This window comes from Carassius carassius, chromosome 26 (assembly GCF_963082965.1).
Source record: "Carassius carassius chromosome 26, fCarCar2.1, whole genome shotgun sequence".
Taxonomy (NCBI): domain Eukaryota; kingdom Metazoa; phylum Chordata; class Actinopteri; order Cypriniformes; family Cyprinidae; genus Carassius; species Carassius carassius.
In genome coordinates, this window is record NC_081780.1 from 28,240,550 (window position 1) to 28,305,546 (window position 64,997).

Below are 64,997 nucleotides of genomic sequence, written 5' to 3' on the forward strand. Positions count from 1 at the left end.
ATTTTATATCGAGCATTACAAGCTTTCTGAATACGCTTTACTATCAGTGCTTGTCCGTTTTCTGACATTTGGTTCATTATTTCTTGAGTAAACCAGTACACCATGAGCAGAAGCAGCATACCTTGAATCTCTTTCTTACTACTTTTTCTGTCACACAAGAATGATTACCATCTGTCACTGACAGATAGGAAGCAGTCGCACGCAGTACTACGTCACCGGACAATTTAGTCAAGTAAGGTCAAGTCACCTTTATTTATATAGCGCTTTAAACAAAATACATTGTGTCAAAGCAACTGAACAACATTCATTAGGAAAACAATACAATAATGCAAAATGATAGTTAAAGGCAGTTCATCATTGAATTCAGTGATGTCATCTCTGTTCAGTTTAAATGGCATTTATTTGCAATCAAGTCAACGATATCGCTGTAGATGAAGTGACCCAACTAAGCAAGCCAGAGGCGACAGCGGCAAGGAAACGAAACTCCATCGGTGACAGAATGGAGAAAAATTTAGCATAATCTTCCCGGTACTTTAGACCGCGGTGGAAATGCAGAAGGCAACAGGTCTCGGGGGACAAAAAAGTTCCTGGAAGAAAAGTTCCGGGTAATTTCGTTGGAAACGCGGCATAAATCACTTTGGAGGCAGCTTGTGAGGGATGCGGGGTTGCCAAATCCACATTTTTTTCTACCGAACTGGGCAGATTTTAAAATTGTTGCAGCAGGTTGATTTTCTTCCGTGGGTTAGGGTTTTGAAATATTGCATACATTACATTTGACTAAAATGCTTGTATTGAACCAATGATAAAACTATGGTAAATGTTAACTTGTGTGAGGGTTGCATAGCCACTGGTAGGAAGTCTTTTAGCTGCGTTTATGATCAATCTGCAGAATGGTGACTGTGAAATATATATTTTAGGTTGGGAAATGACACATTTTGGATTTTGATATGGGATATGGTCATTGTACTACTTTTGGGGTTACTTTAACCACAACAATATTCATGTTACAGAAAATATAACAAAATGAACAATTCATCTAACTCTCACATGCTTTTTGAAACATTTTCCCTGCTCCTTTGTCCTCACATTTAGTCAGGCTCGTATAACTCTACTACTTAAGAAACCCACCCTTAACCCATCTCATTTAGAGAACTACAGACCAGTTTCCCTTCTCCCTTTCATTGCAAAAAAACTTGAACAAGCTGTGTTCAACCAAGTCTCTGCATTTCTCACACACAACAACCTCCTTGACAGCAACCAATCTGGTTTCATAAGTGGACATTCAACTGAGACTGCCTTGCTCTCAATTGTTGAAGCCCTAAGACTGGCAAGAGCGCAATCCAAATCTTCAGTACACTGTAAACCTGAATGTTCAAAATAATTAATTGTAATAAGTAGTGTAAACTTAAAATGTTCTTAAAGTTATACTTACTAAAATATGTTGAGTGCCAGTAGCAATTTCCTTCTTTTTGAGTTTATTAAACTTGTAATTTTTGAGTAATATGAACATTTTTGTATTTTATGTAACTGCTACTTAAAATTATTAACTCAGAGTTACTTAAAACTATATGGATTTATGTCTTATTTTGAAAAAACAAATAAATAAATCAAATCAAGAACGAATTAAGAATAATTCAATTGCATCAGATAAATTTGTATATATATAATATATCACACACACACACACGCACGGGCCTATATACATTTATAAAGAATTCATTGTTAGTTTGCATGTTACAAGGTTTAATAAATTACATTATAAAAAAATATTTTTTTAAAAGCGCTTCCACCGCTCTTATTTTGTAGTATTTGCGTGCACTTGCACTTCCTCTTCAAACAGCAGAGCAGACCGGAGAGGAGCACTCAGCTCTGGCCAAATGAGTTGTGAATGTAAGTAGTCAACATAAAACTTTCTTGAATCTTTGTTTCTGGAGGTTCAACGTGTTTCTAAGACGGACAATGTGAGTCACGTCAGCAATGTAAAACGATTAACCGTTAGGTCAGCAAGCTAACATGCAAAGCCATCCCTCCAGTTAGCTGTATAGGCTACATGGCTAGCTAGGCTAATGTAATTGAAAAAAACTGGTTGAGCCCAACGTGCAGCAGTGGATAGTAAGGTATCATGTACTGCTCAATAAAAACTCGAAATCTGTGCTGGAGCTGTGTCAGTGTTGTGAGTGAAAGCAGAAGCTAACTCCACGTGTTCCTTAGGCTAACTGAAAGCTATTCTCTGCAAGTTGAATTCGTTTTTTCTTTTTGGTTGTTTTTATTGCTACGATAAGAATTTTATGGATGCTACCAGCCCAATTTTACCTAACTTTGACTTATTTGTGTAATAAAATATTTTGAATAGTCAAACAGGCATCTTACACATCTACTTTGTTTTAATCAATGTTGTTGTATATTGTTGTACAATTTTAGTATGAGGATTATGACTGCAGTTTTTGATAGTTCTGATAGAGGTTTAAACTTCATGACAGGTGTCCTGTAAAATAATTTTTTTTGTGTGTTTTCAGGTTGGTGCAACAAATATGACTTGGCACTGTAAGTTGTGTTCAGCTTCTTTTACCACTAGAACCTATTTATTTAAACACTGCAGACTGCTGCACAGCCACTTTTCAAAAATTAGCCCACTCCCATGCCTCCATGATGATTGCATGTGCACATTTCAGACACTTAGTGCACTGAAAACTCATCTGTCAATATATCATACTCAAGAAAATAACAGCAATGCAAAGGGGATTCAGGAACTTGTGACTTTCAAGTGTCCTTTATGCACATTTCAGCAACCTTTTTCTGAGTCTGTACTCCTTTGTCACATATGATCACACTTAAAAAAGCATGAGACAGTGCTATGCCCATACAAAGGTTGTAACTATAGCACAAATGTATACTCTTCTTTTAATTCCCATAAAAGTAGAGTGCATCAAGCGAGTCTTGCGTCAGACTTTGGTAGTAACATTGTCTTTGAGCATATTCAGAATCTCCAAGACACAAACTCTAACGTCACTATAGATAGATGCCACCTACGTCACTACAAATAGAACGCCGCCATATTTGCGACCGACTCGCCCGGTATGGCCGCCCAAACTGCCCATTTGAATGAGAGAGAGAGACAGAGATACCTGGAGAAAATTTCTATTTTAGGCTCCGATCCTTATTTGTTACCCCCAGTTTTCTTTTGTCCATTATTATCTGCCCCAGACTTGCCCAAATTGGCCTTCCATGAGATATATATATATATATCTTGTACATAACCCCTCCCCATACAGTGGGGATCGCTTGAAGGCTTTCAAGAGTACAGATGCTTATCAATATGCTGTGGCTGGATGGGTGAAAAACGTGAAAGTGCGGCACCTGGCCACCAAGGATTTATATTTAATCATGGGAAATGTAGGTATTATAAAAACAATTTCAAATGTATGATTTTTGGTGGTAGTTTGCTCTGACTAGGTAGCGAGTTGTTAGCTAGCTAAGTGGCTAACAGCTGGTAGCCACGGGCCGGCACACGGCTAGCTGTCATTAATCTAGGGTGACCAAACGTCCTGTTTTCCCAGGACATGTCCTGTTTTAACGCCCCGTCCTGGCTGGTTTTTAAAAAAGTGATGAAAATGTCCTGGTTTTCATTATTTTAAATTCACGCTTGCCTTTGCACACAAAACATATGAAACCGGCTTCGGCTTATAATCAGCGCGTTCCATCCGCAGCGGCAAACAGAGAGTATGTGTGTGTGTTCATCTCTCAGCCTCATTGGTCTATATGTCAGAATATTTTAAATGACCAATCAAATCAAAGTAGGCGGACTTTACGTTCACAGAATTTTAACAGCTTGAGCTAAATATCACGAATATCATTAATAAACATGCTATTTATCAGAATAAATATGATTATATTTCAAAATCAGTTTACTGTACAAATGCACGATTAATGATTACATATTGTAAAGATAACTGCATGTGTAGTGTGTATATGTGACTAAAATGAAAATTAGGCACAGCAACCATTAATGTAATCTGAAAGACCGAAGAAAGCTCTAATGTCCTTATTTTTTTGCTTGGGTATGAAATTTAACAAAGTCCTAAATTGTCACAGCAGACATTTAAATGCCAATAAACATAGAAGCAATGTGCAGTGCTGCAATGTAAATTACCGGATTTTTGTGGAGTGTCAATGGCCATGCTAACAGTAATATGATTGCAGTCATTTAGGCAAAACATGAACACTGAAATTCATTCCCATTAACATATTCCTTACTTTTCCTGAACCATTTTTGATTAATTGAAACAACATCAGATAATCTCACTCAAACACTTGAGCTCATTAACGCACAGCAGCATAAAGCCTCAATAGAGAACATACCAAAAGTATACAATTCATCCATTCATTCAGAAACATACAACATCATCCCTTTATGATAGTACAGGAAGTATAAAATAATATTTATTATTTAACAGTTTGTTCTTCACTTAACAGGTCCATCATTCACAGGCTCTTAATACTAAGCCAACATGGCCATGGGTAGTGGTGCAGGAGGCAGGGACTGTCATCACAGCACACTGCACTTGTATGGCAGGACTGGGAGAGGTGTGCTCCCACGCCGCAGCACTAATGTTCTCACTTCTAGCTGCTGTTGAGCGCAAAGAGGGACAGGCATGCACAGATAAAGCATGTGCATGGGAAGAGCCAAGGCAAAAACTTGTGAAATATGATGAACTATCAAACATCTTTCAAAATAAGGAGAAAAATAAAAATCAAGACAAGCACCATCACTTGAAAGCATCCACTGATGAGCTCAAGCTATTTTTTGAACAGCTCCACCACAGTGAAAAACAGGAGGCCATCCCTAAGAAAAGTGCCATTTTGTCAGTTGTTGAAGGCCATTCTATCAGATACATGCCCAAGACTGTACAGTTGGACATGCCACCACCTCTTCCTACTCTGTACTCAAGCACCAGGCTTGAATTGGATTTGCCCGCACTGCTGGAGGAGGCTGCTAGGATTTTTGAGGAGCTGCATCTCACTCCTGAGCAGGTAAGATATGAAAAAGACTTCTTTAACAGTGGTTCTCAAACTTTTTCTTGTCATTCCCCACCATGAAGGGTGGTAATTGTCAAGCTCCACTTGTACCACATCATGCTTTTTGTAATAATTACCATTACACCATTTTGATGATTGGGTTATTTTTGGAGTGTTTGTTAGTTGAGGAGAAAACAAGAGAGCAGAGAAAGTCCAGGGTATGGTTTGATCAGAGAGCAGGGAGAGTTACCGCATCAGCATTTTATGAGGCAGCCAGGACAAAGAATTCTTCATCGCTGATAAAGAGAGTTTGCTATCCCCAGTCTTCCCGCTTTTCAACAGCAGCAACCAGGTATACGGTTTAGAAAGTAAGACATATTAACCATGGCTTTTTTCTTGCAATTCCATCATGAATACACTCCAGGAATTATATTTTATGTAACCGTGTTGGTCAAATGCCTGAAAGATGAGTTTATCTATAGATCTACCTGTTGGTTTTACATAAAGTTTAAATATTGCTGACATACATGTTTTCATCAGATGGGGTCTGCAAAATGAAGACACTGCCAGGGAGTCGTACCTGAAGGCCATGCAAGATCTCCATGTGAACTTCAGCATTACAGCATCAGGGCTCATTATCAACCCGGACCTACCATGGCTAGGAGCATCGCCAGATGGTGTGGTGACCTGTGATTGCCATGGAAGTGGTGTGCTTGAAATAAAATGTCCTTTTAATGCTAATGGCCGTGCTCTCAAGGAATGTGTCAGCGACCCACATTTCTGCCTTACTGTGTCTGCAGAAGGTATGAACCTCAAGCAAGATCATAGTTACATGTATCAACTGCAGGCCCAAATGCGTGTAGCTGAGGTAATGTACGGAGATTTTGTTGTGTGGACACCACAAGAAGTTTTTAAGCAACGAGTACAATTTGATCAATACTTTTTTGATGAGGCCTACACTAGGGTGGAAGAATTCATTAGAACAGGGGTATTACCTCAGCTGTTGGGTAAATGGTTTACTGTGCCACACCTCTCCTCAAGTGCTAACCTTGAGAAGGCACCTGAGGGATGTTACTGTGGAAACCCTGTTGATGACACAGACATCCTCTCTTGCACATCTGAGCAATGCAAACGAAAGCACTTCCACAAGTCATGTCTGAAGCTGAGCAGGGTGCCAAAGAGTTGGATGTGTGTAGAATGCAAAAAGCAAACAAACAAGAAATGAAGTTGGCAAAGCAAGGTAGTTTTATTTGTATAGCACATATCAGCAACATTAAAGAGTGGTTAAAACAGATAAAATACGATTAGTTACAGTGAATGAATTTATAAATGAATTAATTGATATATTACTTCTTTGTTTTGAAATTGTATATATTGTATGTTGTATTGTGTGCATGTGTTTGTAGGCATGTATCAAATACATTTGATTCATACATCCACAAATGGACAATAAACAAATGATTAATAAATGCATGAATATTCATTGTAGTTCAGAGTCCACGCAAATACTAAAGAGATACTATATACAGTAAAATTTACAAGGAAAGCAATTGTATTACCTCTCTAATCTGTAGGGACGACAGATGGGCAAATGTTGCAAAGAGCACAACAAACTGTTACCATTTTGTCAATGGAGGGCTGTCCTTGCGCGTCGGCTTGGCAGAGGGACAGAGGGATGGTGGTCTGAAGAATAGTGTATTTATTTCTCACCAGGCCAATGACTCGCTCCACGTGGATCCTGACGGCTGCGAGTCCCCTTGTTGCCTCTAGCTCCAGTGGATGCATCTGTTGCTTGCCTTTGGTAAACGCTGGTATTTTCAATTGAGCACAATACAGACCCACTGTCTCTTTCACATTGAAACCTCTATCAGCTAGAATGACATCTCCTGGTGACAATTTATCAAGAAAGCCACAATTTTCCACAATGTGCTTGTCACTTTTGCGACCACCCCATCCTTTTGACACATGAGATATAACACCTTGTGGTATATAATAGAATAACAATTCGGGGTTCCTCTTTCTGCTGTTGTTAAAGCCAACCGCACAACATATTGCAGGCATATTCAGACCGTCGGTCGCAAAGATGGCGGCGCAAAGCTACAGTGACGTCATGTGAATCGAATGAATTGATGTGGATGAAGAGTGTCCAGTTCAGAGCACAGAAATGCCGGAAGATGAGCAGTGTGATACTTCAAAATTAAAACATCAACTCAAACTTAATGCAGCATCTTTATTTTTAAAGATGCACGCCATCCTTCATGTGTCAAACACAGCTACACAAGAAATAGTTGATCACTTGAATCAGATCTTTTATTTATCTCAGCCATTGATCAAGGATGCGATTAATGATATATTGCAGAAACATGGTCACAGTATCACGGATTCCACACTCAATGAAGTTGTCAGTGCTGTCATGGACTCGAATGTTGTATTTAGTGCAACCTCCAAAGGTGCAGAGTTGTCCTCTTATAAGCGAAGGAAGACATTTATAGAGCACAACTATCCAATGGTAATGCCAGTAGAGTACCATTTAGAAGCACCTGGGCATACCATCATGTATGTTCCAATCCTTCAAATGATTCAGGATCTGTTTAAAAACACAGATATCCTGAGCAAGATCAGAGAACAAAACACTGAGCATGGTTATTATGTGTCATATCGTGATGGCTCTCATTTCCAGGAAAATGAGTTACTCTCAACAGAAGATCTACACCTAGCAATACAGCTATATATTGACGATCTTGAAATTGCTAACCCTCTCGGCACATCACGTAAAGTTCACAAACTTTGTGCCGTATAATGGGTCCTAGCAAATGTGCCGCCCAAGTATAGATCAGCAATGCACACTATACAGTTGGCCATGCTAGCTAAAGTGACAGACATCCAGAAATATGGATATGCAGCTGTACTTGCTCCACTGGTTCATGATGTTCACACACTTGAACAGGATGGTGTTTTCATTGAATCTGTTGGTCAGAATGTGAAAGGCACCATATTCTGTGTTGCTGCTGACAATCTGGCTGCACATGGGTTAGGTGGCTTTGTGGAGTCATTCAGAGCAGATTATGTTTGCAGATTCTGTATGGCCACAAGTGAACAGTTTCAAACAACTGAGGTAAAAAAGGAGGAATGTGTCCAGAGAAGCAAAGCGAGTCATGACATTCATGTACAAAATGTCCTCCAAGATGAGAGTTCAAGCAGCCAATTTGGGGTTAAAGGTGATTGTGTCTTCCGTGAGTCACTTGAGCACTTCCACCCTATCACAGGTTTTCCTCCAGATCTACTACACGATCTTTTGGAAGGAATCGTTCCAGTTGAACTTGCACTTTGCATTAGAGAAATGATTCGGCTTAAGTACTTCACTTTAGAGTATTTGAACCAAAGGATCACTTCATTCCCATATCAGCACACTGATAAAGTAAATAAACCTCATCCAGTTCCCAAAACATTCATGACCCGGGGAACAATTGGTGGCAACGGGCATGAAAATGGCACCCTTCTCAGATTACTTCCGTTACTTGTAGGCAGTAAAGTACCAGAGGGTAATGATGCATGGGAGGTTTTGATGGACTTGAAAGAGTTGGTGGAATTAGCATTGTGCCCATCATTTTCTGATGAAACATTGGACTATTTTGTTTGCAAAATCAGTGACCACAGACAGATCCTACAAGAGGCTTTCCCTGAGTTTAGGCTTTGTCCTAAACATCACTATGTGGAGCATTACCCCACCTTAGTTAAGTGCTTTGGGCCCCTGGTGCATGTTTGGACCATGCGATTTGAAGCTAAACATCGCTTCTTCAAGAGGGTGGTGCATGACGCTCAAAACTTCAAAAATGTCTTGAAGACACTGGCAATCAGACACCAACACATGATGGCATATCACCTTGGTTCACCATTGTTTTTCAAACCAAAAACGCAAACATCCAGGGTTGACTGTTTTGGTTTCAGCTCTACCAGAAGTAGCTCAGACTCACATTAGAGGACAAACAACTAGTGACACTGTCTATCGTACATCAAAGGTGACCATTGATGGCACAGACTATACCAGTGGCATGTTTGTGTCCGTTGGAATCAGTGGGGGACTGTCCAAATTTTGCAGACTAACAGAAATCTACCTAGTGAATCACAATGTTTCTTTTCTCTGTTGTGATTATGACTCCTGGTATGTAGAGCATCTTCGATTCTACGAGCTGTCAGCCACACAGGGAAGCCTGTCTATCCACCTGCAAACTGACTTCAATGATACAATCCCACTCTCTGCATACAAGATTGATGGCTTGCTGCTGTTGACTCCCAAGAGGTTCATACAAGTGAGACAAAATTAAGACCACTCTATGGTAAGTAATTCTTCTTAAATCATTACTTGTTAATTTATTGGAAAATGTGCTCCGTATAATCAATCATTATATACATCCACATTAGGGCTGACCCCAAAAAAATCGAAGCTTTGTTAGTTACCATGGTAATCGGTCATGAAGTCTGATCGATTTTTAACACCGGTTCTCATCGGCAATTGTTACATTGAAATGAGTAGGCTACTTGGCATTCCCGAAGCCTGCCTGATAAGTTTTGGAGACATGCAGCAGTTGTTTTTCCATACATTCATTATGTCCGCCAGTCAGCCGGCCGTCGGAGCTTCGATTAAGATCAATTTTGTCTGCGAATAATCAATTATCTAAACATGGTAATCGGGACAGCCCTAATCAGCATACATGACCTGCATTTTTGAATTGCACTCTGGTAACTCATTCTAAAGAACATGTCTATAATGCATTAAAAGCACAAATATAACTGGCTAATGTTATGGTAGTTATAATGTACTGTGGAACCGAGGTCTCAGGTTTTTCTTTCAAACACTGTCACTTTGGCTTGTAGGTATAAAGCATTATGAATGCCGAACACATTGGAGGTTGTCATTAATGATTATAAACATTTAGAAAGCCTTATAAATGCACTATAATGTCTGTGTGCTGATGTGTTTTTAACCTCCAAATCTCTTCATTTATTAAAGTGATGGCAGCTGAAGCCCTACAAAACATGATCCTTCGTGTCATCCAGGCAGGCCGTGTTAGAAAATTAAAACTCAGCTCCCGTCCAGCCTCTGTTGATGCACTGATTTAGATTTTGAAAGAAAAACTGGAATTGGACTGTGACTTCAGTTTGCAATACGAAGATCCTGACTTTGATGGAAAACTCACTTGCCTGGTTGACATTGAGGAGTTACCACAAAAAGCCTGTGTTCATATTTCACTTAAACAGGACTCAAGTTATCTTACATCAACTGATACCCTTTCAGATGTGTCTTCCCCAGAACGTCTGAGCAGATGGCCTCCAGGGTCCTTTTCAAATTCCCACATTTGCATTGGATGTTGAGCTGACACTTAGAGATGGGAATGCTGAATTTGAAAAGAATGAAACACCTCTTCAGTTGTCAAGGGACCAAAAGCACAATATTTTAGACAAACTGGCATCTACCATATCTGGTTTTAAGGCTTACCCCAGTGATAAAGAGATAGCAATGGTGGCTGAAGCTCTTGTGAGGAAACACCAATGTTTAAAAGAAGCAGGATCTGACGATGGATGGAAGAACAGCATCAAGTTTAAAATGGGCAATTACAGGACCAAGATGAGAAGGGCTGGATGTCAGGAAGTTGCTGTAAATGCTTTGAAAAGAAGCCAAAAAACCCTGAGAATGAAGCTTCACACTCCAACATCAAAAGGCCTAAGCGTGCAGAGGTCAACTTTCTGCCTAACTTTCCTAAAGGGCAGGATCCCTCAAGTCTTGACCTTATGAGGCAGGCTATTGTTGACGAAGTAAAGAAGACTGAGGAAAACCTACCCCTTATTGGTAAGATGATGCAGAACATGTTTGCCTTGCGACGACAGACTATTGTGATGTCCTGCCCACCGGTGAAAGAGCTAATGGACCTCTGGCCTGCTCTTCATATGCAGTCTGAGGTAATATGGGTCAACTCTATCATCTGTTTTTATCTTTGGTAAATATATGTAATAAAATAATTTTTTAGGTTCTTTTTTTCAATTTTTTTCTTTGCTACTGTATGTCACATTGTGTGTAATGTTGCCAAATGTCATTCATCATAAAATAAATAATTGCTGTTACTGTCCTTTCCTCAATGCAGCTATATGCAGAGTTCCAACGGATAACTAACAAGAACCTAGCTAACACTTTCTATGCCGAGCTTGATCGCCATACTCCTCGTTTGATGGCCTTATTTAGACAGAAAGCTTCCAAAACTGGAAGGACTGCAGATGCTTTGGCAGACATTTTCAAAGTCCATGATACACAGGTGATTATACATTTCACAAGTAGTCTTAGTATAATATTGGGAGTTTAATGCTTCAAATAAGCTATTCTACGTTGCACCAGTCAGCAGGTTATTAGTGGATTTATGTGCAGATATTGGTAATGAATTAATAATTAGTTGAGACTGTTTGGCATTGGTTTGATTAGTAAACTTGTCACAACACTATTTTAATCTTCTAGGAATTACATGATATCCACACAAGGCGTACCACTGTTCTACATGCCCTTCCTTTGTATCTACGTGAGGAAGTCTCTGGATTTTTCAGAACATTTGTGGTAAGTCCCATTTAAGAGATATTAGGCCTATTGTACTGTAAATTAACCAATTCATATTTTCATTTCCAACACACTAGAATTTCTGTATTTGTACCAGTGTTTCAACTACAAACCTCTGGCAAGATGTTTATAAGTGTGAAGTGTCATTTTGAGCCCATTACAGCATCAAAAAAAATCAACTGCAAAGAAAATAAAGTAGCAGTCATTAGCCTAACAGTGGAACATATAAAAGTCATCTTACTTTCTCAGCAACGAGAGCACCATGCAGCAGAATGAACAGGAGTCTTTCAGACTTGTGTATTTATTGTTATATATGACATCCAACTGTAATCAAAATTGTCACAGCCATAGTTTCATTGAATGTGATTAGTATGTGATCTCCCTTTCATTTTTTTAAGGATGATATGGAGCCAGACCTGGGGGATGCATCAGTGGTCCTCCTTACAACCGTCAGTGATGATGCCACAAGCCCAGTTCACTACCACCCAGTGAGAGTCTTTGTCGTCCTAGAGGGTGATGTGGTTGTCAATCTCCCCAGGCTTGCTGATGCCTTCCTGGTAATGTTCGGCCTTATCTATGCACTACATCTGAGCTATCCCAAGGGACTGACAAACACTTGAGTTCACACAGAAAATCTTACTTGGTCTTGATGACTCTAAACTGTCACCCAAGCTGCAGACTCTTAAAAATGACCTGATGTTGTATGTGTAACTCAAGATCCAAAAAGGAGTGGTGGGTTCTGATGGCTCACTCTGTTAGAGCATAGTCCACAATGAGACTGTCATGTCAGGTCCATGATGACTACTGTTCAACTGTTGATGTTAAAGTTGCTGCTCTACTCAGCTGGTTTTCAGCCAAATGGCACAAAGTACACACTGTTTTTGTACTTGTAAATGTAACTTTTATTGTTGTTTAAACTGAAATGCAAGGTTGAATTAAGTGTTTATACACTATGGCATTTTGTTTTTCAAAGGTGTACTATATAGTTTTGGGAAATATTTTTTTTATCAGAAAAGAAAGATCTTCATTGACACCATTTCATAAATAAATAAACAACTGTCCTCAAAGTTTCAGGCTGCTTTACTTTAGTAAAGTAGCCACCTTTCTAGTTGAAAACAGTCTGGGACTTTATTTTCTTCTGAGGATGGGATGTTTATTCAGTTATGGAAATGGATCAAATTGTTTTAATTGTCTTATTAAACTAGTTATTTTGCTTTTCGAGTTTGAATTACTTTTCTAAAACTCTACAGTGCACCCTGATGTTGCTAGATTTGAACCAAACGAAGGCTACACACTGCCTTTGTACATGTTAATGTACAGTTTTGAACTTTTAGCAGTTTTAGTTGTGAAGAATTTACAAGCTTGTTTGTACAATGCTGCACTGCAAGTTTACAACCAGATGGAATGTGCAATTATTTTTTATTACTACTGATATTATTATATTATTACTATTATTAATTAGGTTTCAATTTGTGCTAAAAGGCACAGGTGTGGGCAAATATTTCTAAACTCAAATTTTTGGTCACCACCCAGGACTTGCTGATGCCCCCCTGGTAATGTTCTATTAACAGTTTATAAGCTATTTGTGACAAAGATATTTTCTTAATTTAATTTTAGCGTTTCAGAGTTTGAATATTTTCTACTAGTTCATCTTAAAGTATAAACAACATGGCCAGAAGTAGACTTGTTAATTGATATTTGTTATTTATGTATTTATATATTTTTTTGCTAAAAGACTGGCCAAGGAAAGTTTCTACTAAACATCTGAATAAAAAAAAATATATATATTTTTTCACTATTAATTTGATGTGTTTGATCTGTAATCAATTTTTGAAAATAATTTTGTTTGACTTTTAAGTCAAGTGTACTTATTATTTTTAAGGCAATCGGTTGCCACAAATATTTTAATTTGGAAGTAAATGATTTTGAGTTGTAACAAGTCTATGTTTTTGAGTTATGGGTAATCAGAAGATTTATTGAAAAAACTAATAAAAGTTCTCTTGAATTATTGCAATGAGAAAGATGAATAAATATTCTGAGTAGCAGAAACTGAAAATGTTTGAGTTTGCTTAATCAGTAAATTTAAGTTAATTATAATTTAAAATTATATTTAAAATAAACTCCAAAAATATAAGTGATAATGTACTCAAATGTTTGAGTTTATAAACTTAAAAAAATTGTGGCAACTGATTGCCTCACTTTTTTTTAGTTCTGCTTACTTATTCGGGTTTACAGTGTACTTGTCCTGCTTGATCTTTCCGCTGCTTTTGACACAGTTAACCACCAGATCCTCCTGTCAACCCTACTGTCAAAAGGCATCTCAGGAACCACACTTCAATGGTTTAAGTCTTACCTATCAGATAGGTCCTTCAAAGTATCTTGGAGAGGTGAGGTGTCCAAGTCACAACATCTAACTACTGGGGTGCCTCAGGGCTCAGTTCTTGGACCACTTCTCTTCTCTGCCTACATGGCATCATTAGGTTCTGTCATTCAGAAACATGGCTTTTCATACCACTGCTATGCTGATGACACTCAACCCTACCTCTCATTCCATCCTGATGATCAGCTGATCCTCCTTAGCCATCAAGAATCTGCTTAAAATTCATCACTTCCATCTTTATTCGACCCTCTAACTTTAGCACTCACAATTCTAATTGTATTCTTAAAAAAATCTAACTAGCTTTCTAATGTTTTTGTATTCCATTTTCTTTTCATTTTATACATTTAACAAAAGCAAAAAAGACTTCCAACACTAGCTTGCTCTATTCTTTTTCTATTCTATCTGCTTTCTTTTTATTTATTATATTATTTAATAGCCTTTGCTACGTGTACTGTGTTAAGCTAACTGAGACTTGTTATAGCACTTATCATTGCTCTTTTGTTGATTTTGATTGCTTCCATTGTCCTCATTTGTAACTTCGGTTAAAAACGTGTCTGCTAAATGCATAAATTTAAGTGTTTATATATATATATATATATATATATATATATATATATATATATATGGCAAATTTTGTATTATTGGTACAACTCAATTGCATGATGTCATAATTGTGAAAGCAGGATCTTCTTTTTTGTTTGGTCATGTGATCGCAACATTTCAGTTGAATGTCTCAACATTTTTACACTCATGTGACATTCTTCATCAATATCATTAATTTCAGTAGAGCTAGACATTTTGATAAGAATCAAATGAGTGAGTTCAGCTTTGAGAATAAAAACCAACCTGTTTGTTCCTCAATATCTTCATACTTCAGACTGAATGTTTCTTCAATCTTTATGTCTTCACTCTCCTCTTTAATAAACGCCATCTCTGTTTGTTCCTCAGTTTCTTCATGTTTGACTCTGAATGTTTCTTCAATCTTCTTGTCTTCAATCTCCTCTTTAATAAATGCCATCTTTATAATTGTGAGTCACATGAATCTCAGTTGCTTCAGCGGGAGGGGTTCCCTGTGTTTGGATGCGTTGTCCTGTAACAATAATTTAAAGAAAGAAAAATAAATGCATGCTAAATCTCTGTGCGTCTAAATCAGCTCCCTAGTTCAGTAGTCAGCACACTGAGAAGGGAGTCAGTTAAAGAGATGGACTTCAAATGATCTGAATAAAATAAGCAAATTATAAAGTTAATATTAGGTGTTCATTTTTTATATTTGGTATTCAATAATTTATACATAACATTAAATAGATTACACTTTCATGTAAACATTTGCAGCTGGTCTGTAAAAGCTGTCATTGCTGAACATGTTTGTTGTTCTCGTTTATTGTCAGCGCGCGCTGACTCGAATCACTGAATCATTTAACGAATGATTCGGTTCAGATGATTCGGATTCTCAGTTTCTCTCACTTCGTTCTCATCGTACTTGAAGGATATATTTATTTACGATATAATAGGGAGCGAAATGAGACGCACCTTTTCTGTCATTAATATGAGGATGGGCTTTACTCGCAAAAATAACGTTAAATAAATTATTACAACATTGTATTCAAGCATCTAGATTTTACGTAAGGTTGTAATTTTTACGTAAGGTGTCAATTAACAAAACGGTTTGAATTGATTTAAACCCTACTAACCTTTCTTCCGCCGAATAACAACAGACGCAGGGAGCGCGTTATGGCTTGAAGGGGCGCGACTTTATGACGTCACACCTTCAGATCAAAATAATAGTCCCGTTTACACACTGATGTCTATTATATGAATAAACAAAGCATTGTCACAATTATTAGCATGGTAAATCTATACATTTTTATATATATTTTTTTTATTAATGTGCATTTAAAACACTATACTATATGTTTTTGTACCTTGCTATTACATTACATAAAACTAGTCAATGCTGCTGCATAAGTGTTGCTATACAAAGGCTGAGAGAGTGACTGCAAATCTGACATCTTTCACTCTTTTGACTAAACAGTCTCTTGTTATTTATTTATTTACTTTTTCCCCCTTATTTGGAAAGTCATCCCAGGCACAGATCTGTTTTTCTGCATTTGTACCAGTTCATTTTATATACATATTTATATTTATATATATATTTGCATATAATTACACACACACACACACACACACACACACACACACACACACACACAAATAGTATACATATCTATAATTTCAAGCATTTCTCTACATGATTAAATATATTATTCTTTAACCTACTATTTGTTTCTGTCAATTTTATAAACTCTGACACCACAAATTTTTAAAAATTTGTAATACTACATAATATAGCCATGTCTCTGTGAAAACAAACACACAACAATCCCTTGTGATTGCATGCTTTGCATCTGCTGCCCCTTCGCCCCAGAATTTTTTTTTTTTTTTTTTGCTTTAACCCTTGGAAATAACAGTACAGTAGCTAAATATTACAAATATATAAACGCGTGGATTCATGACAAACAGTGTCAAACAGTTTTGTTTTTATTCTGATCCTGTTTGCTTCCACAGTTTCTGATCTCGGTTACACATAGGCTCCAGAAATGTTCATTACACTGACTTGTTCAGCAGCAGAGGTAGATAACGTATTTTATGTTCACCTGCGAATACATTCGTTTACCTTCTTTTGAACAGGATGCTAAAGCTAATCACCTCTCTGAGCGATTGGGCCAGTGCTGCTTCCTCAATGTTCATCATTCTCACACGTTTAAAGTCTTCTCATCTTAACCATTAAAGTGTTTTAAAGGGACAATAAGTAACTTTTTAGGTATTTTATTATCTAAAATCAATATTTTTATTCATAAATATGCCCTCAATGGTGTACAAATACCTATGCCAATGTTTCAACTAATCCTCGTAAATTAAGAATTTGTTATCTTTATATACATAGGACGGGTAGGTCGACGGAGGCTTCCATGTAGTTCCGCCATCTTGCAAAACTATAAAAACAGAGAGGGACAAAAAGTACTAAGCCAACGCGTTTTCGGTCAGAGCCAGAAACGCAGGTGCAGAGCAGTGAGAGGCGCTTGAAACTGCACCGGCAAATTTAAAAGTCTGGATTGCATTCTAATATGGACCATACATATGCCGCGCCACAGGAGAAGAAAACATCGTCGCCAAAACAGTCAAAAATTGAACGTAAAAGGAAACGTGACCGTAGATTACAGAAAACAAGAGTTAATGTCGGAGAAGCTTTTTCTAGGTGGAAAGAGCTAATGCTGGATAAAGATTTCAAAAGAGACGCTGAAGTGGCCTGTTTTCTTCTCGACAGGTAAGTCAGTGTTACAATCTATATTATAATATTTTTTCTTTGCTTGGTTGTTATTATATAGATAGACGAACATTTATAGTTAAAAGTTAAACAGGCTATTTGATGAATAGCAGCTATTGAGTAATGTAGCGAAGGTGCTAAAAACTAGATTTGTACGTTTTAGTTTTTGTAACCCAGAAATTCTATAGAAATATTTTAATAGAGCATACGATTTTTCTTGCATTGTTTGCACACCTAAGGCTACCAAGTTAATGTTATCTGACATTTTCTGTTATTTATCAGTTATACTGTGTCCTCGCATTGAATAATAAAGACGCATACCGTAATTCAGTATCTTACGCGTATAGTGTTATTTGTGAACGTTGAAGAGGGTCAACAACTGCTGGAGTCGATTTTCTTTTTTTTTTGTAAGATTAATTGGTCAATAAACCTTGATCTGATTTTCCCATCTGATTTGTCCAGTTATTAGAGTACCCTTTGGATTAGGAACACATCAACCCCCCTCAAGGCAAAACGTTCTCAAGTGGCAAATGCTCCAGCATTGTCAAGCATTTCCAGTGGAACAGATAGGTAAGTAAGTCATTCCATGGAAATTATTCTGTAATTGTTCAGGTTTCATATAAAACTTCTATCTACCTATACTTCATAGTGTGTTATCATTATTTATTTTAGAGATGAACATATGAGTGCACCGAAAATTGAAACCCTTGAGCAGAGGTGACCCATAAATCTTTTTTTTTTAGTTCTTTAGTCTGTGTCCCTTCTCAATTGCATGTTTTCATCTGATACATGTTGTAAAATGTCCTTTATTCTCTTAGTATGCATGACATACTAATGAGCCATGCTGCCAGAAAATAAAGTGTCTGTAAGCTGCATGTCTGTATTCCCGGTTGTCATCACCAGGCTCCAAGCAGTGAGATCCTCCCGGTACTGCCTATGTATCCGCAGATATCCCTCATCCAGGGAGTATTGTGTAAAATGAGGAAGGAGGCTCACACAGTGGGCAGGGTCTTGTCCACAGCATTTCCGCTCCCTGTCGGTCGGCATGTCTCTGCAGTGGCTACAGGTACACCAAGGTACCCCCGGAACCTCCGCAGATGTTGGAGCACCATGTCTTTGCTGATGCTCCATCAATATATCAAAGACCAGACCCGGCTGCCTCTCTAACAGTCTACCTGTGAGGCGTATGTGATCGTCAAGGCTCATATCATGCAGAAGTCTCTGATGAAATGAAAGGAAATAAGATGGGGTTAGTCCATTAGATATACATGTAGGTATTAGATAGACCTATATAGTCACAAGGCTGAAAAACATGTTTTGCAGTATATTGCACTGGAGGCATTGCAGGGATCTTATGTATCAATGTTGACAAAATAAAATTGTATTTGTGTGCAAAATAAAACAGTACTCTCTATAACATTTTATATAGCTCTCCTTTTTCAAAAACAATTCATTAGCTCAAGTTGTGAATATTTTGCTACGTGCATATAACTGTACAGACAATGAAAATTCATTGCTATTGCTAGACATAAATTGTACAAACCTTGGTCGCTTCTCTTCTCTGCCTTTGTAAACTTTCAATTCTATCAAGATCGTCTCTCGTAGCTGCCGGGCATCTTTGTCGTCGTGGTATTGACTCTCGCTCTCCTCCTCTTCCTCGTCCACCTCCTCGCCTAGATCCCACTGATCCACTGCCTCTCTGTCCTCTACCTCTTCCTCTCCCTATTGTTGAATCATCTGATGATGATATCTAACAATGCACATAATTCAGAAAATATAACGAATAAAGAATACATAACTGCTAATTACAATATTTCATGTTTTCCACAGTCAGTAATTCATACTGTAACATTCGTTTGTTAGTTGTCATGTTGCAGTTTGTTTGAAATAACACACCTGTTCACCTGAAGGAAAACTCGACGAAGTGCTATTTAGAAGTCGCCTACCGTAGATGCAATGCGCATTTGATGGATTCGCTACAGGAGGCCCTTATTCATGCCCCGGAGCGACGTGAGGAATGTTTTATTACGGCTGCGTGCACTTTGTACGTCTTTTGGACTGTTCAACAGAAACACCCACCTACTGCAATGATAAATTTGCAGAATTTACACTTCCATTATGACACTACAGTGTTTCCCATACATTGAGTGTGGGTGTTTTTATGTATTTCTGAAGGAAACCGACTGTCTCTAGAAAATGTAATGCTTTATCAGACACTACATGCAAGATTAAATTAAAATGGCAGTGGTTTTTTTTGGAGCGGAGTGCAGCTGTGTGTACAGCGATCAGTGGCGGAGCTAGAGTTTTATACATGGGGTGGCCAAGGCTAATTTAGGAGGTCCATGACAGAAAATCAGTGTATAACTCCAACCTGGTATAACAAATGGGAATTATATAAATTAATACTTTTATTTAACAAAGATGTTTTAAATTGATCAAAAGTGATGATAAAGACATTTATAATTTTACAAAAGATTTCTATTTTAGATAAATACTGCTCTTCTGAACTTTCTATTCATCAAAGGAACCTGAAACAACTCTACTCTGGTATTATTTAACATGATAATAATAATTAAAATTTTTGAGCAGCAAATCTGAATATTAGCATGATTTCTTTGTATGAATTGGTTGTATTCTATGATTGTTCCAAGATGATGTTACTTGATCCAGTTCCTCCTGAAAAATAAAACAAATAAAAGGTTATTAACATGATGGGTTCATCATTTAGTCAGGAAGGATACCAAAGCACCCTTACAAAAGATTATTATTTTTCCATAATGTAATTTACCAGTTACTTTATTGTGTGTAGTGTTGGGTAGTTGAAGGCTGCCATGTTTGCAGCTTACAGTTACTTGATTACATAGATGGCTTAACCTGCAGGCTAGGTCTTAGGGGGCTGTGGGACCATGTCCCCTTAAATTGATATCCAGGACCATTTTTTTAACCTTATTGGGACCATTTTTTCTAGCCTTTTGAAATGTATCTTTCATCTTTTATGTCAAATTCTTACATTTAATAATAAAAAAATAGAAAGACACTTTAGGTTTTTACCATTGAAATTAAATCAGTATCAACAAAATCTATCTCAGAAGTGACAATGAATTTACATAACAATTACAGTTGCAGAAGTCATGTTATGAGATAAATGTTTTAAATGTAAAAATGTTTAATAGTCTGTAGAGATATGCAATTATAAATTTAAATAGACAATTAAAACTGATAAGTGGCAAAACGCCATTGCCTTAATGAGTCATTGAACCAAAACTTTGTTTTAAAACTGTAGAGTCTTGCGCATGGGTTTAATGCGTTGTGCCATGTAACTACCAGATTGCATTTCTTAAATTATCTACTCAGTTGAGTATACTTTAGAGATACAAAGTAATTGTCAACAGATTTAGACGTAAAAGGATAGTTCACCCAAAATGAACATTCTGTCATCATTTACTCACCCTCATGTTGTTCCAAACCTGTAGGCCTACATATGTTTCTTTCTTTTGTTGAACATAAAGGAATATGTTCTTAAAGATGCTTTATATTATTTAAATATTTTTTATTATTTAATATAATTTAAAAAATACAATGGAAGTCAGTGGAGACCCACAACTGTTTGGTTATCAACATTCTTCAGAACATCTTTTGTGTTCAACAAAAGAAAGAAACTCATATTTAAGCCTACAGGTTTCGAACAACATGAGGGTGAGTAAATGATGACAAAATGTTCATTTTGGGTGAACTATCCTTTTACGTCTAAATCTGTTGACAATTACTTTGTATCTCTAAAGTATACTCAACTGAGTAGATAATTTAAGAAATGCAATCTGGTAGTTACATGGCACAACGCATTAAACCCATGCGCAAGACTCTACAGTTTTAAAACAAAGTTTTGGTTCAATGACTCATTAAGGCAATGGCGTTTTGCCACTTATCAGTTTTAATTGTCTATTTAAATTTATAATTGCATATCTCTACAGACTATTAAACATTTTTACATTTAAAACATTTATCTCATCGCCGAACTTTACCTTTAAAAACAAATTAACAAAATAAAACATGTGACTTGTCTGTATTAAGTTTTGAAAACAGAATTGGATCAAACATTTGTCCAGGAAAGTGTCAGCATAATGTCCATCCCCTTTCATATTGTCAAACAGGTTCGTCCAAAACTGGATGCACTGACTTCTAAGTGTAAGCCACCATCTCTCAATCCGTTGATTGCTGGTGCTTGGCCCAAAACTGACGCAAGCAGAGTCGGGATGCGTTCCATGATGCAGAAATTTCTGCATCTCTGCAACATTGACATGTGCCGAGATCCAATCTCATCATATTAGGGCAGGCCTCCGCCTCTATGACAGCTGTCATAAAGTACCCAGCAATAACCTGAGGATCATTTGCCCCGTTTCCACCGCAGGAACTTTACCCAGGAACTAGGGACTTTGGGCTGGTACTCTGTGTGTTTCCACCGCAGGAACCAGGAACTAAAGAAAGTTCTGGGTAAAAAAATGCCCCTCAGAAAGTCCCTGTTGGTGAGGTGGTACTTTTTCAAAGTTCCGGAACTTTTGGGGGCGGGACTTGGCCGCTAAACATTCTGATTGGTTGAGTTCACACAGCATTGGTTCAACCACCATTTATTCGGATCAACATTTTCAAAATATTACTGTTATTGTGTCATGAAATGTAATTTTAAAAGTATTTCCGGCGAGAATGTAGTTGTTTAAAACTCAAATCTGTGGTTTATTTATGAAGACAGCACCTATTTAAATATGTGTTTTGCCGATCTCAGAGACGGTGAACTCCACGCGATCAGCGGGAGCTCAGTGATCATGTATCCGCCGAGAAGCAGCCTCACCTCGGCTAGACCTTCTGATGTGTGCCGCTGGCTCTGATGTCTCTTTAGTGGTTAAACATAACATATAATTAGTTTTGGGTAAACCTAACAGGTTATCTTTGGTCTGTATTCAGTTGTTCTATATGTTAAAATGAAAATAAAAAAGGCTAATTTATATAATATTTTGTTTCATTGTAATGGCTGTATATATACACATATCCCTGAACTAAGCACATTTCTGCAGCTGTTATTATGTTTAAATGAAAACGAAAGTAGGCAGTGGTATTTGATATCCTATTTCGTTTTATTGTAAATATACAGAGAGGAAAATTGCAGTATCCAAGACGAGCTGACTGAAGTTATGAAGTACGCTGCTGTTTGCAGTATTACCGGATTCGCGTCGTCGCGGACATCACACTCCCCAGTCTAATCTAGTCTAATTGCCTAATCTTCCCGGTACTTTACACCGTGGTGGAAACGCAGAAAGCAACAGGTCTGGGGGGAAAAAAGTTCCTGGGAAAAAAAGTTCCTGGTACAAATGTTCCGGGTAATTTCGGTGGAAACGCGGCAATTGTTTGTTCTGTAAGCTTCATGCCACATAATTTTTATTGAAAACCCATCTATGCACCCACTTATACCAATTCCATATGGTTTTAATTTATCGTGTCCATCGATATGCCACACATAATTAGGTCCACGGCTGAAATACACTCGGCGGCGAAGTTGATTACTAGACGTAAGGGGAACTCCCTCGCCATCTAGCAACCGTAAAATTACCCGCACTGTCTCTCTGTGAGTGATAATTCCATTGAGCCAGCATTTCTGATGCATCCACCTGTAACAATGCGACTGTCCTGATGTTTGTAGTTGTTGCTGAATGAAAGCTGCCACATCAGCTTCATCGGTCTTCTTCTTCCTTCTCCAAAGCTGGTGTTTACTCAAAAGTCGCTCAAGGGTGCGATTGCTAAATTTGACTCCATGTACCTCTTTCAGTAGAGTTAGTATTTCACGATTTGTTAGTCCTCGTCTGAAATACTGCTCTAGTTGTTTAAAATCCATGGATCGCGCAGATGCCCAATGTTAGTAAGAATCAGCATAAGCAACAACCGACGCCTAGTCTGTAGGCGTAGTGCGAGCGCACAATGCGTCACAATACAGGTAGTTTATCATTATTATGATACGTTAAGTTAACTCATTATTACGAGATGTTATGTCATTATTTCGAGAAAGTTTCTCATTACTATGAGATGTTGAACTCATTATTTCGAGAAAGTTTCTCATTATTTTGAGATGTTAAGTCATTATTAGGAGAAAGTTTCTCATTATTTTGAGATGTTAAGTCATTATTAGGAGAAAGTTTCTCATTATTTTGAGATGTTAAGTCATTATTAGGAGAAAGTTTCTCATTATTTTGAGATGTTAAGTCATTATTATGAGAAAGTTTCTCAGTATTTTGAGATGTTAAGTCATTATTATGAGAAAGTTTCTCATTATTTTGAGATGTTAAGTCATTATTATGAGAAAGTTTCTCATTATTTTGAGATGTTAAGTCATTATTATGAGAAAGTTTCTCATTATTATGAGATGTTAAGTCATTATTATGAGAAAGTTTCTCATTATTTTGAGATGTTAAGTCATTATTATGAGAATGTTTCTCAATAATATGACTTAAAGAATCTTTTATTTTTTACTCAACATGGCGGAAACTGGCTTCCATAAGCCATAAAACTAACACCTAGTTTTTTGTCAGTTTTCTTTTAAAAACATTCAATTATGCTTAATAAACCAATAACGCACGTCGGAGTAAGGTCGACTTTTTAGTTTTTTAGTGTCAGGTAAGTTTTCAATCACATTTTCATCTTCAAACTGTCTTTTCAACTTGTGGCTGCTGGTTCAAATATAAATTCTAACTATTACCTTAAAATAACTAATGAATATATATGGTACATAATCAATTGTTTTATTTTTTAAAACCTTTTTTCCAGCCAACTACCCCCATGAAAAAAAAAATGATAGGACCTGTTTAATCTCATTTCACTGTGAAAAAGTTACTACAATCAACAGGTGTGGAAAAATGGTTCGAGAAAGACAAGTTCTCGTGTTGGTTGAAGCCGGTGCCTGGAATAGAAAAACTGCGTCGTTTGGAGATTTCTTTGTTACCCACCATTTCCTTCTGTGTGTAATGCATCTCACATTCACTGAACTTGTATTGTTTTGGAAGCAGACTCAGAAAAGGAAGATGGAAGTTAACAGGAAGTTTATTGACAACAGTGAGCGGTACAGAAAAAAGGTGAATGGAATGTTTCCACTTACAGGTGAGAGGACTGATGGATGATACGATGGGTGACAAGACAGATACAATGGAGAAGGAACAAGGACAAAGCTGGGCGATTGCTGGAAGAGGTAAGGTAATAAGAACGGACAATGAGCTGGGTTAAGGTGTGTGCATTTATGATGGAGGTGATGAGTGTGATGTTGAGGTGCAGGTGTGAGTAATCAGTATTCGGAAGAGGGAGTGCACTGTGGTTGGCTGGTGTGAGAACCTGGCAGATCTATAAACAAAAGAAATTGAATTTGAATCTAAAGTTGTTCCGTATTGTTAATATATTTTGACATACACACAGAATTGTCTCCCATGCACAGATCTTATAGGGTTAGTTCACCCGAAAATTCTGTCAGTAATTACTCACTCTCATGTTGTTCCAACCCCGTAAGACTTTCATTCATTAAGATATTTTTGATGAAATTTAAAATGTGTGCGTGAGAACTGAGAAGATGACGCTCACAATCATTTGATGGGAAAGTGAAAGGTAAGCCATTGAATTTGCGGCATTGGTAAGGCACTTTTATGTTTTCTTGTTGGTTCCTCACGATTCGGACATCCAGGAAATGCACACTTTAGAACCATTTTAAACACTACATCCAGACCCATCTGCGTGTGGCATCTTCTCAGTTACTCACGTCAGAGGCCCACACTGAAGAAAATTAATAGTTGAATAAAGTCGTTATTTATATATTTTTATTTTTTTGCGTACAAAAAGTATTCTCATTGCTTGATAAACTTCTAGTTGAGCCACTGTATTCACTTGGATTATTTTAATGATGTCTTTACTAACTTTTCTGGGCCAACAGAATCAAATTACCTAGAAGCCTATGAAGGAGTGAGGCAGCTCAAATTTCATCAAAAATATCTTAATCTGTGTTCAGAAGATGAACAAAAGTCTGACAGGATTGGAACAACATGAGCGTGAGTAATTACTGACAGAATTTTCATTTTTGCATTCACTTTAAGCATTACATTTAATGACTTTGGACAACTTGTGACTGGCACAAATGTAATTTCTAATTATCATCTTCTTTAATACAGACAAGAGAGCGTGTGAAACCATCAGCTGTTTGCTAGGTAAATAGTAAAGTCGTAGTGAATGCCATCAATAAACATATAATGATTATATGGTATGTACTGTATATCTCAATATATATATTTTTTTTGGTCCCTTGGTCCCCAGTCTGCCAGAAGGACCTGTCCAGTCAATACCAACATGAAAAAAAGTTTCTTGGACTGGAAGAAAGTGAGTTCTATTGGCAAGTACATTTACAAAGCAATGAATGTTTGTCTAGCAAATGTCAGTATAACTCCCCAAATTAAATATGATAAACATTAAAGGGATAACTAACTTACCAATTTATTTTTTTATATCTTCATCTACTGCTACTCGCACGTTTTTTCAGACTTTATGACTCTGTGGAACACAAAACGTGAACTTTGGAAGAATGTTCTGATTTGTTCTTTCCATGTAGTGAAATTTAACAGAGCCAATCTTTTTTTAAACAGTAAAAGGAATTAAAAAAAAATAACCATAAAATAGGGCCACATGACTCATGTACTGTTTTCCAGGTTGAAACAATACAATAGCTTTGGGTGAATAAAAACCCTTTCATGATTATCTATCTGGGTATCTCTCAATTCTTTATTATTAATGCATTTAAAGCCCTATTCGGACGGGATTAGTTTAACATAGGGACGTGGGGTAAAGCAATTTTTATCAGAGCTTCTCTGCGATTTTAGTCCCGTCCGAATGCTCCATGTCAGTAATCATTACGGACAATGTCAGTAAAGATTACGGCGACTTTTACCTTCTTTTAAAAGGTCCGGAGAAATTACCTCAGGTAATACTAGTCCCGTGTGAATAGACCATCTGAAAATATACACGGTAGTATTTCGTCATTTCCTGTAATTTTGCGCGGTTTTTTAAATATGGAAGTGCTTGAAGAAGCATTCACATGCTTTCTAGGCGGTGGAACAAATCAATGGCAAACCTCAAGTTTATCCTGCATACGACGACACAGACCATTAAAGAAAAGGTCACAAGCAGTTCTCAGAAGCACGGAACTTCTGTTTGTATTAGGTAAATTAATTTCCAATTACCAACAGAATCCAATCATCAGAATGTAATGAATTGCATTAATAAATCGTTTAACTGGACCCAAATCTTTGTTTATATATCTTTATTAATATTATATAATATATCTATCTATTATTATTATTATATAATGTATAAGGTAAGTGTGTGTGTGTTTTATATATATATATATATATATATATATAGTCAAACTTTAAAAAAAATCAGACACCACCATCAGGGGCGTCGCTAGGCACGTGCAAGTTTAAATTTTAACAATTTACTGTAATTGTTGGTGTATTCATTTAAATTGATTGAATGTGTACGCATTGCAGCGTAGTATTAACATTAGAAACACTTTTGCTGAGAACACAAAACTGACGGAGAAATCAATGTCGCACGCAACTGTGTGTTGCCAGGTCCGCGGCCTTCAGGCGAAGTTAATAATTGGGCTACTTTAAAACTACTTTTTGTGACTTGATTTTTTCAGTGGATTAAAGATGGAAGGATTACGCTCATTATTTGTTGGTATTTGGGCTGTGGGTGGCCATTGGGATGGTTTTGGGCTAGTTTTTAATGACCATTGGGCTGGTTTGGTTACGCGGATCTGGCAACCAAAGCCATGTTGCGTGTTTGCATGTGAAATCAGGAAGCAACGTAATGTCCACGTGACGACGAGGGAGGTGACTGTGCTGCGTAATCGTGTTACCCCTCCCACTTCTGATTGTTTTACTGAGACTTTCTAATCCAGTCCGAATAAGACATCAATATTACAGACGTCCTGTGGTAAAGTTACATTACTCCATCTACCCCTGTAAAACTAATCCCGTCCGAATAGGGTTTAAGATTGAGTTAAGTGTCTATAGCCCTATCCCTTTTTTGGTTAGATGTCTCTACTCAAACCTTCTCCATCTGTTTTGTCCTTTATTCCAACCCATTTTCTCTTTTGTGAAATGATGTATATATGAGACAAATACTTTTTGTTTTGTTTAACATTTCAAGAGTATAAGTAAAGGTCAATACACTCAGCTGATCATATAATGTACATTCTTTCTGCTTGGCTTTTGGAGCCCTAATAATTTATGGGTTATTTATGAAAACACTGGCTGAATGGACATCATTGCACTTGGACATGGTTACATGGCTACTCAATAGTACAGTTGAGTATTCCAGCAAGCTGTGTGTCAATGTGTGTATTCTTATGTAAGCTCATGCGTCCATTTGGGCTGAAGGTCAAGACAGAACCAAACCAAAGCAGGGCTGTAGCCTACTAGCCTATATTACAGACTTCATACTGACAACTACTGGCATGGATGCTGCATCACACGTTTTTAAACAAAAACGTTTTTGCTTTGAAATTAAAGTGTGGATTCATCATCCATGAGGAGTGGATATCATTTTAAACATTTTTACAGAACTGCTTATTTCTTTTGAATTTATTTTGTAGTTGTGACGAGTGGGGCGGGGCCGACGGACATGGGAGCGAGGCCGGTGGAGTGATTGGAGATGAGCTACACCTGTTCGACCCGCCGGTCTCGAGGCCCACGGAGGAGATGGAAGGATATAAAACTGGAGCGACGACAGTGAAGGACGAGAGAGGACCAGGCCTGGGCCTCGAGACCGGCGGGTCGAACAGGTGTAGCTCATCTCCAATCACTCCACCGGCCTCGCTCCCATGTCCCTCGGCCCCGCCCCACTCGTCACAGTAGTATGTAAGAATTTTCCATTTAAAAGAAAATAAACTTTTAGTTGTGTTTTTTAAGTAATGAAGTAATTCATTGTTAAGTAATGTGGTTGTAATCGTGTATAAATTGAGTATAAATTGAAAACGTATGTTTGGGCACTTGTTTACAGGTTATACACATTTTAGAGGAGGTAGCTGTGTATTTAAAGAGTAACTAAACCCTAAACCAACTTTTTTTAGTTAATGATCTATAAGAATGGGGCTTTATTAGTGCTGTTCATTGATTCGAGTAACTTTTTTGACATTTGAGTATAAAGTGTTATAATTCTACAATATATGGTGTAAAAACGTGTGAGTGCTGCCCTCTTCAGGTTGAACGGTGGCTACTGCAGTTGATTTTTCCTATTGGATGTTGCGGTGGCAAGTGACGTAAGCGGTGGCAGGTGACGTAAGCAGTTTCCAGCTCACCACGCTCCTTGGTACGAGCAACCACGCCCTTGGCAGTATAAAACCATCAAAATCACTGTAGTGAGTCAGGAGCTGGAATTGCAAGTATTGGTAACGACCAGGATAGACTATTATAGCATCTATTTAGCATAGCAATTATATAGTTATTTAGATCTTCAAGTTAGCATAGATTTATCTGCATTTAGTACAGTGGTCAGGATGGTACGGAGGTGTGTTGCTGGTTGCTACAGCACTGCTGGACTGCATAGTTTACCAGCAGACTTTAAAATTAAGCGCCAGTGGTTGCATGCATTTGGCCTGGAAGACCGCAAGTTCCCGCCTAGAGCTTGAGTGTGCAAACTGCGTTTTACACGGGATTGCTTCTTCAACGCAATGGAGGTGGAAATGGGCTTCTCCACACAGCTCGCGCTGAAAAGCGACGCGGTGCGGGAGTTAAGACCGCAGTTTGAGCCAACGGCTCGAATTGATATGAACAGACACCTCGACACCCTCCACTTCAGTGGGGGAGAAAAGTCCTCTACTTCAAATGATCGCTCTGTTGCAAAGCTACTTGAGTCATTACAGTCACTCTCCATTTTAGCGTCTCTGACAGCAGCTGTCAATCAATCCGTCACTGCGAGTCTCAGGATCACGCCGCACTCGCTCAGCCCCGCCCTAGGTTCGTCCCCTTTATCTCCGCTGTGATCTGCCCACTTTTCAGCATTTTTCAAATATTGTCAGTGGGTGGAGTCAGGCTCTGAGCAGGGGTTTAGTTACACTTTAAAGGTGCTCTAAGTCATGTTTATTTGTACAATGTTATTTTTGTATATAAATCATTATTATCCCTTACGAAAATTAACCATGGTTTTTTTGTAGTAACTATGGTTTAACTGCAAAAACCATAGATTAAACTATGGTTCATTTTGTAGTAACCATGGTTTTTTTGTAGTTACTATGGTTTTACTGCAAAAACCATAGTTAAACTATGGTTCATTTTGTAGTAACCATGGTTTTTTTGTAGTTACTATGGTTTTACTGCAAAAACCATAGTTAAACTATGGTTCATTTTGTAGTAACCATGGTTTTTTTGTAGTAACCATGGTTTAACCATGGTTTTTGTAGTAAAACCATAGTAACTACAAAATGAACCATGGTTTTTACAGTAACCATGATGAACCATGGTTTTACCACAGCATTTGCAGCAGAACCAACTATAAAATGAAGAATGCTTTTACTACAATAGATACTTACTCAGGATTTAGCTATTTCTTACTTTTAATAGAATAATCATAATTAATCTTATTATAATAGTTTGTGAAAATGAAACAATCATAAAATTTGGCAAATGTGCTTTTTTGTAAGTTGTTACAACAAATAACATTTATAAAACAGCTTTGAATAAGTTACATTTTATTAAAAGTTAAAAAAATAATTTAAACTGTAGCAATGCAAAATTACTTAATTTACTTAAAGTACTTAAATAAATGAAGACATTAAAAATCATACATATACATACATACGTGTATATATATATATATATATATATATATATATATATATATATATATATATATATATATATATATATATTGTGTAAAAGTATATATTGTGACAGTTCTACTAATGAGTTTGTCTGGTCATCTATTAATTATTTTTCATACACCCAAAATGTCATAACTATTTATCATTAAATATACATTTTTTAGCCTACTGAATTCTCAGCACATGTTTTATATTTGAATGTAAACATGGCAAATAAAATTAGCAATTGCAAATTGTGAGTTTTGAATTTAATCTAAGTCTTCATAAAAGTAAATAAGTTTTCATAAAATTACTAAATTAACAGGAAAAATATGGAATCTAGGGGTAACAAAAATAAATAAGAGCCAACAATATCTGAAAGGCATCTTTTTAGATAAAACGAAAATGCAGCCATATAAGATGCATGTTTTAAAATGAACAATCATGAATGAACAAAAAAAATTGTACACATTGATGTTTAAACTTCCCTGAAAATATTTCTAAATCATCTTGCAGCATGTCATTAATAAAACAAAAAAAATGTATGACCATTTTATTTAATCTCTTTATTCCTTTTTTTTTGTACAACACACATTTCTGTTATACACGTGCATTAAATTTTCTCATGACAAGAGTGTTGAACTGCTGGACTTGTCTGTTAAATAAATAAATAAATAATTGAATGGTTTACAATGTTTAACATTCATACATGTTCATCCAGCTAGTACATTGACATCTGATTTTCTTATGAAGGACATCAGTCACATCCATACTTGCCATTAAACTGTGTATTGTCTTTTAGCATCGAAAGCACTTACAACTGCATAAACTCTACTAGTGTGAATCTCATCACCATCAATCCACTGTAGTCCAGTCTCTTTTAAAACTTCCATCTACTTATAACATAGACATCTTATTGTCTTTTAACATTACTATATAGGACTACTTGTGTGTTTAATTATGGAGTACAATAGTTATGAATCATTGTGCAAACAGATTGTGTAGTTTACAATGTTTAAAAAAGACATTTTCTCCTGACACAAGAGTGTTGAACTCATAGAACTAGTCTGTTGAATAAAACTTAATTGCATGGTGTACAATGTAGCGTATAGATATTTAGATATAGATATTTTATCTAATAACACAAGTGGGTAAAGCTACCTATCTGTTCAGATGCTTGTAACAACACTAAACTAAGCTTTTAGTCTGTTTTCGATTGTGTTTACAATTGGGATCACATACTGCTTTTCCCTAATCAATGAAAACACATTTTTTTTTTAGTGATGAAACCGGAACCGCAATTGTTTCGAGACTCTCCGTTACCTCGGTCACAAAATCAATACTAAAGTTTAATTGTCTGTCTGTGAATGGCGCTTTTGTTTTTTTTTTGAGAGGACGACCCAGAATTAAAGGCATTGATGTGCAGGAACAATCACTAAATCCACAGTCACAATGACCCCTCAACAAAACTAAATGCTGAATACGCAAAAAGCTTCCATCCTGAAGCATCGCTGTAGAATTAATGCGCTTTCGCATTTTTGTGTATGTATCGGAAGTGTACAAAATGCCATTATGTAAAAATCTTTTGAAGAACTGTAATGGACGAAGTACGATAATGTGAAATGTTCGGTTAATAGCAGCAAGTTGGCTTGGTGACAGTGGTTGAAATTTTGGAGTGCCAAAGAGATGTAGATTGTTTAAAATGAGCAGTTTTTTTACCTGTCTCATTCCCGTAAGTCTCCTGCAGTAACGGAAAACAAGACTATTTTGCTCTGTTATTGTTTGTCTAAAGATGTAATGCCAAAGGAGAAATGTGCGGCAGATCTGTTCAGGAACACACTGGGTACCATGAAAATACAGCATGAGATTATGATTATTACTTTCAAATGCAAATGCTGATATACACCACAATGGACCCCATAACTTGACAGTATCAGCTAAATGTGTTAGCTGGTGAACATTAAAGCTGATGTGTTCCCTGCCATATAACGGTGCAACTTGTAATACAAATTTATGTAAAGCAAGATCAGCCTTTTGTATAGCTTGCCGTGAGATGTTATTCATAAGGAGCACATGCATAGCATAAACCAAAAGCAACCAGTGGTTTAGATACTGTGAGGGCAAGACACCTTGAAGAACAGCAAAGGAGTAGTAAAGCAGCCAATTCTTAAATTCCGAAGCTTTCCAAAATCTTATCTTGTCCAATGAAGAAGGAGTACGTGTGACTTCCTTGGGGGGCTTAAGTGACAGCAACCGACTACTAATGACTTGTTTTCTTGTTCCAATATACCATGGCTTGCAGTGATATGAGCTGTCAAACCCCAAAAAGGGTCATAAACTGACGAACAACACCTAATAGGACAGCATGCATGTACTCTGTGTGGTGAAGTGAGTGACTCGTTGCCACGTCACCCTCATTACATATATGGCCAATAGGGTTCTGTCCCTTGGGGTATATAGACTCTTTGGATGCTCCCTGGGATACGTCATTGAAAGCCCGCCCCTTTGTCATTCATTCCAAGAGACCGTGGAGGTATGTGTGTTAGCCGTGTAGCCGGTTGTTTTGATGTTAGTATTAAGGGATGTTTCATTGTGCCTTCATCTGTATCTGTTTAGTGTGACACTCGGCCATCGAGGCTATGCACGTTCTCGTGGCGACACTCACATTGTGGTAAGTTCTAATGTTAGTTTTTAACTTTGTGTAGTTTGTTTGTTTGAGCGACCTGCAATGCGTTTTAGTGTGGCGTGCCTTCGGTCTCCCATTGGTGTGACGTCTCCTCATAGCTGCGTCGGAGTATCAGCTGTTTATTGACTCACTAACATCAAATGACTGTCATATGATTTCCGTGTGCCTGTGATTGTTTGTGTGCGCGCGCCGAAATTGAATCAGGGTGAGTACATTTACGATCGTTTCTTTTAATCTGCAACTGTTTTTAATTAGATAGTTAATGAATATTTGTGTTTAGGAGTTCTCTTTTGCCCGTGTTAAAGCCAGGCTGAGCAGCTACTTTAGCAACTTGCTGTCAGCAATCCATGCTTCATTGAGCCACGTTTGCTGCTTTGTGGAAGCCGAATATCACTGCTGGACTCCACTTTATCTATTGCTCAGGCAATATGTTGTTTATGTTGTATGAATGTGGCTGGTTTTGTTACCAGTCCTTAGCCGCATGATCATCACTGTTAAATACCTGTGATTTATTACATGGAGTGATAATTAGCCTACCAAACTGGTCCCATCATTTGTGTAGGTTGGACTGATTGTGTGATTTTTGTGTTGTGACCGTTTGAATGGTTTATATTTATTTTCTTTGTCTTTATTATAGATGACCATTTATCTTATAACTTGATTTTTGTTTTCATTATTTGTCTCATTGTGATTTGGTTTATCTCTAATCATTTCTATATTTATTTCTTTTCTGTATTCTGCAGGAGCTGGGTTTTCCTGGAGGCAGGCTGGTGGTTTTAGCTGCAGGCCTTCACCCTAAGTAGGGGTTATAAGTGTGGTGTGACTTTTTTATCACTATTTTGTAGTGGAGTGATTCTTCAAAGCGTGTTTGATTGCCATATGCAGCTATAGCTAGCCTGCTTCTCTGTGGTCTCAGCCCCTGCAGTGATCATATTCTTTTTGTTTTGGTTGCCTTTTTGATTACGAAATGACACAATTGATTGTGTTATTTGTTTAATTGCTTTCTTTAATAAAAATTGCCTGTTTCAATGTGAACTCACGTCTCTTGCCTCTCCTGAGTAAACGGACTTGTGTCCTATTTATTAGATTATTTCCCCGGTAATTCGGGGTGGCGTAGTCACTACTAGACGGCCACGTATTGCTACATCTGGGACGAAACCAGTTATGATGTTAAAAAATGGCAGAAACAGAAGTGGGGATATTCCTTTTACTCCCCTCACAGGAGAGCCTTCTTGTGAGGCCTTGACTGCATCCTCTTCCCATTGTTGGGGTTGCCTTTTTTCTACAGGGGAATCATCATAAGGGTAGGTGTTCACAAAGCCATTTCCCTATTCTACACGCTCACCGGGGTGAAGACACCAGTCACATCCATACTTGCCATTAAACTGTGTGCTGTCTTTTAGCATTGGTCTTGCAACAGCATCACAAGCGCTTACAACTGCAAAGATTCTACTAGTGCGAATCTCATCACCATCAATCCACTGTAGTCCAGTCTCTTTTAAAACTTCCATCTCTTCAACAAATGGCTTTAAAAAGGTATCAATGACTGGCTTTGACTTGCCAAACCATAGTGATGACAGCAGGATATGTTCTTTTCTCATAGCTGGTGGCAGCTCATTGATAGTTACTTGTATTGGCCAGAGGGAACACTGAGATGATTCAAATACAGGAATTCCATCACAATTCCACAGTAAAGTCAAATCCCACGGGCCAGTTGTTTTGTTCTGAATGTGCTCTCTCATGACGTCACCATCAAAAATGTCACGTATTGTGTCATCCCATTCCCATTCAGCTTTGTTTATTAGCTGTTGGGAGTTCTTTTTCAGACTTTCAAGGACATCTTTCAATGAGGAAGACAATGGCAAATAGATCATGAATGATCCGCTTTTAAGGTTAGAGGCAATGTCAAAAGGAAGATCACAATGAGGACATTTGGTGAGTACTGTTACTTCCTTACAAATGTATCCTTTGCACGACTCACAATAAAAGTGAATTTCAAATTGATTTGTAATGGATAGAAAGTACTTATCAAATAGGTATTTTGTGGCTGGCAGAATACTAGGAAACAAGATGTGCAGTAGTGACAGGAAATCTTTCATACCCTCTCCACTTATTTTATGACGCAGGACAAATGTGAGAATCATTAAAATAGTCTCTGCCTTTGTGACATCACTTCCTGGATATATAGGTTCATCTCCATCATCCAAGTGCAAGGGATCCTAAAAAAAAAAGTTAAGCATTATCATGATTAAATTGTTTTAAGCCATGTGTGCAAACTTTCATGATTTTGGATGGAACAACCTCACAAAAAGAACTTAAACTGCAATAGGATCATTTCATGTCAAATCAACCAAATTTGAGAAACTTCCAAAGTTTAACAGTATTCTTATCGGTTCTTTTTGTTATTTTATTTAAAGAAATAATTAAGAACATTAACATGGCTTTATATTTTGAAAATAAATATCTACAGCAAAAGAAACAGTAATGTTTTAACATTGTTTGGCATTTTTTGTGTTTTATATAGACTACATAAGATAAGACACAATAAGCAAAGAACAAAAACAGAAAAAGAAAATAAATATAGAATAAAACAAAGATAGAAATTAAATAAACAGTGCTTTAATTTAAGGAAGTTCTACATACTGTTCAGTTAAGTAATATGACCTACAAAAGAAATTAATAAAGTTATTGTTAACACCTTACAATAAGGTTCATTTATTAAACATTAGTTAATACATTAACTAATATGAACTAATCATGACCATGACATATAACACATAACATTTGTTACTGTATTTGTTAATATTTAATGTTAGTTAATAGAAATACAGCTGTTCATTGTTAGTTCATGTTAGTTCACAGTGCATTAACTAACGTTAACAAGGTTTGAATAAAGTTACTATTTAATAAATTATTAGTATTAGTCAATGTTGAAATTAACATTAACAAAGATTAATAAATGCTGTATAAGTGCAGTTCATGATTAGTTCATGTTAACTAATGTAGTTAACTAATCTTAACTAATGAACCTTATTGTAAAGTCAAGTTATCAAATGTAAAATAACACTTCATAGTTTATTATAGATAGATTAATGCTTATTAAAGCTAAAGTTATTCATTCAAGAGTGATTTTCTCTTTGCCTTTAGTTGTTTGATTCACATTAATGGCTTAATCATCAGCATGTTTGTTAGATGCTACCACTTTAAGACGGAATGCAGATCTAATAATACACATATTTTCTCCCAACTATTAACTACAATTTAAGACATAAACTGTGTTTATATTGTGTGTGTATTTGATTGTTTAGACGCGCACATGAAACCCAAAATACAGTTTGCTTAGTTGCGGTCCGTTTCCGAGTGTGCACCGCCTTGGGAACGGGGCAACGTCTCTTGCACAGATTATGCTTTTAATAGCTCTTTTTATTATCAAACACGTCCTGCAATTTAGCAACAGCAGAGACTGTATTTTACAACAATCACCGATTGTGCTGATTCTGATGTTAAGTTTGGGTTTAGGGAGAAATGACAGCGTGCGATCACTGCAATGTGAAGGGAAGGAAGATGCACTAGACTGAATGCGGCTAGTTTTTAATAGTTTTACCTCAAATATCTTCTTATTATAATCCTAGGAAGCCGAAATCGAAAATAAAATTTGATTAATATCACAGGGCTAAAGTGTAACCAGTCGTTTGAATGTTTAGTTATCTCCATCATTGTCACTGTTAACAGGGACTTTCGCGCGAACGTTAGTTCCACCTATTTTCAGGGTTTCTGCAGGTATCTTCAAATCTAATTTAATGCTTTTTAATGCTATTTTTAACATTCTTAATGCCATACATGACCCATGACTAACCACAGATTTTATATATATATACACACACATATATACACATTACTTTTCTTTTTTAATACCCATGTCCCAAATTCTGATTTGCAACCATTCAGTTTGACGATGATGCAATGATGAAACTATATCACTCTGAACCGAATTAGAAATGGCTCAGGAGACTTTACATTATCAATAGCCAAATGGCAAAGGGGAAGTCGTGGCCTAATGGTTAGAGAGTCGGACTCCCAATTGAAAGGTTGTGAGTTCGAGTCCCGGGCCGGCAGGAATTGTGGGTGGGGGGAGTGCATGTACAGTTCTCTCTCCACCTTCAATAACATGACTTAGGTGCCCTTGAGCAAGGCATCGAACCCCCAACTGCTCCCCGGGCGCCGCAGCATAAATGGCTGCCCACTGCTCCGGGTGTGTGCTCACAGTGTGTGTGTGTGTTCACTGCTCTGTGTGTGTGCACTTTGGATGGGTTAAACGCAGAGCACAAATTCCGAGTATGGGTCACCATACTTGGCTGAATGTCACTTCACTTCAAATGCTGCTCAAATGTTGCTCGATTTTCCTACGGTATCTACACTTGTAGTGACTACAGCAGCAGCTGTCGTCATAGTTGTAGAAGTTGTTGAAGCTTTGTTGGCCACGCCAAAATAAATAGACATAGTTAATTGCAGTCTGTCTTTTACCCCTGATTTGTGGTTGTCAGATTGCATGTGATTTTACAGTGTTAATTTCCATTGTTCCCAGCTTAAATACCCTTTTACAAACGCAGCAAAATCCTTCTCCGTTTTGCCCAACGATTGGGCTGCAATCAAACTGTTCACCTTCCAGCCACTTCTTCTGGAATTTGCACTTTCCCATTTTTCTGCTTTTATTCCTGTCAGTCAGCCGCTTTCCAAAAACCCAGCATAATGGCAATTTTGCACCGGCCGGAAGCAATTACCAAACTGGTTCCGCATTTATCACACTAATGTACATATTTTGCAACAGCAAATCAAATTAATTAATTATGAAGGCTATATTCAAAATATATTGATAATACATTTTTCTTCAATACTATCCAGGGCTCCAGACTAACTTCTTTTTTTTTTACTAGGAACACTGTAGCCCCTTACTGAACATTTTTAGGAGCACAAGCAGAAAATTTAGAGGCACACCTTAAATCAACCTGCAACGCAGTTTTTCACATTTCCCCCCATTTTGACTTTATTACCAACAAGTGCCTTTTACAGACATTACAATGTGCAGTTTTATTTTAAGTTCACAGGCTCCAGACTAACATTTGAGGGCAGCAGCACCAGAGCCTAGGGCTGGGCGATATATCTGACGATATGATCATGCGCATCTAGTCAGTAAATCTGGTTCCCTGATTACCTCTAAATCGCCATCACCAGATTTACTGACTAGATGCGCATGATCATATCATCAGATATATCGCCCAGCCCTACCAGAGCAACTCAGATCTACAGACAGTATTTGGTAGCACTGGGGGGCTGAAGATAAAGCAATGAGCTTGAGTTGAGCTGTAGATCAAATTAACTTTATTATCATTCATAATGTCTTAATATTAATTCAAATCAAAACGAGTGAAAATGTAAATTAGGGAGTGGAAGTAGCTAATAAATGCTCCTCTGCAGCCACTGTTACGATTGTAATTTAATGTTTTATTTTTAAATAAGTGTGAGTTTTCACAGTTTTTTCGCCAGGGAACCCTCTGGTTGAGTTGACACGGAATGATCCAACACTTACTAGCTAATGACTACAAAATAAACACTTTACTAATTTCAAATTCAAACAAACCTTAGGTGCAGTCTGAGAATTTACATCACTGCTCCACTCAGCATTTTGTGGGTCATCCACTTCCTACAATAGAAAAAAACGAAACATTGCATTTTTTATTTTTAACTGCTACAGAATTGTATTTACGCTCACGGCCGTTTCACACCACAAGCGTGAACGTCGCGTCAGCTTCACGTCAGCATAACTACATCGTCACTGCAGCTGCAGACGCGCAAGGGTATTCACACTGGAAGCATTTGTACAGTGTCACAGCAGCGACTCCAAAGCTACATATAAGCCAGCATTTTTTTTTACAAAGACAACTAGAAATTTGTTTTTAGAAGCTGGTCATTTATAAACTTGATAGTCTTGAAAGTTTGTTAAGATGGGGAGGTGTACAACATTCCCATGTAAATAGTAAACAACAAAAACAACCAAGAAAACCGCTCCGATCTTGTCATTTCAGTCACTTCGATATGTTTACAAGATGGCAAACTCCACAGATAAAAACTCGGGTTTAATTTGGGTAGTGACAATGTTAAATAAATTATAAGATACATGTATATTTCATATTTTGTGACTTGTTCACTCTAGTTTTTGTGTGTGTATATATATATATATATATATATATATATATATATATATATATATATATATATATATATTTATTAGGGATGCACCGAAATGAAAATTCTTGGCCGAAACCGAAAAAGAGAAAACCAAGGCCGAAAACCGAAACACCGAAAGAAATTATGCCAATTATTAGTACCATTGCATTTATTGCTATGACTGTGTACTAACTTTACTAAAATGAAGACATTGCAATTGCATAAATTAATATTAAAGTTTCAAAGATAATTACAATTACATAAATTATAAAAAACAAAAATACATAATTACAAATTATGCAAATATTTATTAAGCACATTGCAACAATGCACAGTATAAAATAAAATTAAAACTAAAAATGTATCCCACTCATGTGTATATTAAATAATAATGTACAGGCCTACTAGCCTGCAGACAGATTTTAAAATGAACTGTTCTCTCATAAAAACAAAGTGCATTTAGGTCAAGTGCATTTGAAATTGTTCTCTGTAGGACTAGAAAGTGCATTACTTCTCCAGTATACGCAAGAGGGTTATCACTTCTGGGGATGGAGAGTTCAGACAGATAACCATCTAGCTGTTGAGCAGTTGAGCTTGTCATCTACCTGACATTTGAGAAATATTTGTAGAGTGTATTTAAATAGGGCCAGGGCATAAATAAACATTTTTATCAAATTAAAGCAGAAATCTAGCAAAAAATCAAGCAGAAATATGGCTACAATCTGATATTATATATATATATATATATATATATATATATATATATATATATATATATATATATATATATATATATGTGTGTGTGTGTGTGTATATATAATATGTCACATAGTAGCCTAAGAACAAAATAGCCAACGTATTATTATTATTTGAGGCACTTTCTTGCAGAATTCCACTGAACACATCAGACAACGAGGGTGCAAGCGCCTCATCTGGTGCACAGACGAGTCTTTTTTTCTGCGCTCTGATCTGTCTCCTGTGCTTGGCGCTTCTCCGTCTCCACGCGGGTTCTCCGCATCCAGCGCGGCCTGGATCATTTCTCGTGCGAGCTGCCTTATTTCCGCATCCAAGTAATGGTCTTTATAACATGGATCAAGCACATTCGCGATGAAGTGCAGATGATCCGAAAAGATCTCAGTGAGACGTGTGCTAACAGACTCTATAAGACTGTACTTTTCTTTGTTTTCACTTCGTGGTCCGTTTCAATCTCTTTAGGAGACGCTTTAGTGCTGCGAATAAAGGAATAAGAATAGAGAGAATGTTCTCACTGGTGTGAAGTGAATGTCGCGGGGAGCTCGTGGTCTGCGCTATGCAGGTGCACGTGCAGGTCGCGGTTTCTGTTTGTGTCATCACAACATTTCTGCCTGTTGTTTCGGTGATAAAAGTCTTTCGGCCGAAAACCAAAAATGCACTTTTGGGCCATTTTCGACCGAAAATTTTCGGTGGCCGAATATTCGGTGCATCCCTAATATTTATGTGTGTATATTCTGTTTGGGTGAAAGTATGGTATGTGTCTGTATGTGTGTATATATATTTATATATATATGTATTATATACACACACACACACACACACCATACTTTCACCCAAACAGAATAATTTAACAAGTTTTAATGGGTAAATAAATATATTTGATTCTTCATTTTCTTTTTGGACATTCTCCAGTTCTTGTTAAAACACACTAGACATGCTTATTCTGTGCATTTTGGGCACATTTTTGTGTGAAATCATATTTATTTTGTCCATCATAAATTGTGCTTTCACTCTGAGCGTGAGCAGCGCAGCAAAAATAGACTCGGCGCCGAAACCCTCGCTTCACTGCTGTTTACGCGACGCTCCTGTTTGACGCTCAAGCGCTGCTCCTGCTGCTCGTGTGAATGCACTCATTAGTTAACATGCACGATGGAAAAAATATGGGCTGCTCGCGCTTGTGGTGTGAAACGTGTTTTATTATTTTGAGTTGCAATTCGAATTTCTTTTTTATGTTTTCACAAAAGATTCTATCACCATCTTTTCACTCTGATTTTGAACAGTGTGGGAAAACAAACTGTAATAAACCTTTTTTCTTTTGACATAAATGCTTTGTTATTAATATATAGCATATACTACACTTAGCCCAAAAGATTACAGTGCAAAATTAACATCAAAATGAGATTATTTTTTCAGTTTGTCAAAAATCACGTTAACTTTATAATTTCCTGAGATGTTGGCCAGCAACACAAAATTTTAATGTCAAATGGAAAACTATCATTTAATTTTTGGAACTCATACTTGACAGCTCAATGTCACTGTAGCTTCAATCATATGACAGAAAGAAGCATTAATCTGAATAACTAACTAAATTAATTAAATAGAGCAAGCTCTTGTAAACTTGATAATCTTTTTGTAATATCCTTTTGTGTTCCATTGATGATAAAAATGAACAATATGAGGTTGAATAATAGATATTTAATTTCTGGGTAAACACTTCATTCTACACACCTCAGATTCCTCATCTGAACTGTTAGTCCTCTCATGGTCAAAATAATTATTGCTTTCCTGTAAAACACAACACAGAAGTCAATATGTCAATAACACGCAGAAAACGTGAGACGAAAATAAAAGTGAAGTGTGCAATGTCTGTACCACAAGTATGACATAATATGGAATTGCAAAAGCAAAAGTTTTATCAGTCAGACTTTCTAAAATAGTCTAAAATAGTTTCTAAAATCAGATAGAAATACCAATTGTCGCTGTATGTCCTGCAGAGATTAGCTTGAATCCTAATCAAACATTATAATAAACTAAAGTGTAATATATAACTATTTTAGCTTACCTCTGGTTCAGCTTCTGGATATTCATTCACATCTTCAATCTCTGCTGAATCTGTGTATTGCTACACATCACATTACAAATTTATTCACATTAGTTATTATTTGGCTGAGATTTTAGGACCTTTTATTATAGACAAAAATACACTTAAATCAAATTACATTTAATACTGACCTCATGTTCAGTTTCTGGAAGTACCTCAAAATTTTCTGAATTGGCTGGTTCCTAAAAAAATATTGTATTACAGAAGTATTTATCTATCATGCCATTGCTTGGAAAAATGATTCAAAGACCACATACTTGACTCTTTAAAATGTACATTATAACATTAACAGGTGTTTCTGTTTATTTGCCTTAAAAGTAAATTTTACTAAAATCAAAAACTTTTTTAGTTTAGTAACTTCTTACATAAATTAAATCACACAAACCTGAGATTCCATTTCAGAACATATGTCGCCATGTATTGTTTGGGCATCTTTTGCCTAAATGTTTTAAGATATAAATTGATAAGTGTTTGTCCACCATCACATTGTAAAACAAGAAAACTGATAGGCTACTTATGCACTGATGAAAAAAATATTAAAAGCATAAGTTAGCATGAAAATGAAGTTGCGACTGACTTCATGTGGTGCTTGATGTCCAGCTGCCTCTCTCTGGACATAACAGTTACTGGGTAAAGCTTAATTATGTTTATGGACAGAGTTTGGGAGACTTTATAAGCTCCACTCATTACATACATAAATTGGCTGTTTTATTGGATTGTGAAAACTATTTTCATATTGAAAATAGTTTTACAAAAATAAACAAACAGATAAATTGTTTACAGTAACATTTAAAAAATTATATGATAAATTTTGATTTTTTTTTGCTGACTCAAAAATATAGCTCATGAAATCAACCACAAAACATTTTTATTGAGTCATACACATTGTATTTTAGCAACTGATGATTTCCGTGGATATCAATGTAACCTAATGCCTCTCTACATGAATTACTGCAACCTGCGCCTTTTGGTAGTTGCAGGCATCTCGGTCTCCACGTCCAAAAGATACTTCTTGTATGGGCCTCGCTGCGCCATTATCAGGTCGATTTGATTCAACAACTGTTTAACATTTTCTAAACAAATATGTAAAGAAAGATTAGGTACAGACGTATCGCTGCTAAACGGAAAAAAACTTGATAGCAGCCACTACCGGGCTCACAGTTCAAAATGAAAAGGGCGCGAAATACGTGTATAGCCTACGGTCCGTGTATATTTTGCTCATTTGATTTTCTATTTTAAAATAAATAAAGATAAATGAGAAACGGTTTGATTTTCGTTTTTTTTCGTTTTGTTTTGAAAAGGGTTTCAGCGCCGCCCACACATTCAAACAAATATTAAAGCATAATCTCATTTTTTACCCACAAACAAAAATACGAAAAATCCAGCCACATTTTCGTTTTGCATTGCTTAAACAAAACGAAAAAACAAAAATCAAATCGTTTCTCATTTATCTTTATTTATTTTTAAATAGAAAATCAAATGACCAAAAGATACATGGACCGTAGCTATACGTACCACTTACTGGCGTGTATGCGTACTCGCGTGACGTCGCGTGCGTCAGCTCAGAAGTAAATGGACGGTTACAGTACAGTTTAAATTGTGGTTCCAGTTCCAGCTTGCTTAAGCTTAGCCTTTATTCAGATTAATTTGTGGGAAAATGGATGTCGAATTTCCACTGCCTTTTTTCATTTTTTGAAGAGGACTCGTTTGCTGTAGGGGACCTCAAGTGGGTAAACCTGAGTGGTTTAAAATTCTTTTAAAATGTTTATTTTGCTCATATTTTGATCCCAGGACGGTCGACGTTATTCACTCACATTTTCATTTTTTTTGTCATAAAACTAAGAGTGTAAGTAACGTTACATAATTTCATATTGTAGGTATGTTTTTATCTGCTTAAAAAAACGGTGCTTTTGCAAAATAAAAATACAACTTTCGCCCTGAGGCGTCAAAAATGGACCTAAACTAAGCGAGTGACGTCACACAGGCACGATAAATACATCTAATAGCGTGAAAAGCTTTTAAGTGGATAAATTCAAATGAAAAATATTTTACTTTTTTGGTGTTTTTATGCAATCAAACAAACTGTGCAGTTTTATCAAGCCCACACAGATTCTGCTCTACTGTCAAATGCTTAAAAAAATTAAACCGCTTTTAGTAGAGGTTTAAATGTAATTTTGCACAAATTTATTTTCCAAACAGCTGATAAGCACAGTCTGATCAAATTAAGAGATCAGCTTATAAAGGGCTATGAAAGCGAAGAGGACTGTGGTCGTGGAAAAAGGAAGAGAAAAGCTCTTTGAATCTCTTCTGATGATGAAGAGCCTGCGGAGAAGGACATAATTAAGAAAAAGGTATGTAGCATGTGTTTAAAATAGTTTGCAATTAAATTTATATAATTTAACCTGTAATATTGTAACTCTGCTAAGAAAAATTATATACTGTGATCTTCTACACTTTTTAGCCTGAAAAGAGGCCTAGTCTCTTATCAAAACTGCTGGAAAAGCGCAAGGAGCAGTTAATTGTAAGTGAATGCATCATGATTTAGTGCATGATTATATATAATGTTAGCTGTAAATGGGTACATACATTGCAACAGTTTGTACTACCAATATTATATGTGTATAGGGCAGTACAGCTGTACAGGAATGCACAAATTGCTGTGCCTTGAAAGAAAAAATAAAGCAGCTGGAAGAAGACAACAGAAGAGTAGTTCTTTACTTGGACACCATAAATGGTAAACAACATTTCAGGCCTTCTTTGTAGTCTATGTAAAGATAGTGCATTGTTATAATTGATAGAGATTTATAGGGGCTCTTTACATCTGGCCACTTCATGTGTTTAATCTATTCGATCATGAAAAGATCAGGTGTAAATGCTCTCCATAACGCATTCGAGGCAGATTTAAATCCAATCGCTCAAACCACTTCAGGAGGGGGTCTGGGCCACTTTCCAGAGAAAACTGGTGTAAATGCATCTGGTTTAAAAATAAATGTGTAAGAGCGTGTTATAAGCTATATGTCATGTAATAAAGCACAATTTATGAATCACTGTTTCAGAGTTGAAGAGCATGGAGTGTGCGCTGAAAGGGGGCTTAGAAGAAAGAAGTGCCCCTTTAAAGCATCAAAAACCAGCCATATTTGCACATCCACACTCATCGCAAGACAACCAGGTGGACCCCCTTGAGGATGATGTAAGTTTAGTTGTTGTTTTTAAGCACAATTGGTTGATAAAATAAAATTGTAAAAGCTGGGTAAATTTCTTACTATTTTGTCATAAGGATTTAAATATTTTGACATAAATTGAATCTTTTATTAACTAAAAATGTGGGCAGGTACTCTTTAAAAAAAAACACTTGGTAACACTTTATTTTGATAGTCCACTTTAGACATTCTACTAGCAGTAAGTAACTTTGCAACTACATGTCAACTAGCAGTTAGTAGAGTATTAGTAGACTGTCTGCTTAATATCTTCTAACACTTTCTTTGTCAACTTATTGTCAACTTATTGTCAACTTATACTAAGCCTAAACCTACCCCTAACACTAACCCTAAACCTACCCAGACAGTCTACTCTGAGAGTTAGTAGACATGTAGTTGCAAATTTCTGAGATTTAGTTGAGATGTAGTTGACATGTAGTTACAAAGTTACTTATAGTCAGTAGAATGTCTAAAGTGGACTATCGAAATAAAGTGTAACCAAACACTTAACTTAGGCCTTGAACAGAGACACATGTAGCTGTATACGCAAACAATGTGTATTGTATCTGCTTTTCGTCAAGCCTGGTCCCAGAGTGGATACATCTGGAAACGACACCCCTGGGGGTTTTTTAGATCAAGGGGGAAAAAAGATTGGATAGGGAAAGCTCTGGCTTCATGTGGACATGGCCTGAGTTACAAAGAACCAACACTCTGCTTTCAGTAGCCAAAGATATTTATTGACTTGCAACATTTCGAAAGGTCTTCATCTGGCAAATAACATGGATAGTTTCAACCTATATATCAACATAATAAACAATCACACCTGATCTAATTAATTTATTATTCAATAATGGCTGGGTTTGTATATTTCGTTTTTTTTTGTTTTTTTTTAAAAGGGACAGTGTACATTAATCAATATTCATGAATGTAAATGTACCCAAATTAGCCCGAAGGGTATTTTTCATCGGTAGTCCCTTTGCCAGATGTAATTAGGTATCATACGCATGCAAAAAGTGCGTATCATATGTACGCTAAAAATTGTTTATTGGATGCACCTAAAAGGTCATTTATGCATATAAACACATTCTCTGCTCCCTTTCTGAATACAGTTTAATCCAGTTAATATAATTTATTCATCATGCTGATAAGATTATGTGTAGTCCTAATTTTCGAATGCGTTAAGAACATTTATATAATTCATAAATGGTTCTTAGGTTGTTTTATCTGTGTTGCCAGAATATGATGTGGAGTTTTCCAAAACGCAAAAACATTGTTATGTTGCCTATTCTTATTATAGAAGTTTGAGTGGAATTTTATTTACTGAATGATCGGTATTGGGAGCACAGTTGTTTTATTTACAGAACTACAGAATAGCACTCATCGGCCTTACATTTTCCCCAGAGATGTTATGATGTCCAGTTTTGTATTACTAGAAATAAATTATAGCTATTAAATATATTTCCATGTGTCACTTTTCACAGTTGCTGGTAGTTCATGCAGTAAATGGATTCAGGTGTTTGAAAAGCAAAAAGTGCTTCACGCTGGGTCTTGCTTTTTTTTCACTTGCACAATCACCCGAGTTATGTCCAAAAGAAATAGATATATCAGCAGAAATAGACAGTTGTCTCATTAACACGCATGCGCAGTGTTGCGCAGTGCAGCTTTCCCCATTTTTTTTTCAACACATTTGTTACAGTATTTTTTAATCTGATAAAAAATATAGCAGTTCATTGTTTGTTCAAGTTAGTTCACTTTGCATTAGGGCTGGACGATTAATCGAAAAGTAATCGAAACCGAAATTCAGAACCTCTAACCAACATAATTTTCCCATGTCGGTTATTTCGGGTTTTTAATCCTGTTAATACTTCCCCCTTAAAAGCAAACTACCGCGTATGTAGCCATATGACTCTGCCCCGTTCAGTCAGTGGCATAAAAGCAAAAGACGGAGGTGAACGCTGGTTCAACACATAGTGATGGCGCAGGAGCGGTGAGCCTTGCGTCTTCACTAAACTTTGTCAGTTGTATTTGTTTTATGGTTTGGAAATTCAAGCAATTAGACGATCGGATGTGTATTATTATATCGAGCTACCATGTTCGCGCAGCTGCATTGTGGCACGAACACTCATATAAACTCATATATAAAGATGTGAAGATCACGTGCACAGAGGAACGCAGAAACTAGTTGTCAGCGCTGTCCTGTGATTTATCACTGAAGTAGCTTAGAATCTCAAAACTTATTATAGCATATTTTTCTACTTTTGAAGGAACTAGGCTATTTCAGGGCTCTAGAGTGCAACCTAATTTCTCAATGGTGCGACTAAAAAAAATCAGAGGTCACACCAGTGTGACCAGCCATTCGAAGGAAAAAATAATTCTCCGCGACTCCGAAAGTCTCTCTGTGGTTCAACAACAGACATAGCTCTACATTTCAGCCTGAGCCCGACGGACCCCGACTTTTTTCTGCTTGTTTGTCGCGCTGGTGGAAACAACACGAAACCGTGCTTCTGCGACTGGACGGTGTTTAGTGTCCCGCAGCAACGGTATGGTGTGTGCTGTCAGCGTAGCTGAAAAGACGTTCAAATACACGCAATAAGCTCAAACTTGCCGCAAAGCACCGGCAAAAGTAAATACCATAAATGTGACAGGGGGAAATAGTAAGGAGATATTTGAATTATTTACTAATAAACTAGTGTTTTCTGAGTCTGTGTCTCAAGGATGAAGTTGCTGATCCGGACTCGCCATCTCCTCAGACGAGCATTAGAGAGAAGTGCATCTTTACGGATTATGATTAAAAGAAAGAGGTTTTGTTTTCGATTTGTTTTATTTCGTTAAGTAGTCATTTAAAGCTTTCTATAGATATATTAAGCATGTCTATAGATATATTTATAATTTAGGCAGTGTCTGTTTTTTTGTACTTATGTTAAAGACGAGACGCAGAAAGCTCATCGTGTTTGTTTTCTTTATTTTATAAAAGGACAACGTTTTGTTTATACTGTGAGTGCACACAAATAAAAGACCCTTTGCAGTTACAAATGATGTATTACTCTTACCTTTATGATCAAAAATGAAGGCGTATCCACTGAAAAAATGCAAGATCACGCTGGCATCTCCATGTCCAGAAGCGTCTTCGCACAAACTATTGGATATAGCGCACATTTATCTGGGTCTAACGTTTAAACATTGTTATATGCTTGAACTGTTTTATATCTATAGATTTTATTTTAGGCAGGTCATAATGATTTGAGAAGGCTAAATTGATCAAACATAGGCTCACTGTCTGCCGCTGGCCGCTTAGTCATTACTTAAAAAAAAAACTAAAAAAAAAATAAACTTTATATTTAACAAACAAAAATTTCTTCCTAACCTTTTTCTAAATTAACTTAATAATAAAAGAAATTAAATATAATCACTTTGCTATTACATACAAAACTGAACTATTGTAATAGCTGAGACAGTAGTATAAGCTGTTTAAGGACTGTTTAGCTGTTCAAATCAGACACTAGAGCATCCCTTCATTCAGACACAGTGAAGATCTGATAAGAATGTAGAGGGGGAAAGTCTGGAAGATTTTGCTGCTAGAGAGAGGGTGGCCAGCTGGTTTAGCCAAAGATCAAGAAGGCCAAACTACAGGAGCTGGTCATCCGAGGGGCATGTGACTGCAGTGGAGGATAGTCAATAAGACACTGAGCCATGAGATGTTCAGTTTGAAGCCCTTAAAACAGTTAATTTAGATTTTCTTTTTATTTCATTTATCTTGAGATGTTTTAAGTTTAAATTTCAGCTCAGTGAAGCACTTTAAGCACCAACACTTTTCCAGTAAGTTACCTTTCTTTGTAGAATTGTGCTTCAAATAAAGAACTTTATGTTGACCAGTTTTTAGTTAATCATTTACAAGTCAATATTGTCTATATGGACAGCGATTTAAAAAAGTGAACTTGTAATAATGAGGTGTTAAATGCGATGCGGTCGGAAATTTAGGTGCACCTAACTTTTGTGCTGGTGCACCTAAGAAGAAAAGTTAGGCGCACCAGTGCAACCAGTGCAAAAGGTTAGTCTAGAGGCCTGCTATTTACAACCCACAGCTTCACAATTAATATAGAGACGGTATGACTAATTCACACACGCAATCACTTGTACTGGTACTGTGCTAATTTATCTTTATCTGATCTTTATTTATCTCTTACACAGAGATCTGTAAGAAATGTTACGAAACATAGATAAGATAACTGCTGATAGTGAGCTATGATGTCAGATCGCTCTTTCAACAGGAAAAAATATCCCACCTTTAATAGTCAATCATATTTACAGTAAAAACCTTGTCAGTGAACTATGAGGGCAAAAAAACAAAACAGAAACAAAATAATCGTTCATTAATCGTAATCAAGGTAAAATATTCAATTAATTGAGGTTTTGATTTTAGGCCATAATCATTCAGCCCTACTTTGCATTAACTAATGTTAACGAATTCAACTTGATTTTGATAATAGATAAGTTAATGTTGAAATTAACATTAACGAAGATTAGTAAATGCTGTAGAAGTATTCTTCATTTTTAGTTCATGTTAACAAAAGTAGTTAACTAATGTTAACTAATGAAACCTTATTGTAAAGTGTTACCATTTTTTTTAAAATGTCATTTTGGATGTTCTACTATTATTTTATTATGTTTTAGGTGACCATTGCTGATGGCGTTACAGTTAACAAAATACAGCTTATGCGATGCAACCATCAGAGACCTTCAAAACTTGTGTGTGATCTGCTTGGGGTGATGTTCACAATGGAGGAGCTGTCAACACACTCCTTAACTGGATTAAAGGGAGGTGCATCAGAGAGTGTGAAACCTTGCTTGAATAAGAAGCATGTCAATGCCATTTTTGGTATGATACTTCATACATTATTTTGTATTCATTATATTGTGTACAGTTGTGTTAATTGTCACTAAATATCTCTCATTATAGTTTTTAATTGATTTTTAGAGTACACTTTAAAGAAGTTTCCATCTGCAAATATTAACGAGCTAAGAGTGGCAGCAAGAAATAAATTAAACAATGCAAGCAAGCTGTTCAAGAAAGGGTAGGTTAAGACAGCAATTTTTGATCTTGAGCAAGTGATAGAATATTGGCCTTCCTATGACTTGAGTTTGAGCTGGTTCTAGCTGTTTGGCTGAGCAATGGGAGACGAGGGTATAATTTCAAATCGCAAATATGTGTAGAAGAAAAAAACATATCAGAATGTCAGATTTTTTCAAGATATAAAGCAAAATTTGCCTGTGAATGCTTTATATAAATACAATATAGTTAGGTCAAAATCCCGGTGATCACTCATATCAATGTTATATATATCGTTATATCGTCCTGCCATATAACTAACACCTAGTTTTTTTGTCAGTTTTCTTTTAAAAACATCCAATTATGCTTAATAAACCAATAACGCACGCCGGAGTAAGGTCGACTTTTTAGTTTTGTGTCTCTTACTACAATTTTGTGCAGTATGTAAATGCATTAACCTGAGGAAAAAAAAAAATAGTTTTGTGACCTCTGCTTTATGCTGATGTATTGTGTGTTTGTGTATTTACAGATCTTACCAAATTCTGGATGAGGAGTAAAGGAAGGATGTTGGATACAATTTCTGACTTTTCTATAAATCTATTTTTAAAATACATTGTTTTATGAGTTATCTCTTTAGTGCATTAAATGTTATTACTTTGGACCCCAGTAAAAGACATTTTTTACTGTATCATTTACTGTATGTCCTTATAGGTTTATTAGTCAATTTGGGTTCATTTTCTGCCTTTTGATTTTATTGGTTTGTATCTGACAAATTATATGAATGAGAAATCATTAAATAACGTGACAAGACTAAAATACAGTAAGAATACACATCCAAATAAAAAAATAAAACTTATCTGGACCAAAATTTAAAAAAGTGTCTGGTTTTCAATCACATTTTCATCTTCAAACTGTCTTTTCAACTTGTGGCTGCTGGTTCAAATATAAATTCTAACTATTGCCTTAAAATAACATTAATGAATATATATGGTACATAATCAATTGTTTTTTTTCCCCCATGAAAAAAAAAATTATAGGACCTGAAGATGTGTTCTAGTTCAAATGCATTTGTGATAAGTAAATTTGTACAAAAAAAAAAAAGTTTTTTTAGTTTTACTTCCCAAATAAAATATGGATAAACATCTATATATGAAGTATTTGACTATGATCCCATGTCACACTTGGTGACATTATATAGTGAGATGATCTGCACTAAGCCAAATCGCAATGTTGATATGCTTTTCCTCGGAAGTCACGTTTAATTTCATCTCACTGAAAATGTTACTACATTCGACAGGTGTGGAAAAATGGCTCGAGAAGTAAGAGTTCTCGTGGTGGTTGAAGCCGGTGCCTGGAAATGTGAAACTGCGTCGTTTGGAGATTTCTTTGTTACCCACCATTTCCTTCTGTGTGTAATGCATCTCACATTCACTGAACTTGTATTGTTTTGGAAGCAGACTCAGGAAAGGAAGATGGAAGTTAACAGGAAGTTTATTGACAACAGTGAGCGGTACAGAAAAAAGCAGGTAAGTGAGATGCACAATGATAAATTGGAGAACTGGATTCTGGAGGTGAATGGAATGTTTTCACTTACAGGTGAGAGGACTGATGGATGATACGATGGGTGACAAGACAGATACAATGGAGAAGGAACAAGGACAAAGCTGGGCGATTGCTGGATGAGGTAAGGTAATGAGACCGGACAATGAGCTGGGGTAAGGTGTGTGTATTTATGATGTAGGTGATGAGTGTGATGATGAGGTGCAGGTGTGAGTAATCAGTATTCGGGAGAGGGAGTGCACTGTGATTGGCTGGTGTGAGAACCTGGCAGATCTATAAACAAAAGAAATTGAATTTGAATCTAAAATTGTTTTGTATTGTTAATATATTTTGACATCCACACAGAATTGTCTCCCATGCACAGATCTTACAGGGTTAGTTCACCCGAAAATTCTGTCAGTAATTAGTCACCCTCATGTTGTTCCAACCCTGTAAGACTTTCGTTCATCTTCGGAACACAAATTACGATATTTTTGATGAAATCCAAAACGCATGCGCGAGAACTGAGAAGATGAAGCTCACGATCATTTGATGGGAAAGTGAAATGTAAGCCATTCATTTTGCGGCATTGGTAAGGCACTTTTATGTTTTCTTGTTGGTTCCTCACAATTCGGACATCCAGGAAATGCACACTTTAGAACCATTTTAAACACTACATCCAGACCCATCTGCATGCGTCATCTTCTCAGTTCTCACGTATGCGTCGTGGCGCTCTCATGAACTCATGTCAGAGGCCCGAACTGAAGAAAATTAATAGTTGAATAAAGTCGTTATTTATATATTTTTATTTTTTGCGTACAAAAAGTATTCTCATTGCTTGATAAACTTCTAGTTGAGCCACTGTAGTAACTTGGACTATTTTAACCATGTCTTTACTAACTTTTCTGGGCCAACAGAATCAAATTACCTAGAAGCCTATGAAGGAGTGAGGCAGCTCTCAAATTTCATCAAAAATATCTTAATTTGTTACGGGGTTGTAACAACATGAGCGTGAGTAATTACTGATAGAATTTTCATTTTTTCGTAAACTAACCCTTTAAGCATTACATTTAATGATTTTGGACAACTTGCGACTGGCACAAATGTCATTTCTAATTATCATCTTCTTTAATACAGACAAGAGAGCGTGTGAAACCATCAGCTGTTTGCTAGGTAAATAGTAAAGTCGTAGTGAATGCCATCAATAAACGTATAATGATTATAACACTGTTAGCAATTGATGTAATTTTACAATACATTTTACAACAATACACTGTGTTCATGGTTTTTATTGTAAATGCAAACGCATGATGGGAAATTGAAGGACAGTCCTGTAATATTATTGCAACTACACTGTAGAAGCATTGTTTTACAGACACCACAAAGCATTGTGGGATAGCATTAAAACTGGTACTTTCATATTCTTTCTAACATAAAAAAGTCCAGGGTTTGCTTCAGTTGTGCTCTTGACCCTCAACTTTTGCTGAACTACTTTTTTCTGCATCAGTTGCAGTTGTTTTCAGAAAACATTTCTGCATATATAAAGCAGATCAGCAAGTCTGTTTTAATAGCAACCTACTGACTGCACTAAAATGGTTTAAGTGAACCAACTGATATAAAAATAAGTAATTTGAAACACTGTTGTGGTTCGTACACTGATGTTTAACAGTGTATAAATATTGTCTTTGCTAACTTTTTGTTTAAAACATGTTTTAGGTTATTTATAAACTCACAGACATCAACATTTGGCATATGAAACACAACAATGGTGACATGTTTCATGCCAGCATACAAAACATGTTCATGGCTCCCAGCATGCATTGCTGCAATTCTGTTTTTCGGGATTGTCACCACTGTTGAGGATTGTACGACAACAATACAAAATACAACATTTTATTGTATTAATGCTACTGTAATCACAGCAACACTGCTGTATAAACACAGAATTTTATTGTATTAAATCAACAGTATGTTTCTTGTATATTACTTGCTGTAAATTCACGGCAATTAGTCTCCAGGATTTTCCTGTAAAAATACAATACATTTTTAACAGTGTATGTACTCTATATCTCAATTTTTTTTTTTTGGTCCCCAGTCTGCTAAAAAGACCTGTCCAGTCTATACCAACATGAAAAAAAAAGAATTCTTGGACTGAAAGAAAGTGAGTTCTATTGGCAAGTACATTTACAATCCAATGAATGTTTGTCTAACAAATGTCAGTATAACTCCCCAAATTAAATATGATAAACATTAAATGGATAATTAACTTACCAAAAAAAAAAAAATCTTATGTCTGTCATCATCTACTCGCACGTTTTTTCAGACTTTATGACTCTGTGGAACACAAAACGTGAACTTTGGAAGAATGTTCTGATTTGTTCTTTCCATGTAGTGAAATATAACAGAGCCAGTCTTTTTTAAAATTGTAAAAGGAATAAAAAATAACCATAAAATAGGTCCACAAGACTCATGTACTGTTTTCCAGTTTGAAACAATACAATAGCTTTGGGTGAATAAAAACCCTTTCTTGATTATCTATCTGGGTATTTCTCAATTCCTTATTATTTATGCATTTAAGATTGAATTGAGTGTCTAGAGATCTATCCCTTTGTTGGTTAGATGTCTCTACTCAAACCAATACTTTCTCCATCTCTTTTGTCCTTTATTCCAACCCATTTTCTCTTTTGTGAAATTATGTATATATGAGACTTGTGCTTTTTGTTTTGTTTAACATTTCAAGAGTATACACTTTAAAGGAGAATACACTCAGCTGATCATATAATGTACATTCTTTCTGCTTGGCTTTTGGAGCCCTAATAATTTATGGGTTATTTATGAAAACACTGGCTGAATGGACATTATTGCACTTGGACATTGTTACATGGCTACTCAATAGTACAGTTGAGTATTCCAGCAAGCTGTGTGTTAATGTGGTGTGTATTCTTCTCATTTTAGCTCCTGCATCCATTTGGGCTGAAGGTCAAGACAGAACCAAACCAAAGCTGGACTGTAACCTACTGGCCTATATGACAGACTTCATACTGACAACTACTGGCATGGATGCTGCATCACATGTTTTTGAAACAAAGAATTTCAAGTGTGGAGTATTCATCCCCCATGAGGAGACTCTATGTCTTCATCTCTTGTGAGTGGATACCATTTTAAACATTCTTTTACAGAACTGCTCATTTCTTCTGAATTTATTTTGTAGTATGTAAGAATTTTCCATTTAAAAGAAAATAAACTTTTAGTTGTGTTTTTAAGTAATGAAGTAATTCATTGTTAAGTAATGGTGTTGTAATCCTGTTAATATACAGTATAAATTGCAAATGTATGCTTTGGCACATGTTTACAGGTTATAGACATTTTAGAGGAGGTAGCTGTGTATTTAAAGGTGCTCTTAGTCATGTTTATTTGTACAATGTTATTTTTGTATATAAATCATTATTACAGTAGAACAAATTGCTATTTTTTTATTTGTAAATGAGCAACTGAACCATTGCACAGCACCACTTTATCAGCAATAATTTTGTACAACTTTGTAGTTATGTCACCTAAGAACAAATGCAAGTTTATTTCCTTCAGATTATGTAATTTCTGTAATAAAATCTGTATCATGGGAACTTCTTTCTGTTGTTATATTGTAGATGTTTGTTGTAATTAAAATGACTTAAATGTAATTCAAGATAATTTAGTAAAACCATATGGCTACACTATAACCAATTTATGGTACATGATCCATGGTTTTAAAAACCATGGTTTGCTCCAAAGACCATGGTAACTATGGTTTTACTGTAGTATTACTACAATATAACTGTAGTAGAACCATGGAATCATAACCATGGTTTTTAAAAATAGGCCTACCAGTACTACAGTCATGCAAAACTATAGTTTTACTATATTATTACTACAATACAATTGAAGTAAAACCATGGTTTTTAAAAACCATGGTTCGCACCAAAATACCACGGTTACTACAGTCATAGTTAACTACAGTTTTACTATAGTAAAACCATGGTTAATTTTCGTAAGGGATAGTGGAACAATTTTTTTTATTTGTAAATTAGTAACTGAACCATTGCACAGCACCACTTTATCACCAATAATTTTGTGCAACTTTGTAGTTTATTGTTTTATGTCATAAGTGAGAACAAATGCAAATTTATATTTTCTTTCAGATTATGTAATTTCTGTTAATAAAGTCTGTATCATGGTAACTTCTTTCTGTTGTTATATTGTAGATGCTTGTTGTAACTAAATAGCTTAAATGTAATTCAAGAGAATTTAGTAAAACCATATGGCTACACTGTAAACAATTTATGGTACATGATCCATGGTTTTAAAAACTATGGTTTGCTCCAAAAGCCATGGTAACTATGGTTTTACTGTAGTATTACTACAATATAACTATAGTAGAACCATGGAATTATAACCAGGGTTTTTTAAAATACCAGTTACTACAGTCATGGAAAACTACAGTTTTACTATATTATTACTACAATATAACTGTAGTAGAACCATGGAATTATAACCAGGGTTTTTTAAAATATCAGTTACTACAGTCATGGAAAACTACAGTTTTACTATATTATTACTACAATATAACTGTAGTAAAACCATGGAATCATAACCAGGGTTTTTTAAAATACCAGTTACTATAGTCATGGAAAACTACAGTTTTACTATATTATTACTACAATATAAATGTAGTAAAACCATGGTTTTTAAAAACCATGGTTCGCACCAAAATACCACTGTTACCACAGTCATAGTTAACTTCAGTTTTACTATAGTAAAACCATGGTTAATTTTCGTAAGGGTAGGACCATATAGACACACGTCCTAGTCCATACAGATTTTTCCTGCTATATATACAGTGTTGAGAAGGTTACTTTGGAAATGTAATAGGTTACAGATTACAAGTTACCCTGCTTAAAATGTAATAGTAGTGTAACTTTTTCAATTACTTTATTAAAGTAATGTAACTAATTACTTTTGAGTACTTTTTGATTACTTTTCTAAATTTGTGAAAATTAAAGAATAGTAAATAAAAGCATATACATCAACTTAAATACAGTTATCTAATAAGCATGTGACGTATTCTGTGTACTAAACTCCTGAAACATTGGTGTTTTTTTTAACTGCTGTCTCTTTGTACATGATGATAGTTTTCTCAAAATAAGTAAAATGCACATTAAGTGACACAAAACAGTTCTAGAAATTATGTTTATGTGCTCGTGTACACCTATATTGAGATGGCAGAGGTTGAAAACACTGCGAGCTTCAGTAGGACTATGTGTAGTAAATGAAACCATGTCTTTGCCATTAATTTACAGGAGGGGCGGACTGGGAAAAAAATTCAGACTGGAAAATTCAAACTCATACAAACAAATTCATGGACAAAACAATTTTTTTGTATGGACCTGACATAAAAAAAGGTTTAAATCTTTAATTTAGGGACATGCAAAATAATTAAAAGTTCTCTCCTGAACTGCACCTTCACTTCCATTTTTCTCTTCAGTCTCTTTATTTTGCCCTGTTATCCATCCCTCTCGTAATACTCAAGATTGAACAAAACTATACTCTACAATACTACAATATCTTTATAGAAAAATCCTAATACTGTACACGAATCATGTTTTTCCCTTACAAAAATTAACCTTGCTTTTATTAGCCTATATAAAAGTAAAATAACCTTGTTTTGTTTTTGTTTTTTTTTTGCAAATGGATTTGTATTTATTTTTAAATAAATATATTTGTAAAATAATTTTACATTTTTGGTTACCACATTTAAACAATAGTAACCATTTTCTCTGGATTTATAGTTAAATATTAAAATGTACATTTTCGTAAGGGTTGTGTTGTCTGTCGTAGCTCCCCCTAAACCTATAAAGAAATCGACATTTTTTTCAGATAAATTCCCACTGTAACATTACAACAGATAATAATGATGTGCTTTAAATAATATTTTGAGTGATGACTGATGAGCAACGTGCTGCTGCTTGATTAAATAAATAAAAAAACAAAGACAAAAAAGCATCTTTACAGATGAAACTGACCTGAAACCCTGAACAGTAGTTCTGCTTCTCTGCTCCAGCAATCCACTCTATTCTCTCTCTCTCTGTCTCTCTCTCTCGCATTGATTACTCTGAGTCTGATCCAAACCGTTTGGCGGAGGCGCGGAGAGCGCGCAAGTCATGACTAGCACTTCATGACTTTTTAGAGATTTAATTATCAAATGAACTGATTTCCACAGACACGCAGAATGTGCAAGTCATATATTGCATTTTTGGGGCTTACTATTCACAGACACTAGTCGATGTCATGTTTTGATTCAAGTGTACTGACCTACTTTTGATTTAGTCATCCAAAATGTGGCATATTCCGTCCGCGTTAGGCATTCCGTTTTTATTCTACGAACCAGACTGTATTTCCGCATCCCGTAAATTATTAGGGCGGTATGTCTCAGAATAGTCAGTGCAATTTGGGAAAGAAATCAGTTAAATCTGTATGTGAATGTGTGTAAATATTCAAATGTAATCCCCTTTGTAATCGTTAAAAATTTCATAAGTAACTGTAATTTAATTACTCATTTTTTCGTAGTAACTGTAACTAATTACAGTTACAATAATTTTGTAATTAAATTACGTAACGCCGTTACATGTAACTAGTTACTCCCCAACACTGTATATATATATATATATATATATATATATATATATATATATACATTGCACCACTACTGTCAGTACATGCATGATACCTGAGGCTGGAGTCCATTTGAGTGTTACTAATTATTTTATTATTTGCTGCTGATGTTATCTTTCATGTGCCATGACTTGCCCTCATTAACTGTAACTTGCGTTTCTCATATCTGTGTCAGTTCAAGTCAAGATCAAGTCAAGTTGAGCTTTATTGTCACTCCGCTACATGCGTGGATATACAGTAGAACAAAATTTATTCTAGGAAAGGGTCCTTGTTTCAGGAGCTAGGGCTGTGGATGAGGTTTCGGTGGGGGGTTAGGTGATTGAAATTGAGTGCTTTCGCAGCCTAGGGGAAAAAGATGTTGAGCAGTCTTGCAGAGTGGACCCTGATGCTGTGGTGCCGTCTTTCTTGATGGCAAGAGCTGGAAGAGACTGTGGGAGGGATGGGGCGAGGTCCTTCATGATACAGTTGGCTATTCTGGAGCATTGTTTGCAACTGTGTTTACTGTCTGCTGGTGGGTCTTGCGGTCTGATGCACTACAGTTCCCATACCAGACAGTGATGCAGCTGGTCAGCACGCTCTCACTGGTGTCCCTATAGAATGTGGTGAGGATGGGTGGAAGGAAACTTGCTCTTTTAAGTCAGTGTAGGAAATGGAACCACTTTTGTGCCTTCTAGGATAATGACATGGTGTTGGTGGTCCAGGTGAGGTCTTCTGTTATGTGCAACCCCAGGAATTTAGCACTTCTTCTAAAGTCAATCATAAACTCTTTTTTTCTTACATTGCGGGACGGGTTGTTTGCATTACACCTACACCTTTCAACAAGTTGTGCCACAGCCTTTCTGTAGGGTGTTTCATTCATTTTGCTGATGAGACCTACCACAGTTGTGTCATCAGCAAACTTGATAATGTGGTTGGAGTTGAACTTGGCAAGTGCAGTCGCGGGTCAGCTGAGTGAAGAGAAAAATAAAAAAGTCAAGTCCTCAAAGAGGTAAAGTTAATGAGATAATTTGACACTGTTAATCACCAGATTCTCCTGTCCACCCTCAGAAAGATGGGCATCTCTGGAACTGCACTCCTGTGGGTTAAGTCCTACCTCTCTGACAGATCCTTCAGTGTGTCTTGGAGGGGTGATGTTTCAAAATCACACCACCTTGCTACTGGGGTTCCTCAAGGCCCAGTACTTGGACCACTTCTCTTCTCAATCTACATGACATCATTAGGATCTGTCATTCAGAAGCATGGCTTTTCTTATCACTGCTACGCTGATGACACCCAACTCTACCTCTCATTCCAACCAGATGACCCGACGGTAGCTGCTCGCATTTCAGCCTGTCTGAGTGACATCTCTAGCTGGATGAATGACCATCACCTTCAGCTTAACCTTACGAAGACAGAACTCCTGGTGATTCCAACTAACCCATTGCTTCATCACAACTTCTCTATACAGCTGGGCTCATCAACCATTACTCCTTCGAGGACAGCTAGAAACCTAGGAGTTTTGATGGATCATCAGTTAAGCTTCACAGACCACATTGCTACAACTACCCGGTCCTGCAGGTTTGCCTTGTACAACATTAGGAAGATTAGACCCTTCCTGTCAGAGCAAGCAACCCAACTTCTTGTCCAAGCGCTTGTTTTCTCCAGACTGGACTATTGTAATGCTCTCCTGGCGGGCCTTCCTGTATGTACTGTCAAGCCTCTGCAATTGATCCAGAATGCAGCAGCGAGGGTTATCTTCAATGAGCCAAAAAAAGCTCACGTTACTCCTCTCCTCATCAGGTTACACTGGCTACCAGTAGCTGCTCGCATCAAATTCAAGGTACTGATGCTAGCCTACAAGACGACCACTGGCACGGCACCAACTTACCTAAACTCATTGGTTAAATCTTATGTGCCCTCCAGAAGTTTGCGCTCTGCAAGTGATCGACGCCTTGTGGTACCATCCCAAAGAAGTTCAAAATCACTCTCACGGACCTTTTCCTGGACTGTGCCCAGCTGGTGGAATGACCTCCCAATCTCAATTCGTACAGCTGAGTCTTTACTTATTTTCAAGAAACGGCTAAAGACTCATCTTTTTCGCCTGCACTTAACCAACTAACACTAGCACTTTTCCTTTTCTTGTCTTTTAATTAAAAAAATAATAAAAATACTATGCGTTCTATACTAGACTAACTGAGACTTGTCATGGCACTTGTAGACTGTTTTTGTTCTCTTGTTGACCTGACTGCTTCTATTGTTCTCATTTGTAAGTCGCTTTGGATAAAAGCTTCTGCTAAAGGATTAAATGTAAATGTAATTAAGTGACTAATTAAATGAAGATTTGACATTAGTGATGAACACCTGCTGTTATTGAGATTTACAGAGGATCAGATGTTGAAGATAATTTTGATTTGTTAAAATTATGCCATCATCATGGAGATCAGTGTCTGCTTTAGTTGGGATCTTGACCCTTGATTTCCTTTGTGAGATCTATCTCTGTGGTAATGCATGTTCATTTGAAAAGCTGAGAAGAGATAGTCATCAGGAGCTGGCCTGATTACAAACAAAATAACTTTTGTTTGTACGTTTGAGTTTTGCCTAGCCAACCCTGAGAAACTACGTCATGCAAACACAGTGCTGCTCTAACAGTTATATTGAATAAATGTAAAACCTAACATAATGAACATAAAACTGTAACCTCCAGTGCTGTTTAGACACAAAGAGAAATCAAGAACCAGCATATGAATCTCAACAATGGTGACAATCAACAAAATGTTTCATGCTGCAATGCATTCTGGGTAACACCATAGTAAAAACTCCCATCATGCAATGGAGTATGAAACATTATTGTCACCACTGTTGAGGATTATACGATAAGTGTTCATGTCTAAAAGCCTGAGCAGATATCAATATCAAAGCGTTAGTAGCATATGTTTAGTGGGGCTTTTTGTTCTTCAGTTCAGTGATAGCTGTGTAGCATGTTTGCAGTTTTCCTCTTGAGTCTGTTCTGCCTTTGAAAAAATTTGCTCTGCAAGTACAGAAGTAGCAACAATTTCCAAGTATTTACAGCAAGTTTGCCTAAGCCTGGGAAAGTTTGATGATGCTCTTGCCACCAAACAAGTGAATCCTTGTCTCTGGGAATCAGTTTTTTTCCCGAGTAACAACGCATTTCAATTATTACGTCATTGGTAGCTGACCGGTGATGTTTGGAAGATGCAACTTGCATGTCAGAATCTGCCCATAAACCTACTTTTGTTGCAGCTGAGTCTGGGGCAAGTGCAGGACTCTGGGAGCTAGGCAATGAGGCAGAGCTAGAAGTTGGAGTGGGAGTGGACTCTACTGTCTGGTAGACTTCCTTCAGCTCAGAAGAAAGTCATTTTTTCATTCCCTCAGCAATGTTTTTGTCTTGAAATCCAAGGTGTTTAAACCTAGCCTCCAGAAATGTACTAGCAACTAGAGAGTGATTGGTCTCAATGACTGCAAATCTACGCTGGCATTACTGTGCCAGCTGTGTGGCAATGCTTACCGGCTCTTTGAAGAAGATACACAAGAGGAAGCACTTTGGAGACTGAAACATATTTTTCTTTTGATTCCTCCCTTGTCACTTCCTCAAAGGTCCTCAGTGCATCAACAATTAATGTACAGATTAATGCACAATTCACTCCTGCCTAGAAGACAGAGGCTTCATGTTGTTCATGCAGCCTGTCCAGCATGTAGAAAACTGAATTCCACTGGGTTTCTACAGACTGGATCAACATGTGTTCTGCTATTTTACTCTGCTGTTGAACAGCCCTAAACTTCTCTGTGGCCTTAGTGCTATGGTGAAAAAAATTACACAATTGTGCTGCATTTTCCCAGGAACTGAACCACTTCAGGGACAGCTTTTAGACTGTCCTTTACAACTAAATTCAGAGTGTGGGCAAAACAAGGATAATGCCTCCACCCAGCCTTGTGTACTGCAGCCACCATATTTGCCCCTTTGTCACAACTGCCATCACCTTAACAGTTAGGCCCCATTCATCTGTTATTCATTTAGGTTCTGAGCTGATATTATCAGCAGTATGCTGTCCATGCAAAATCATCATTTCCAAAACAAAATCTTTAGTTTGCCAATTCTCAATTTACATGACATGTGACAGTCAAGTACGCCTCTGTGGACACTGAAGTCCACATATCAGTGGTAAGTACAACACTTGGAGCATTTTGCAAAGTTGCTTTAACTTAGTCTTTGCACTTGTAGTGTGTGGGTGACATACAGATCACCCATTGGTTATGTTAAATTAGGAAGTGCGTATCACCCCAGTTGGGTGATGCGATCGGTTGTAATAGCCGCCCTATTGGTTTATTTCTGGCTCAACATGCTGCAGGAGAAAAGGTATGTGTAAGTGTTTGCGTTTGATCTGTTTGCTGGGGATATGACTATAAATATTATTTGTTGGCGCTGGTATAGGCTGGTAGCATGCGAATGAGTTGGACCACTTTGATGTGCCGATAGTTGGGGTTGGCCGGTTGTTTAATCAGGTGAGTGGTGTTCACATGGGTTCAGGGTTCATGTATGTGCGCATATAGTGTGTATCGTTGCAGCGTTCTGTGGCGTTGCCGCTAGTGGCAGCTGTACACCAGCTGCAGTTCATCTACAAAAGGGGAATCGTCGTCTGTGGCTGGGCATTACATCTGGCAGTAGTGCGAACAGCCCGGTTGGCGCTGTTGTCTCGCCCGGATTTTAAGTGTTTTTTTTTCTTTTCAGTCAACCTGAAAACGCGTTCAGTCAACGCGTTTCTTTGCAGGTCACCATGGTTAACAATGGAAGAACAATGATTTCAAGCATCATCCTCCTTTTAACATGTCAAGTCTGCCATTCTAACCCAATCAGCCTGACATAATGATCTTCAGCCTTGTGCTCGTCAACATTCTCACCTGAGTTTACAAGACGATTACTGAAATGATCTCAGCAGGTCCTTTAATGACAGCAATGAAATGCAGTGGAAAGGTTTTTTGGGATTAAGTTAATTTTCATGGCAAAGAAGGACTATTCAATTCATCTGATCACTCTTCATAACATTCTGGAGTATATGCAAATTGCTATTATAAAAACTTAAGCAGCAACTTTTCCGATTTCCAATATTTATGTAATTCTCAAAACTTTTGGCCACGACTGTATATATATATATATATATATATATATATATATATATATGATTATTATATGCTGGGTTTGGGGTGTGGAAATCCAGCTGATTATTCCATTTTGATTTAATTAATCCTTGCTTTGTATTATGTTGATCGTGACGTTGGTTATTGTATTGTTTGCTTACTTTTGTATTTCTATGTAGGAGCTGAGGGTCACTGAGGCGGGTGCTCTAGGGCTGTGGTAGTTGGGTCTCCCGTTCACTTAAGAGTGGTGTATTTCACCGGTGTGGTGTGGTGTGAGTATTGAGTGGAGTTTATTTTTGTTTTCTTTGGAGGTCACTTCAAGCCAGAGGTGCCCGAAGTAGATCTTCTTCAGCCCTGTATGGTTGTGCTGATGAAGGTGTTTGGAGTGTATGTTATTTTGATTTGTTTTGGGTTGAGATTTACCATTGCTGTCTTTTGACCTTTTTTTCTTTTTTGTGCTTTCTTTTTTCCAATTCTTGTGTGGTTCCATTACAATTGAGTATTCCGGTATTGGTCACATTTGGCGTAGTCGGCAGGGTTTTTGGCAGTTCTGACAGAGACGTGGGTTCTAGTATTTAGTGATAAAAGAAGGATTGGTTTGTCTAGTTTTTTTTTGCTGTTTTTTTTTTCTCTTGTTTTTTTTACAGGGGCGAGACGGCAGCGCTGTGCGGGTTGGACAGGGGATATTCGGTTCTTCTCCCTGATACTGGTTTTGCGGCACTCTGTGTTTTTTTTGTTTTTTTTGATGCAAGAGGAATTGCAAGAACTTCGAGGGCTTATTGCCCAGCTTAGAGCGGATAATGAGAAGTTACGACAGGAGCGAATGGTGGCTGTCGGGAACGGTGCTGCTAGTGGAGGGGACCCTGCACCCACCATTCCTCTTGAGCAGGGTGGTGCTAGTGCCCCAGTGACGGATCGTCTTGTTTTGGTACCAAGGGATAGGAGATGTCCAAAATTCAGTGGCAAGTCAGGCATAGGTATCGAGTGGACAGAAGAGGCCAAAGCTTGTATGCGTTCTAGATACCTTACCCCAGCTGATCAGCCCATCTAGAAGGGGAAGCTAGGGAGGAGATTCGGTATCATTCGGAGCAAGAACGTGGCGATCCTGATAAGATTATTGTCGTGCTACGCAAATTATATGGGTGTTCGACGTCATACATAGCCTTACAGGAGGCTTTCTTTTCCAGGATGCAGCAGGAAGGGGAAACTTTACTGGAGTTTTCTCTTGTTTTGCTTGGCCTCTTGGAACGAGTTAAGCAACGGTCTCCAAATGTATCGTCAAATGTGGATGTTTTGCTCCGAGACGAGTTTGTAGAGTGTGTAGCCGATAATTCCTTGCGTCGTGAACTCAAGCAGCTGGTGCGCCGACAAGCTACTATTAGTTTTTTTTGATGTCGGTGGGGAGG

At 36.8% G+C, this 64,997-nt stretch overlaps 3 protein-coding genes and 1 long non-coding RNA gene across 4 annotated transcripts in view; 2 read left to right on the plus strand and 2 right to left on the minus strand.

The window, feature by feature from the left end:
• The window catches only part of LOC132106062 (gastrula zinc finger protein XlCGF57.1-like), a 20,847-nt gene extending 5,012 nt beyond the window's left edge, over window positions 1-15,835 (minus strand). The window contains exons 1-2 of the mRNA XM_059511681.1: window positions 15,689-15,835; window positions 14,844-15,087 (exon numbers count right to left, since the gene is read on the minus strand). Coding sequence (XP_059367664.1) covers window positions 14,844-15,015 — 172 coding nt within the window. The 5' untranslated portion in view covers window positions 15,016-15,087; window positions 15,689-15,835. The remainder of the gene's footprint in view (window positions 1-14,843; window positions 15,088-15,688) is intronic.
• An 18,206-nt stretch (window positions 15,836-34,041) lies between these two features.
• On the minus strand, window positions 34,042-43,092 carry LOC132106067 (uncharacterized). Its single transcript, XM_059511686.1, has 7 exons — window positions 42,919-43,092; window positions 42,353-42,406; window positions 42,099-42,149; window positions 41,929-41,988; window positions 41,595-41,651; window positions 38,527-38,589; window positions 34,042-35,107 (listed from the first exon to the last, which is right to left on the minus strand). Exons 1-7 carry the CDS (start codon window positions 43,000-43,002, stop codon window positions 34,217-34,219), a joined length of 1,260 nt encoding a protein of 419 aa, XP_059367669.1. The 5' UTR covers window positions 43,003-43,092; the 3' UTR covers window positions 34,042-34,216.
• A 1,340-nt stretch (window positions 43,093-44,432) lies between these two features.
• On the plus strand, window positions 44,433-50,888 carry LOC132106166 (BEN domain-containing protein 6-like). Its single transcript, XM_059511827.1, has 6 exons — window positions 44,433-44,488; window positions 44,593-44,701; window positions 45,024-45,157; window positions 49,836-50,040; window positions 50,140-50,236; window positions 50,741-50,888. Exons 3-6 carry the CDS (start codon window positions 45,035-45,037, stop codon window positions 50,766-50,768), a joined length of 453 nt encoding a protein of 150 aa, XP_059367810.1. The 5' UTR covers window positions 44,433-44,488; window positions 44,593-44,701; window positions 45,024-45,034; the 3' UTR covers window positions 50,769-50,888.
• A 532-nt stretch (window positions 50,889-51,420) lies between these two features.
• LOC132106183 (uncharacterized) lies at window positions 51,421-52,738 on the plus strand. Its single transcript, XR_009424053.1, has 3 exons — window positions 51,421-51,737; window positions 51,808-51,895; window positions 52,668-52,738. It is a non-coding gene; the product is annotated as an uncharacterized LOC132106183 (long non-coding RNA).
• Window positions 52,739-64,997: the final 12,259 nt, after the last annotated feature.

Coding starts and splice junctions, on each gene's coding strand:
- LOC132106067 (XM_059511686.1), bottom strand. CDS start 43,002: ATGGCGCAGCGAGGCCCATACAAGAAGTATCTTTTGGACGTGGAGACC. Junction 42,407..42,918: donor CCAAAAGGCGCAGGTTGCAG/TAATTCATGTAG, acceptor TAAAACATTTAG/GCAAAAGATGCCCAAACAAT. Junction 42,150..42,352: donor GTTCTGAAATGGAATCTCAG/GTTTGTGTGATT, acceptor ATATTTTTTTAG/GAACCAGCCAATTCAGAAAA.
- LOC132106166 (XM_059511827.1), top strand. CDS start 45,035: ATGGAGTGTGCGCTGAAAGGGGGCTTAGAAGAAAGAAGTGCCCCTTTA. Junction 45,158..49,835: donor TGGACCCCCTTGAGGATGAT/GTAAGTTTAGTT, acceptor ATTATGTTTTAG/GTGACCATTGCTGATGGCGT. Junction 50,237..50,740: donor AGCAAGCTGTTCAAGAAAGG/GTAGGTTAAGAC, acceptor GTGTATTTACAG/ATCTTACCAAATTCTGGATG.